The sequence below is a fragment of the Peromyscus maniculatus genome, chromosome 15 (genome assembly GCF_049852395.1).
Source record: "Peromyscus maniculatus bairdii isolate BWxNUB_F1_BW_parent chromosome 15, HU_Pman_BW_mat_3.1, whole genome shotgun sequence".
NCBI classification, from domain to species: Eukaryota; Metazoa; Chordata; class Mammalia; order Rodentia; family Cricetidae; genus Peromyscus; species Peromyscus maniculatus.
The window spans coordinates 55,201,855-55,273,943 of NC_134866.1; the positions used below are offsets into that span (position 1 = coordinate 55,201,855).

General features: G+C 38.6%; 1 protein-coding gene across 1 annotated transcript; it reads left to right on the top strand.

Annotated features, from left to right (window-relative positions):
- Positions 1–9,446: 9,446 nt before the first annotated feature.
- On the top strand, positions 9,447–56,023 carry Pcsk1 (proprotein convertase subtilisin/kexin type 1). Its single transcript, XM_006986549.4, has 14 exons — positions 9,447–9,830; positions 12,947–13,051; positions 16,188–16,298; positions 19,616–19,762; positions 20,963–21,039; positions 27,243–27,331; positions 30,437–30,609; positions 31,955–32,167; positions 34,701–34,801; positions 46,281–46,514; positions 47,456–47,613; positions 48,683–48,816; positions 50,689–50,850; positions 52,757–56,023. Exons 1-14 carry the CDS (start codon positions 9,651–9,653, stop codon positions 53,132–53,134), a joined length of 2,262 nt encoding a protein of 753 aa, XP_006986611.1. The 5' UTR covers positions 9,447–9,650; the 3' UTR covers positions 53,135–56,023.
- The last annotated feature ends 16,066 nt before the right edge of the window (positions 56,024–72,089 follow it).

Genomic DNA, 72,089 nt, shown 5'->3' on the forward strand with positions numbered 1-72,089 from the left:
CCATACATACAGGAACTGCCAAATGCTCAAGGCTATGAATGAGCTGATTGGACTCTTGTGCAAATGTTAGATGTGAGGAGATTCAAAGAAGTGTTATATGGTATGCATTCTCTGTTTGTGAAGCAAATGTTAAATTGTGGTCAACTTGTAATAGAATTATCCCTCAAGACTGGAAAGATTTGGTTACAGTGGTCATAGAAGCTAGTCCCCAGTTATAATGGGGAAGCTGGTGGAAAGATGAGTCTAAAACCATTGAACAATGATGTAGAGCTAGAGATATGGAAATTTCCCAAGATCAACTTCTTGGAGAAGGCAATTATGTTGATATACAAAGATAATCTTTATATTATGACCATACCCTAATTTTATGCCATGTGGCAGCCATGAATGCTTGGGACAGAATTGAAGAAGTAGGAAAGAAAATTGAATTATTTACAAAAGTTATACAGGGCCCAATAAAAAACCTTCATGGATTTCTTACAAAGGCTGCCTTCAGCAGTAAATAGAATGATACCAAATTCAGAAGCTAGACAGATAATAATTGAATCTCTGGCTTTTGAGAATGATAGTGCAAAAGGATAAATAAGCTGTTAAAGGCAAGATCAGCACACTTGGAAAAATGGATCTAAGATACAATTAATATTGAATATCATGACCATGATGATACTTCGATAGGAGAGGTGATTTCCAGAGGTCTGAAGAAAAATAATAATGTAAGATGCTTTAATTGTGGTAAACAAGGTCACCTAAAAAGAGATTGTAAACAGGGCAATCCTAGAAACAGTGTTTCTTCAAGGAAGAATGGCAATAGGACGCCCTCCCTTCTGGATTATGCAGAAGGTGTGGTAAAGGCAAACATTGGACTAACAAATGTAGATCATCAAGGGACAGACAAGGTAATTCTTTGCCTTTGCCATTGGTAAACTCCCTGAGAGGCCTCTTGCAGGCCCCCATGACAAATTTGGTTCAGTCCTTTCCCACCATCATAGAATCTGCATCTCCTTCTCAGAGCAATTAAAGAACCTAATGCCTATTGTAAAAAAAAAACCATACTGCTTGAGGTGATAAAACAGCTATGGAAGAGAGAACAAAAATTTGGGAGAAACCAGAAAGTAATTTTTTTTGGCAAACTTCTATAAATGAACAAAGACCAAAATTAAAAATATGAAAAAACAACATTCTCATTGAAGGTCTTGTAGAAACACGTATGGATGTAACAATAATTGCGCCAGAATTTTGGCATCCAAATTGGCCTCTTCAGGAGGAAATGTTCAGTTTTTAGGGATTGGAACATTATCTCAAGTGAAATGGAGCACAAGATGGGTTGAATGTATGGGGCCAGAAGGATAGAGAGGAAAATTAAAGCCATCTGTGGCTAATGTAGCTATGAATTTATGGGGTCATGATTACAACAAACATTCCTCCAACCTCAGAAACAATCCATAAACTAACACGTTTCTGAGAGAAATATTAGAGGATATTATAAAGAACAGTCACCAACCATCCAGATTGCATAAGAGCAGGGCACAACAACTGCTGATCTTCCAAAGACACCAACAGCTCTACCTTCAAAATGGTTAACAGATGAGCCTGTATGGGTTCAGCAATGGCCTTTAACAAAAGAGAAACTATAGTCTTTAGAACAGCTGGTACAAGAGAAGTTAAATGCTCAGCATATTAAAGAATCAACCAGCCTTTGGAATTCTCCTGTATTTGTTATTAAAAAGAAATCTGGTAAGTGGAAAATGGATAATGATGGAAAATTGGGTAAAAGTGGAAAATGATAGCCTCTTATAGTTATCAATTTAAAAGACTGTTTTTTCTCAATATAAGAAAAAGACAGAAAAAATTGGCTTCCCAGTACCTGCTTATAATAATTCCCAGCCAGTCAGGAGATATCAATGGAAGGTTCTCCCACAGGGAATGTTAAATAGCCCAACTCTGTGCCAATATTTTGTAGGACATCCATTGGAAGTAATACATAAAAAATTTCCTAAATCTATAATTTATCATTACACAGACAATATTTTACTAGATGATTCAAATGTGGATACTTTAGAAAGAATGTTTGAAGAAGTAAAGAAAATTTTGCCTTGTTGGGGATTACAAATTGCTCCTGAAAAGATACAAAGAGGAGATTCCATTAATTATTCAGGATATAAAATAGGTCTACAAAAAAATTAAACCCCCAAAAGTACAAATTAGGAGATTGATTACAGACTCTTAATGACTTTCAAAGATTATTCAAAGATATTTCCAATCTATGGACCACTAATTGGGATAAAAAAATGATGAACTGAGTAATTTGTTCAAAACCATAAAGGGTGACAAGGACTTAAATAGTTCAAAAGAATTATCAGCTGAAGCTGAGAAAGAATTGGCTTTGGTGGAAAAGAAAATACAAGATGCATATATGGATCATGTGGATCCAAAGCTTGATTGTATTTTGGTTATTTTACCCTCTAAGCATTCTCCTACAGGAATTTTAATTCAGGGGGAAGATATTATATTGTAATAGATATTTCTACAAAATAAACAGTTAAAAATTAAAAACTTATGTAGAAAAAAATCACTGAGTTGATTTTAAGAGGAAAATTAAGACTTTGTCAATTAGCAGGAATAGAACCAGCAGAAATTGTAGTACCTTTAATTGACAAATTATGGGCAGAAAATGAATCTTGGCAAAAAGTTTGCAGTAATTTTTTTGGGAGAGATTAACAACAAATATCCCAAAAGTGATAGAATTCAACTTATAAAGAGAACTATCTGGATATTGCCTCACATTGTAAAGGAAACCAATATCTAAAACCCCTACATTTTATACAGACATTAACAAACAAAAAAAAAGGCAGGTTACAAGTCAGAAAATTTAAGGTTCAAAGTACTTATAATTCTGTCCAAAAATCGGAATTATATGCCATTCTGATTGTATTAATGATTTTTCAGAACATCTCAACATAAATACTGATTCTCAGTATGCTGAAAAAAATGTTCTTAAATATTGAAACTGCTGAATTTATCCCTGATGAGTCAGGATTAACTTCATTATTTATTCAGTTACAAGAAATAATCAGGAATAGGAATCATCCCTTATATATAGCTCACATCTGAACCCATATGGGTCTGCCAGGCCCTCTAGCACAAGGTCATGAAAAGATTGGTAAACTGTTGATAGGAAATATGCTGGAAGCCTCAGAGTTTCATGAAAAAAATCATGTCAATAGTAAAGATTTAAAAAAGGAAATTGTAAAGAAATGTCCTACTTGTTCTTTTTGTAAACAGACTCTACTACCAGCAGGATGTAACCCAAAGGGTACTCAGAGGAAAGAAATCTGCCAGATGGATGTGTTTCGTTTTGTAGAATTTGGAAAGTTGAAATATGTACATCACACCATTGATACCTATAAAGGATTTCAATGAGCAACTTCTTTGAGTTCTGAGAAGGCTGATTTTGTAATCACACATTTTCTAGAAGTTATGGTCATCATAAGTATTATTGTACAAATTAAAATTAACAGTGCTCCAGCATATGTCTCTGGTAAAATGAAACAGGTTTTTTTTTTTTTTTTTTTTTTTTTTTACTTATTACAATATAAAGCATATTACAGGTATACCACATAATCCTATGGGCCAAGCAGTCATAGAAAGTTCAAATCAAATTCTAAAGTATATGCTAAATAAAAAGAAAGGAGTAACAAAACCCCCAGAAACAGATTCCATAATACTCTATTAATTTTGATTTTTCTCATTGGTAATGAGAAAGGAACAACAGCTGGGGAGAGACACTGGATAATAGGAAAAAACTACAGAATTAAATCAGCTTATATACTTTAAAGATGCACTGACCTCAGAATGGAAACCAGGATATGTATTATGTTGGAGATGAGGTTTTGTTTTTGTTTCTACAGGAGAAGGAGAGATATGGATACCATTAAAATTGATAAAGGTTCAATTTGAATAAGAGAGAATTCTTAATTAGAAGAGGTAATAGTTCATCAACTAGCATGACCATTCAATTTAAACTAACTTATACCACTAACAAATGCTTTTCATTTAATCAGATATAAGTTTCCAAAAGTGAACCTCCCCAAAGTTAAGCTTGGGAAAGAGTTTTTGTTTTTGGCTTTCAGGAGAATGAAGGCTAGGCAATGTGAAGAACACTGGACAAATGAGACATCTGAAAAAAAAGGACAAATCATCCAGAAAAAAATGTCCCAAGTAAAAGAGTAAATTAGCCTATTGGTATATCACATATCTAACAGGATAAAATTTCATTAGTCTTCCTAAATGTTTGTTGCTGCTGTTCTCTGCAGACATATAATTCAAATGGTCTTTATGTAGTCCTAGTTCAATTAAAAATTAAAGCTGGCTTTAGAGCTGGAGCATGATTCTCTTCTTCTCTAAACCCAAACATGCTTGTTAAAAGAAAATGCAAAATCTCTGTATCATGTCAGAAAAGCCACCTGATATGGGACAGAGGAAAAAAACAAAATTAAGGGACTATTCTATTGCCACTATTCTCATAATTCTTTGGTTTTATTTTAACTCTTTAAAACTTTTCTTAAGGTATGACTTTTATATCAATATGTATTATATATATTTTTTCATTTTTGTCATGATGTTAATGGTCATATAGAGTACTAGCTAATCTTAGAAAAAAGGCTTTATCTAGCTTCCTGTACATGATTTTGGGTTTGAGTCTCTTTAAGTTTTCTGTAGGGAACCATGACCATGCCTAACAGTGACTCTGAAGTCTCCAAAAATATGATGGGGCCCCACAATGATAATCCCATCAGGATGATGATAATACCACTAAGATGACAAACATCACCCAAAGCTGAACTATAAACTGCTCAGGACAGTTTTGAGATGACTAGATGAGATGATTCAGCCTCAGAGACTACTTGAGCAGGGATTTGGAACAAACCCTGCTTTTTTCCATTATGCAGAGACTGTACAATAAATGATACAACTACCTCTCCTAGGACTTGACAATTAACCCAAAAATTTTCTTTTCAGGATCTCCTAAAGATGCTGTTGCTTCCAGACAACAGGAAGTAATTTTAAGAAAATGATGCCCACATTCCCAAGAGGTAGGGTGAGTGATTTTTGGTCATTCAGTGGGTTATGGATAATTGTCATTGTTTAGGATGGTTGCCTACAAGTTGTTATTGTTAATAGTCAGGAAAAAAAGCTAAGCAAGGTGAATAGATTTAGGGTTCTTGTTTGAAAAAAAAGAAAGAAAAGAAAAAAGAGGATATAAATAAGAGTAGATTATTGGATCTACTCTAAAAAATATAGAAATGATAGGATGGGGGTAGATTACTGAATCTATGCTGAAAAGGGGAGGCTATAGATTATTGAATCTACTTTTAAAAAGTAATTACTAGTTTTAAATATTTTACATTGAATTGAATTTTTGAAAATTTTATATAAATTTTGTATGTTGATGCAAATTTGAGATTAATTTGTTAGAAAATACTATACAAACATTTCTAATCTTGTTCAAGATAGTGTACCTATACACTCATTTAATAATGTAATGCAAGTTGCCCATCCTTGAAAGTTATTACCAACTAATTAGGGTATAAGAAATGCATGTTAATAGTCATTACAATCAAACTTGTAGTCATATTAGGTATGTTTTCAAGGTCAAACAGATATATTTTAGATATACAGGTCATCTTCAAACACTTCAGAGATCTACACAATATGTCATTTAAGATCTTTTAATAACATAGATTTTTTTTAGACTATGTCTGCTCCTGGCAGCACCAATCTACTTCAGAAAAGATGATGGGCATTGAAGAAACTCCATATGGAGTTTACTTTCTTTGTGGCAAAAGTTAGCCACTGGGCACGAAAGTGCCCTTACATCAACTGCTGACAGTATGCTCTCCAAAATGGACAAGAAGGACATAAAAGAAAGGACTGCTGATCCCTGCCAAGACAGAGTAGGAAGGCCCTTTAGAAAATCCTGCATCACAGAAAAGTCTGTCAGGTATGCTAGGCCTTTAGGCTGATAATGGATGCCTCAATGTTGCAGAGGAACAATTGGTGACTGTCCAGGCAGCCAGCTGTTTCTGTCATTCCTCACATGTCTGAGGGACTTGAAGATTAAATAGTTATAGATTTTCTTGTTAACAAATTCATAAAAGGAGCTCACTGCAGATGTGTAAAGTATATAAGTTTGAAAGACATCAAAAGATAGTTTTGGATTGGTAATGCAAATTAGGATTGGAGGTAAGTTAGATAAAATCCTCTGAATTCACAAATATAGGATAGATAATAGAATATTTTATGTGAATTTGTCAAATGCAAATGGACTATACATTGCTGATGTATTTATTGCCTGTATATATTGTATATACTTATTGTACTTATTGTATATAGTTTTTCTTATACTAGTTATAACTTTTTTCATTATTTTAGACAAAAAGGGGGAAATGTGGTGTTATATTGTGTTCCCCAATAAAACTTACCTAGGGATCAGAGGACAGAGACAGCCGCTAAATTAGACATTGAAGTCAGGCAGTGGTGGTGCACAATTTTAATCCTATCACTCAGGAGGCAGAGATCTGTCTGGATCTTTGTGAGTTCATGGCCACACTGGGCTACATGAGGGAAACAGAATCAGGTAGTGGTACACCTTTAATCTTAGGAAGTAATATGGCAGGACACAAAAACATTTATAAGGTATGAGTGAAGAAACAGGAACTTGCTTTCTTGAGGCTGAGGATTTAGTAGAGGTAAGCTAGAAGCTGACTGTTCTGCTTCTCTGATCTTTCAGCTTTCACTCCAATATCTGGCTCTTGGTTTGTCTCAATGTGCCACATTAATATTATTTTGTAGGTTGAGAAAACCACTAAATGTTGCCTCTAGTATACATTCTCTACCAAAACACTTTCTGCTTTAATTATAGACTCAACATGCAGTTGTTACTATCCATAGCAAACTGTTAAGTCTAAATAATGACTGGGAAATATTAAACTAAGTTATTTCATTGCCATCCCTTTTTATTTGTAAATAACGCCCTATTTTCTACCCAGGCTCAACTGAAGAAATCCTCCTCCCCCAACATTCTTAATACTTTCTGAAAACCTTGGAATAGTATTGTATTGGGGCTGGAAATGTTCTTTTTGGTTGTTCAGTTCGCAGTAAATTTTTATGCAATTTGTATAATATCTCAGGGCACATATTTAATGTTACAGTAAGATAAATTTCTAAGGCCAAATAAATGTGGTGGTCTGTACGAACCTATTCTTTCTTTTATACTAACCTTGTTTTTATTATTTTCCCAAACATCTAATAAGTTGTTAACTGAATCATTGGACATTGGGAGCAGTCACAACAAGCATGACATAATAGAAACACAATTCTACTCAGTGTCTGAATCATTCCCTTCTTTATAAAAACTAGTAAGATCAAAATGTTATTAAAAACAGTTTTAGGGCTGGAGAGACATCTGATGTGCCACACAAATAAGAACTTGAGTTTAGATCCCAGCAACCATGACAGTGTGTGTGTGTGTGTGTGTGTGTGTGTGTGTGTGTGTGTGTGTGTGTGTGTATGCCCAGTTTAAGCTCCCACTGTGAAGGGCAGAAACCAGAGGATCACTGGGGCTTGCTGACTGCCAGCCTACCCCCAGATTCAGTGAGAGACTTCATCTTAGGGGAAATAATGTAGAAAGGGATAGAGCAAGACACCCAGCACTGAGTTCCAGCCTCTGAGCATACACACAGAAATGCATAAATGCGCAATGCACATATGCCCCACATACACCTTAGCACCACCAAAGCCATCAAGTCTTGCCTCCTTTGCTTATAGTGGAGAGAGCATCTCTTGCTTCCTTTCTCTGCTTGTTCTAAAGTATTTTCCTAGTATCCTCCCTTTTCTTTCTTCATGCTGCACACACACAACACACACACACAACCATACATACACACACATACACACATAACACACACACAACACACATTACACACACAAAACACACACCCAAACACATAACACACACATACACACACAGCACATAAACACATAACACACACAAGACACACACCATGCACACACACACAACACACATAACATACACACAACACGCACACACACATACACACACACACACACAACATACACACCTTAGGATGTTGAAGAATGTTTTTCAGAAGAAATACACTCTCTCATTTCCTTTTCCTTGAAATTTTAATTTGGGCAGAGTCCAAAGAATTCCCACAAACAAGACGTACACAGTAGCTGTCAGGAACCTCATCACACTCCCACTTAGGCCAGCTTCCTGTTTTGTTGTTCAAAGATGGGGAAGATGCAAGTCAAAGAGGACGCTGCAGAGAGCTGGCCAGGGGCAGCAAAGCACAGACCGGTTCTGCTCAGAAGGCGGAGCACTTCTACAGCGTTGTGGCTGTCGCTGTCCAGACCTCGGTGCTGAATCTTAAAGGCTGGGCTTGCTCTCGCCAGTTCAATCCCTCCGAATCCACACGTTCTCTTATTCTCTCTCTAAGGAAAAGCTGTCTTTCACAAAGATACACAGTGTATTTAATATGAACGTAGTGAAACAGGTTCAGGTCAGAGCCCAAAGTGAGATTTCTAAGTGAGGGAAAAATAGAAAAGTTCTGGGGGTTATGAAACTTACTCCTCCCTTTCCTGAGTCAATACAAAAATCTTTGGAGCCCTGAACCTTCTTATTAAAAATTCAATACATTTTTTTCTATTTTGAAAACTCATGTTGCTAATAAATTACACACACACACCCCAACGTAAATACTGCAATGATGGTGGCACTGGGCTTCAAATGTTCTCGGGTAGAATTCTAGATATTGCTCTCTTTAGCGGGGCCAGAAACGAGAGAGAAGGAATTACGAGCGATTTAAAACATACTTTGAAAACGTTTCAACACCGTCTTACAGAAGCGCTCATTTTCTTAGATGATTTGGGATAGAAGGAACGCAGCAGGTAGCTTCCCTCCTCTGCTCCAGCCTCTGTCAGATTTGAAAGATCTAAACTCGAGTGCTGTTTTTTGTCGGTTTGTTTGAAAGCAAATGCTGGTACTCAAGGGCCATTAGAATCCTATCTTCACTCCCCACCCCCAGGCACATAGGAGACAATAAAGTCACACAGAAAATAGATGGGGGAGGGTGCGCTTCCTGCCTTGCGATCTTGGTAGTTGTATTCAAATGGAGCGCTTCTCTTTGAAGAACGGAGATGTTTCTCGGAGCTACAGTATTTATGGGAAGACAGCAGAATTGATGGATCCCACTAAACAGTCCTTTCCTTTTCTTAATCCTTCCCTGCTTATTTTAGTCGTTTCTCCACCCCGCCGGGAATACCATCCAGTTCTCAGTCCAGGTAGATCTGACGTCAAGAGATGGCTTTCGTAGATTTGACGTGTAAACACTCATTTCTATTCTGGCTGGGAAGGCTGGGGCTCCACTCAGCCGGCAGATTGAAGCGCTTCGGTGAGCGCTCGCTCGCCGCCGCCCAGCCTCTCCCAGCGCGCCTCCTAGCTCTAGCAGAGCAACCCCGAGCCTGGTGTGGTTCAGAGCGGTAGGGTGGAAAGGTCGGGTCTAGCTGGTGTTTCTCCTGTCTGGCTTCTTTTCTCTTTTCTTGCTTGTGTGAGAGCAAGGGTGTGAGCCATGGAGCAAAGAGGATGGTCTTTGCAGTGTACTGCTTTCGCCCTCTTTTGCGCTTGGTGTGCTCTTAACAGTGTAAAAGCCAAGAGGCAATTTGTCAATGAATGGGCAGCGGAGATCCCCGGAGGGCCGGAGGCTGCCTCTGCCATCGCCGAGGAGCTGGGCTATGACCTCTTGGGTCAGGTAAGAGTTTCCACTTTCGAGAAACTTTGTGGAGCTTGAGGACACTGGTGGGGCTGGAGCAGTCTCCTGAGTGGGATCCGCAGATTGCACTCCCCTGCTCAGTGTCACAAACAGCTAGGAGCTTGCCCCCGCACCCCCTGCGCGCTTTCAGAGGGAAAACGCTTGCATTATTTATTGTTTGGGCTGGGCGCCGCCAAGCAAGAGGAAGCTGTGGCGGCTTAGCAGACCCTGATCTCTCGGTTGTCCGCTCTAGACTTAAAATTCTCACCCACGAGGTTTGGAAAATAAAACCCCAAACGTTTATTCGGGTAACTTGAGGTGTACACAGGCTCTCGCCTTCCGCGGGAGACCCAGTGCGCTCGGTCCCCCCCACGGACTCAGGCGGCCTGCGTCCAGAGCCGGCGCTTTCCTTCTTTTCAATATGGCAGCACCAGCTCCCAGTCCTGAAGCCAGGGGCCAGGCAGGCTAGGAGATGCCCGCGTGTAGGGGCGCGCCCAGAGCTCGCAGAGAGCGCCAACTGCTGGGACTAGTGACTCCCGGTTTGGGGTTGGTGTCGGTGGTGCAGAGTGGTGGGGGAAGCTGAAAGGGGACGAGGTAAAGGAAGACATCCGAGCATCCCTTATGGGGGAGTTTAAGGTTTTATCAATAACTTGTGAAGTCCGAGATTCCTAACTTTGCATCGCCAATGTCTCGGCAGGGTCTAGCTGCAGAAAGACTGGAGGAAAGATCTCTTTCTGTCTTGTTCCTCGGCCAAGTGAAAAATCATTTCCTAGGGGGTGTCAGATTATGAGATAAACTGATGTCTGTCCAAACGCTTGCTGAATTAACAGACAAGCAGGGAGGGGCGCGCAGAAGCATTAAGTACGAGCCTGTTTGGCAAAGGGATCCCAAAGGAGAATCCAGAGGATGTAATTTCTAATCTGAGCTTTCTTTTTCCTTGAAGTAGAGTCAAACCCTCGACCCTTGCCGGGGAAATAGTCCACAGTTAAGCGGGGGAGGAGGGAGTTGTAAAACATTTTGGCGCGTTTTCTATTCCGGAGGTGGTGATTGAGACTCTGAAGTCACAGATGAGTAATCGGCGTGGGCGGTGTCGATTCCATGCATCAAATCCACTAGGAAATACGCCTTCTCTAGCCAGAGGCTTCCTTCTCTCTCTAACTTTGTGAGGCAAATGGTCTTTGAAAGGCCCAGCATGAAACTCAGTAAATTCCCTGTGCCTTTTTGAACAGTCCCTTAGGGAGTGGGGACAAAAAAGGAGGAAGACATTCTCTCAGTGGAATTCAGATCTAGAGGACAGTGGATTGGAAATAAATAATGGCACCTGAATGTAATTTGTGTAAGAGAAGTTGCAGTTGGTGGTTTAAGGCAGCGTTTTTTTGCTTTTTGTTTTTTTGTGTTTTGTTGTTTTGTTTTTTGTTTTTTTGTTTTTGTTTTTTGATAGAAGGGAGAAAGAGTAAAAGGGTATTTGGGAGGCAGGTAAGAAAGCTACTGAAAATATCTACTATGCAGGGTTGGAAATAAGAGTCAGAGACTGCTTGGAGAACATGTGAGGCTGGAGAAGCACTCCAGCATGGAAAACAGCTTGCAGACACAGAGACACAATAGCTTCAGAATAAGTTTGTTTATTGTGCGCAATTCTTGAGCATTTGGGGACCAAAAGAGAGTATCAGAAGGATTATTCTGTTGGGTACTATAAGCACAGTGGAAATTTGTTTGTCCTGGGGACATGGAGGTAGTATTTAGTCGGCTGCTTGGTGTTTTTGATTGAGAAAGAAAACACATAACTCTTTTTTCCTCCCTCACACATTAGCCCCAGACACAAATCCAAACCCAGACCACTGTGTATGAAAATAATTTTTCAAAATAAACTAGCTTCCTTCAACTCATTTTAAGTTAAAATGCTGTATTCAGTAACAAAATTTCAGAAAATAATAATTTGTTTTCCTGGTTCTGCTTACATCCCATTTTGTTTAGCATTTCTAAAACCATACTAATTTAAGACAAATATCCTAACATTACAGCCTCATGAAAAAGCTAGGAATAGAGTAGAGACAAGGAGCAAAGCAATTGACAATAGTTTTCTTATGGCTTTTGATATCTCTTCCCAGTTCCATCTACAGCTCACAGTAGATTCACTGCCTTTGGCTCTGTTTTGCAGCTAAGCTTCAGCATTTCCACTAAAAGCAATTCTCTGGGTAATAAGAACCACCAACATAAAGAACATACTTCTTTTGAAACAACACAATTGTTTGTCTCTTAATTTTTAAAAAAAATCAGGCATCTAGCCGGGCGTTGGTGGCGCACACCTGTAATCCCAGCACTTGGGAGGCAGAGGCAGGCAGATCTCTGTGAGTTCGAGGCCAGCCTGGGCTACCAAGTGAGTTCCAGGAAAGGCACAAAGCTACACAGAGAAACCCTGTCTCGAAAAACCAAAAAAAAAAAAAAAAAAAAAAAAAAAAAAAAAAAATGAGGCATCTAAAGGATTTAGTCAATTCACATTTTGTATTGGTTAATGTAAAAGGACATTAGCTCAAAGAGTGATAAGCATAGTTCTAAATGATCCAGAGGGTATTGAGAGCTACCAAAGAAGTACAAATATCCTGAGGTGGGGCACATGTCTTAAATGCAGTACACTTCATGGAAGCACTGAACTAATGAAAAACTGAACCACCAATGATGGCTGGTAACATTTATCACAACTGATTCTTTATACCTACAATATTTTATTTTACCTGAATGTGGCAGTAATCACTAATAAATCCTAAGGAATTTTCTTGTGTTACACAAATATTGTTTTCTGATAGTTTATATTTGTTTAAATGGACATGTTTTGAGAAATGTTTACATATACATTTTGTTTCATCAAAAAATACCAAGTTACTCCTCTAAAATAAGAAGCATCTTATTGCATGTGAAACAGAAGCATCCCTATTCTTGAGTACTGAGGGTCATCTCAAAACTTCTGTGCCTTCCTCGTGAAGAAAAAGTTAACTTCAGTGGGTTTAATAAAATATATTTTTATTACTAAAAGCCAAGTAACTGTGTTAGTTGATTTTTGAACTAGTCTGTATATACATTCTGAAGAAAGTGGCTTGTTATTTTGATTTTTTTAATAGATTGGATCACTTGAAAATCACTACTTATTCAAACACAAAAACCATCCTCGAAGGTCTCGAAGAAGTGCTCTTCATATCACTAAGAGGTTATCTGATGATGATCGTGTAAGTGTGCATTTGTCCTAAAACTCACAGTCTGACTAACTGCTTCCCAGAGAACTCCCAACAGGAGCAAAAGCATTTTACATTTGATTCTTTTGTCTTATTATCATGATTGCTTCTCTATATTGATTATTATTTCTTTCTGTAGAATTATAATTGCTCATAATATGTTTGGATTGGATTAAGCTAACAAACATTAATTTTACATGTAGCTTAGTTATATGTGATATATATTTATACAGCTAGAGTTGAGTTTTGAGTGTTGAAAATCAAGGGGAAATTTTAATGAAATAATTGACACTGTAGTCAGTCAACAGCCTTTTATATGGTATGTGACAAATATGAAATGTTCCTTCTTGAAATTCTTGAACTCAGAAAGTGTAAAGATAATATTAATACAAACCCAATGGTGCCAAAGAAATGTGTAGACCTGGCTTTTAATAAAACTTCAGTATAACTGAAAAGTGTTTTACCAGTTGCACTGTTAAAATGTATTAGTGTTTATAAGAAAGCTTCTAATCCATTCTTTATGAGATAAGCATGTTATGTTCTTTGTCCCAAACTGTCTCAGCTCTTTCCAACCTTGTTTGTATACCAAGTCATGATCATTTGGCAATAGCAAGGAATATCTAGGACCAATATAGATAAACAGTGTGAGGACAATTTGAATGCATATTTAATTATACCTATTGGTTTGTGGATCTATTTTTCAAGGTCAGAAGTTATGCTAATAAAAGGCTGAATGAATACATTAACGTTGTCTTCTCTTCTGACCCTGGTGTTCCTAGGGAAATGCATGCTGGTTGGCCTGATGTCTGTATACATGACTAATGTTTCTTAGGACACACTGAGAGTTATTGTGAGAAACAGAGAGTATTGTCTCAACTTGGGGAAGGAGGAGAAGCTAAGTGACAGAAAGGTGATAGTAACATACCAGTTGAAAGAAGGAATATAGGAATCCTATGAATTACATTGTGGTTTGGTTTGCTCCTTAACTGATTTCTTTAAAATAAAACAAATTATAAGGAGAAACAATTGTTGGGTCTTGGGCTGCAGGGCTCAAAAGCCGTAGAACGTCCCACATTAATGCTATTTTATCAGGACCAAGAGCCACAATCCTACAGCTCATTCTTTGTGTCAATATATGTCTAGATTTGTTAGACCAAATTGGATGCCAGCAACCTTGCTTAAAAAGTTTTCTTGCCTACTGAGATCTTTTCTTATACCCCCCACCAAAGTAGATGGCTTCTTGTATGTGGGTTCTGAAAAACAGACCAGCTTCCGGTAACCTGACGAGGCTTAGTCCTTGGACAAGGCAGGAGAAAGAATTCCTTCTCTTTCTCCAACATTAATGTATGAGGAAGTCAAATTGAAATCCCTTCCCATCTTCATGGAAGAAACTGGACAGCTATTCTTACTTAGTGTAGCTGATGCAAATGAACAGATGGTTTAATTCTCCTCTTCAACTATCGCAATAATTTTTAAGGAAATCCCAATTCTGATAACAAAAGGTTAATAATTACTCATTAATGAAAGTTCATTAAAAAGGAATTAATCCTATGAAAAATTAACCTCAGGATAATTTTAGCTTAGGAAATACCCTGAAGTCATAGGAGATTGCAGTGGACAAGATGGTATTTAGTATCTTCGAAGATCCGAAGGTTATTTACAGTGAAGTGCATGATACCTATTATACACATAGTAAGAAGGCACTGCCAATATTCTCTATTCCATTTAGTCTGTTCTTCTAGAGATTAAAATGCAATTCTAGTTTATGACATTAATTATAGCATGGTTTGCTACAACTGGTTGTTTATCTGATCAGATGGCAAAGTGGTTCTTCTCATACGCTAGTCTTAAAAATTACTCTTGGTTTTCACTTGGCTGCTCTTCTTTAATTGGGGAAATATTCTTTCAAATAAACCCCATGAAATGTATCATGATGCCTATTTTTACAGACTGATGAAATTCTCAATTTTAAGTGGTCCCCTCCCACAGAGATTTCCATGTATCTCCTAGCACCCAGCTTCGAAAGACCAAGCTTGATGACAGGCAGTGCATTCTAAGTAGTGGGGTATTTTAAGCCAAAATGATTGAATTTGAAAATACAAGCACTTTAAAATAAATTATAGTGACTAATTGCTGGCTCTCCAGTTCCTCCCAGTGTTTCTAATAGGCTTGCAATATACTTTCTAATTGAAAATTCAAGGCATTCCTAGTGGATGTCTTTAGCCTTCAGCTGGAAATTATTTTTCAGTTTTTATTTTTGGATTTCACCCATGGAAATTCCCATTTTAAACATATCCTTCCTCACAGTGAAATGTTACTACATACACAACAAAAAAGCTGTGTTTGGAACAGAAAATAGTCATGTTTCCCATCAAAACAAGTATATAGTATAATCTCATAATGATAATACCTACAAGACAGCCCTGCATTCTCTCAGGGCCTCAAGTATAATAAGATTATGCTAGAGATGTGAGCCAGATAATTTTTATACTGTCAGATCTGTTTGCATAATGCATGAGGCTGAATTAATGACAGGTGTGCCTGGCCAGTAATGCTCATTGATCACCTCAGGTCTTGAATATATTTCTCATATTACATACTCCTAGGCAGGAGCTAGAAACACAAAGGAGCCAAAGTTTCAGATTTGCACACATAGCACCACTCTTGCAAACACTTGGCAATCTTTACCTTTAGAGATGAAGCAGCAAGAGTGTTATAACAAGAGTCCCTGAGGACCCATGGATGTTGACTTTTTCTGTGAAAATGGGCAAATTTTCAGTCTCAGGGCCCTGGAACTTCAGTGTGGAAATGTATATTGTGGCCTGATTTCTGATGGCAGCAGCCTGCACTTCTGTCCCACTGTAAACACAGTGTAAATAATCTGAAGGACTCAGTCCTTTACTTACTGCTTCTCCTCCCCCTAAGAATACTCCTTACTGTAATGCAGGAACCCATGCCTCCTCAGTGAGCAATCTTTTCTTCTCTCTGGGCCTGTGAGTTTGAGCTGTGGTCAGGCAAAAACATCACTGAGCTATGTAAGTTTTGGTGGGAGGGTCTTGGAGGTAAAGCGAAGATGATTATACCCGGGTGGAAGCTTGATTTTGATTTCTTACTATAAAAATATTTGTAGGTGATATGGGCTGAACAACAGTATCAAAAAGAGAGAAGCAAACGTTCAGTTAAAAAAGACTCAGCATTGAACCTCTTCAATGATCCAATGTGGAATCAGCAGTGGTACTTGGTAAGTACTGAAAGGACTGTGTAGGATCTAGGTTCTTAAACTGCTACATCATCTACATGGTAGATCTGTCTGTATATGTTTTATGTGTATCAGTTGAGGTTTCTAAAGGAAAAAACTTACAGAATAAATCTATCTATCATCTATCTATATGTCTCTCTCTATATATATGTCTATATATAGATATATAGAAAGGGATTTATTAGAATTTATTAGATATATTAGAGTCTATTCAGTCTCTGTGAGTTCCTATGAGCCCAGGTTAGTTGATTCTGTGGATTTTTTTGTGGCTCCTACAACTGAGCTAGGCACCAGTCTATGAGTATAGCAGAGTATTATAATACTTATGGACTGTGGTCCAGATTGTCCAAAAATGGCTGTCTAGCAACAGAAGGTCCAAGAATCTAGTAACTGTTCAGTCCACAATGTTAGATGTCTCATCTGGTCTTCTGTATGTGCTGGAATCTTTAATGCCAGGGAAGAAATGGACTTGCTAGCAAGAGCAAGCAGGCAAAGAGAAAGCCAGCTTCCTTCTTCCATTCTTCCACATCCTTTATATAGGGTGAAAGCAGCAGGTGTGATCTGGATTAAAGGTGAATCTTCCCACCTCCAAAGATCTGGATTAGAAGTGGGTCTTCCCACTTCAAATGACTTAATTAAGAAAAAGCCAGTCACAGGTGTGCCCAGCCATTTGGGGTTTGATTGATTTCAAATGTAGTCAAGATGATAACCAAGAATTTAATAAAGAATTTGGGAGAAGACAATGCCTTTAGAATGCAGGATTGATAGAACTTTCCTGACATGAACCTTTTGTTTTGCTAAGTGTCTAAAAGAAATCCATCTGTTGATGCTTCTTGTCTTTGTAGACACTTCTTAAGTGTAAATGGTGTAAATGCAGAAGAATCATGTCCTGGCAGGAAAGAATGATAAGATCACTGTGGTGGAATTTACTCTCTAGAATCCTCTAAGTCACGCATAGACCATAGACAACACAATATGCAGTCCAAACTGACAGTTCTTAAACGTACTTCAGACAAGAATCGCTGAGTGAGGCAAAAGGAAGGAATGCTAGAAAAGTTTATTTACAAATAACTAGCCTTATAAATTATTGTTTCTGTAAGATGCTTACCAAGCCTTTATTGGTGTATGGACATGCTGCTGCTTGGCTTGAAGGTGTTCTCTTTGTTGTGATGTCAAGCCTCTATAATAGAGAGACAGGCTGCTAATAGAGGAAATTTGTTGCTGGAAATAGCATAAAAGATAATTTTCCCAATCTTAGACTGAGGTTTTTGTTCCTATATTACATAGGGAAGGCCATTAGTTCTTCATGCCATTCTTTAAAATTAAGCAATACTTCTGATTCCAGTAGAAGACATGTCCACCAACACCTGTTGTATATTGACTATTTTAAGGAAATCTAAGTTCTATTGTAAGTGTTTGATATTAGTAACTCATTTTATCTCAGAACTAGCTTAAGATAGAATTACTAATTATAACCATTTCACTGATGAAGAAGCAGGGCCATGAATTTAGATGTAAATAAATTTACATTTATGGTCCCACAGACCATATTCCTTTTTTTAAAAAATTCTCTCATATATTACATCCCTACCACAATTTCTCTTCCCTCTTCTCCTCCCACTCCCATCCCCCTCCTCTTCTCTGTAACCAGTCCCCCATCCAATCCTCATCTGTTTTTATTCAGAAAAGAGCAGGCCTCCCATGGATTTTAACAAAACATGGCATATCAAGTTGCAGTAAGACTAAGCACCTCCCCTCATATTAAGGCTGCACAAGGCAACCCAGTATGAGGAACAGGGTCCCAAACGCCAGCAAAAGAGTCTGATATAGCCCCTGCTCCCATTGTTAGGAGCCCCACAAGAAGACCAAGCTACACAAGTTTAACTTATATGCAGAAGGCCTCGGTCAGTCCCTGGTTGTCTATTCAGTCTCTGTGAGTTCCTATGAGCCCAGGTTAGTTGATTCTGTGGATTTTTTTTTTGTGGCTCCTACAATCCTTTCTATCTCACCTCTTGCAAGATTCCCTGAGCTCTGCCTAATGTTTGGCTGTGGGTTTTTGCACCTGTTTCCACCCATTGCTGAATGAAGTCTCTCTGATGACAACTGAGCTAGGCACCAGTCTATGAGTACAGCAGAGTATCATTAGGAATCATTACATTACATTGACCTTTTTTTTTTTTTTTTTTTTTTTTTTTTTTTTTTTTGCCAGTCATCTTTGGTTCTATTCTAGGTCTCTGGGCTGTCCAGGCTCTAGGTCCTGGCACTCCAGGGAGTGTCAGGGGTGGGCTCACTCTCACAGCATGGATCTCAGGCTGGAACAGTCATTGGTTGGCATTCCCACAATTTCTGGGCCACCTGTATCCAAGTATATCTTGTAGGCAAGGAAAATTGTAGGTCAAAGGTTATGTGGCTGGGTTGGTGTACCAGTCCATCCACTGGAAATCTTGAGAGGCCATATTCTTAATGACTATACACTATAACTACTCTTGCAACTCACTTAGAGGCCTTCTTCTCTACTGTTGGCCATTGAAAAGGTTATGTATTTCCAATTCTTGTGATTCAGCCTCACAATCACCTGGTGAACCTTCCCCCTTACTACATTTTAATAGGGAGAGTCAACAAGGGGATACTCATTCATGACTTTTCATTGTGGTTACTTACATATTGCTTGCTGACCCTCTCACCAGGTACCTGCTACTCTTTTACTACAGTTTTCATATGCTCAGAAACGTGTTTATACCTGTGTTACCTTGTTTCCCAGCTCTCCTATACAGTCATACACACTGTAAATATCAGGAAAATTACCCAAAAAGGAAATAAAGTATTCCTTAAATTACATATAAACAGAAAAGGGCTATTAAATAGCAATTTCTAGTGAGGCTACAGTCTCCTTAGGATTTCCAGGTGCTTATTTTTCTCTTAGGAGAATATTTCTACCATAACCATACATGATGAGAACTCAGTGTGGCAAGGAAGGCTCAGAACTTTGGCAAGATAAAAACACATACCAACCAAATAAAGCCTCAGCATGAGGAAAACTTGAGCTTGTTAATATAACTGGGAAAAGAATATGTGTAGTTAAGCGCCAAAGATAATTCAGCTCTTGTGATTTTTTTCATTAGGAAAACTAGAAGAGTAACATAAATGGATTATTTGGCTTGTACTCGCAACTTTGTGTTTTCATTTTACCCAATTGCCTTCTCTTTGTTACCCAAGGAAAAAGAAAAAATGGCCTTAAGTTCCTGATTAAGCAAGAAAATCATAATTTCACCAATGTTTCTTTGTTTTTTCTTCACTAGCAAGATACCAGGATGACTGCAGCTCTGCCCAAGTTGGATCTTCATGTGATACCAGTTTGGCAAAAGGGCATTACAGGCAAAGGAGTTGTTATTACTGTGCTGGATGATGGCTTGGAGTGGAACCACACAGACATATCTGCCAATTACGTGAGTCTGAGCTGTCCTGTGTTTGTCACTTGGGCAGCCGTCTCTGCAGACATGCAGGGCTTTTCTTTCCTTGAAGAGAGGTGGGTTGTCTGGGTGTCAGTCTCGGGCCCTGACACCAGCCTGAACCAGGAGGCATAAGAAGAGTCCAGTGAAGTCAAAGATGACTTCTAACAACCTGTGTTTGGAAGTGGGGTGAGGGGTACTCACACTAATGGAATTGTTAAAATCCTTCAGACCACACGCCACTCTGCATGTAGAGCAGTAAAGCTTTAGGATCAAGCTACCTGCCTGATATAATTTTATTGGTGATTTTCTCAAATGCCTTCTGGGTCAGTATTCCTTCTTACATGAATGCAATTCCCACTATGCAAAATCAAGGTGAGTACCACAGTAAAAATGCAAAGCTAAGAAGGGAAGAGTTTACTAGAAGTGGAAAGACAAATAATTGTCAATGAAGTTCCTATTAGACCATGGACTCCAATTATGGATCTATTGCCTTTAGAACAAGATGCTGAATATTTCATCTATCAAATTATCCTTTATCATTTTCTTTTACTTTCCACTCATCTAAAACTCCCCAGCCATAATTCAAAGCTAGGACAGGGACTGTAGGGAAGAGATTTAAAAAATAGCCCTGAGTAGAAATCAAGAATTTTTAAAAGATAGAGAAATAGAGTATTCAAGTTGGAGATGTCTAAATGCAGCAGTAAGACTGGAAAAGAAAGCATGCAAGTTAAGCTTGCTTGAGTTTCAAGTCAATTTTCAGTAATTAAGTTTCATTACTTCTTACTGTGCCTAGGAAGGCTGAGGGAAAGCACCATAGAAATCAATCCACCCCACAGCCATCTCTTTGCATCTTGGTTATGAAAGGATGCATGTTGCCACATCAGTAATTAGCTTGTGGCCTTAATAAGTCACTCAACATCTCTTGGCCTCACTCTCTGTTTCTGAAAAATGAAACAGCTTAACCCATGGAATGCTGGCCTTTTACAGCTTTCTAAGCATCTGTGGAATATGAGTTTGGTACAGTCACTGAGTGTTGGGTGCCTCGCTCATCACTGCTGCTGGCTTGTGGGTATAATACATGCTCAGTCTAGAAGCTCTAAAATTCACTCTTTGGAGCTGTCTGCCAGGATGGAAAAGGTTCCAGAAGTGCTGCCTTTTTATGACACTATGTTGCTATTTTCATTGTCTCTTTAGGATCCAGAGGCTAGCTATGATTTTAATGATAATGATCATGATCCATTCCCCCGATATGATCCCACAAATGAAAACAAGTGAGTATATCTGCGTTTTGGAAGAATAAAGTTATGCACAATGCTTTTATCTTCTTTGAGAGACTTATGTTATAAATTTGGTCCATTTTCAAGTCTTAGTAAATGTTACTACACACTCTCCATAACATATTTCATTGTTTTTTAAAGTAGAAACAAAAACCTGTTTTCATATTCTTTTTAGTTAATAGAAGCATATTTAGTTAAATTTGTTATATTATAAAATTGCCATTCTTATATTATGAAATTAGTCCCTCAAGTGTAACTGAATATTTGCAGATTTAGGAAGAATGTTAGGAATGTAATCAATGTAAACTGTATGCTTCCCTTTCCCCTTCATGCTTGATATTAATCATGAAAAAGAAGCATAAAGAAATATATACAGATAAGTACCAACACCCAACAACTTTCCATGGTGGTAACAACCATGCTTTCTAAACTAGTTCTACCAGAAGGTCATGGTCAGACAGCAGATAAAAGGAGCTCGGCTGAGATCTGCTTCCTATGTCTGGCTCAGTAACTAAGATGTTGAAGCAGTTTAGGAACCTTCAAGGGTAAAAAAAGGGCAGAGCCTTGACTCTTAGGCTAAGAGCTTCTCTTTGGAGTCTCACAGTACAAGGGAAGCCAAGAACTAGTCAGTCCTTCTAAAGCTAGATGCCAAAGAATGATTCAGAAGCCAAAAACTGTCAGTCCTCTCTAACTCTAGAGAAACTTTACTCTAGAGACCTATAGTTTCAAATTATCTATGTCCATGTGAGCATTCACCTTTTTTCATACTGATATTTTTATAGGCTTCAACGAGATATTCCAACTTTACATTTTCTCCACATAGAAAAGACTTTCACTAAAAGATAAAATTGGAGTCAAAATTGGGGCTTGTTGCTGTGAGGATAGGCATTGTCTTGACAGCTCTTGGTGTGTGAAGCATTCTATATGAAATATGAAATGGTTCTCTTTCCTCTGGGGCCTGTCTGCCTTGGGTAGTAATTTTAATTTAAAGTTATTTTTTTCTTTGACCTGCCTAAGGAACACATGTCCTGTCCGCCTTCTTGTGACCCTTCTGGTACACTTCCTTCATGTAAGGAACACCAACTCACATGGTATCCCTTTCCACCTCAACCTTACTTCCAGTGAGAGCTCTTGTTTGCCCCATTATTGTCTAGGAAACTCAACTCCCTCCCACATCCACTCATTCCAACCAGCTCTACTCAGCCTCATTGCTTATACTTAGGTACCTGGTCCCTTCTCTAGGCAGACACCAGATTTGGGCGGCAAACCACACCTATCCCCACTCCCTAAGGACCACTCAGTCTCCAAGAAGGGGCACTTGACCCACACTAGAAACTCTCCTCACCTCTGAGCTGAGTACCATCCACATGTCTTTGCACCTGACTTCCACTCCCATACCTCCTCTTCAGGTAGAGATCCCAGACATGCACTACCAACTCCATCAGCACTTACTATCTGAGGGAAAGGCCTCCTCCAGACCACTCAAGATTGAATGAGAATCCTATAAATGTACACAAAGTCTGTTTTTAGGCTACTGAGCCAGGACTACCCCTGACAGTCCCACCTCCAGAAGGACAGCACACACCAAAAAGAGAGACTGTGCCATATAGACTTAATCTCAACTTCCAAGTGTCTGTTTATTTCTTGAAGAGAAGGGGTTTGAGTAAAGGAGCTAACCACAAGTCTAGAACATTCCAGTAACAATACAGTGGAAAGCTAGTGATGTCTCCCGGAAGGAAAGTGGGAATAACTTAAGAATGACAACAGCGCTCATGGACAAGCTTTTAGACATATTTCTCAGTCAGGAAGTCAGAAACAACAGGAATACAAGTTCTTTTTGGAACACTGCCATGTGGTGTTAGCCTAGCTGGAAGTTGTAGCTTTGCATTTACTAGCAAGGAATTGTAGTAATCTTAGGGAAATCATTTGCTTCTCAATGCCTCTGCTTTTTTTCTTCTTATCACCTTAAATGTGTGATAAAGAACCTGCTGTCTATATTTCTGAAAGTTCCTGAGAAAATGAGCAATAAATACTTGAGAACAGGCATTACCTTATTAGAATAGTGTAAAAATAACTTTCACTGCACCCTGGTTTAGACTAAGAGCAATCTGCCTGTGTCCAAACGGTGAGTCTGGGGAGACTTAGTGAGAGAAGGCAGTATACCTCCATCCTATATAGAGCTTGGGGTCTGGCTGTATGATACAATATGGGTGATAAGTTTAGTGATGATACTCTGCCATTTCTCTGGTCATGAGAAGAACCCAGACCTTATATGAGTCATATATGTGTTACTGTAATAAATAAAATTAAATCAACTTGAAAAGAGAAAAGGTTTATCTTGACTTACAGTTTTAGAGGATTCCATCCACAGTCAGTTGTCTCTGCTGCTCTTTGGACCTGTGGTGAGATAGTATATCACTGTGGTGGAATAAGCTTCTTACCTCACAGCAGCAGGAAGCAAGCAGAGAGGAAGAGACCAACATCTCTCAATCAATGTTTTAGGATATGTCCCTAATTACATAGAGTTTACCTCTTATTTGTTCCAATACCTACCAATAGGGCCAAGACAGAGACCAAGCCCTTGACACATGGGCCTTTGGGGGAATATTCCACATCCAAAATTAGTAAACCTTCTTTTTGCCCCAAGAGGTAGATATGTTACCCTATAGTGAGTTTCAAAGTCCCATATAGTGTTGTTTATGCTTATCCTGAAAACCGTGGATTTTCAAAGCATTGCCCACCATGGGCCTTCCACATGGTGTGGAGTTAACATGCCATCAGTACAGCAGTTAACAGCAGGCTTAAAGACAGGTTTAGATGAATTCTTAGCTCTTCCACTTACAGTTGAGTCAACAAAGTGAGGGTTTTTTTTTTTTTTGCATTTAGATCTCAATATCTTTGGAAAATGAATATTTTGAATAACTATTATTATGGAGACTATGAAAATATGTATATATGCATACTTATGGCATGGACATTACTATATAAAGATGTAAATAATTGTTTACTGAAATGATTTTAATGATAAGGACAATGATAGTGGTCAAAGTTTCTCACATAGCAACTGAAATAGACTGCATTAGAATGGCATCATTTGATAGGAGCAGAAGGAGAAACATATTTTTATTTTTTCAGCCAACTCAGAATTTGAAAATAACATGAGAATATTTCTCAGAGCACTCTTGACTATCACCCAGAAAGATAGTATCCCTATCATTAATCAGAAGCTACAATAAGAAAAAAAGTTACTTTCTAGCACATTGCCAGACATAATATTTCTTAAGTTTAGAAAGTAAGTAGCCTTGTACAGCAATTGGAGACCTGTTGGTTCCCAATTCCATGAGCATTATCCCTCTGAACTATCCCTATCACTGATCTTCATAATTACTACATAAGGAACCACATAGAGCCACATATGAATGCCCTCTGCCAATCAAAAGAGGAGTCACCAAACAATAAATCATAAAATTTCAGGTAACTCTTACTGTTAAGCTGGCATGGATGTGTATTCAGTATTTCAACACCAATTACCGATTATGTTTCCAGTCAAATATTAGTGTCACAAGGATGTTATAAGCAAAATAATAGTCATTACCTTTTGAAAAATTTGTAATCAATTTTTTAAAATGCCAGTTACTACCATTGTTCTAAGTTAGTAGAAGTTGTTTGTTTGGGTAACCAACCACATTTTGATTAGATTTAAGGCCTTATTCTATGAGATGGAACCCATAACTGACATTGCTAAAGTGGCTGAGAGCCTAAGACTAGATAGGTTATGGGCCTAGGAGAAAACCCAGTACTAAAGCAGCATGACAATAAAATGACTCCTAATGACATATTGCTATACTCATATTAAGTGCATTACTCAACCCACATTGAGAAGCTTCTTGCAGTGGATGGGTGCCAATATTGCACCAGTACATAGTATAGGCAGATTGCTGTTGTAGGTCACAGGGTTTGTAACTGGATGATATTGATGAGTACTTTTCTCCTCCAGTAATGTGCAGAGTACCTGTCAACACTATGAATACTAGACAGTAGAGGGGTGAATTTTCTAGCTGTGCATCAGCTTGATTTCTCTGTGTTTGATGACGTAAGTAAGTGGTGTCTTCATCCATTACAGGGCCTTGCCATCATGCTGTGGAAAGCAACCAACACAAATGACTGAGTAACACTCAAAAAATGTTCAATATCTTTAGCCATCAGGAAAATACCAGTTAAACTACTTTAATATTTCATCTTACCCCAGTCAGAATGGCTTTCCATATGGTTTTCCAAAGGGATGTTATGGAAACCTATACTGTAGAAGCTTCCTTAAGTACATACTATAGGAGAGAAATTTAAATGGAGTCACCATATAATGGGGGAGAGAATCCCCTCAACTTGACATCTTATGACATCAAGTAAAACCTTCAGTGACAGGCATAGATTTCATCTTGTTGAGTCACTATGCAAGGGATCCAACATAGGCTATTGTAGGTATGTTTTATGTGTTCTGATTTGTACACATTCTATAGAAAGTTTCAGGACAGCTTCAGCTGCCTGTGAGATAATGCTAACTCAAAGATAAAATGGGAATTTAAAAATCACTAGTGGATGATCTAGCTTCAGAAGTTGCAAGACACTGCAGTTGCATAATGTGTTCCCACAACACCAGCCACAGTTAGTGCTGCTTCTCCATTTAGCTTCATTCTCTGTAGGGTTCTGAATGGCAGCAAGACGCATCTGACTTACCTACTACTTCATGCTGAAGGTTTACAAGGAAGGACAGTATTTTCTTCCCCCAAATCAGCTTCTGTGCTTGAAAGCTGGCTGGGGAAGGTAACTATTATTGAGAGAATCTCAAGGAATCATGGAGAGCCTACTTAATAAAATGGGATCATACTAGCTTATAAACAAAACAAAAGAAAAACAAACAAGCAAACAAACAACAACAAAAAATCCTAAAGCAGACATTTGTAATAACAGGTAAGCCCCATTATAAAGAAACTGACATTTCTCTGACCTAGAATTCCTGTCCACTATTAGCATGAGGAAGCAGGAATATCATTTAGTCAAAAGAAACCAGGGAATCATCTTTGGAACTTCAGAGAAAATAATAAGCAGAACTGTCTTTGTTGGCTCTGAAACTTCAGGAACTTTATATCCTGTGCTAGGATGAATTTCTACAGCTAGTGCAGTACTTTTTAGAAGTAGCTGGTTAGGGTTGCTATTAAAAGGTAACCCTTCTCTCTATGTCAGCATCTCCATCAGTGCCTCCTGTAAATTATTAGCAGCTTTGTACGATAGCCAGCTGTTTCTGCAGTAGAATAAACCCCGGAAATGGATTAACCTTGGCATTCTCGTCAGTCATGGGCCTTCCTGAGTCTGGCTGCAGATGAAAGCACTATTATTTTCTCCAGAATTTCAGAATTGATACCTCAGTGGTAGAAGTCAGTATGCTCTAGGGTTTGGTATATTCCACCAAATATTCTGAATCACCAATTACTCTTTTTGGCTGATTGAAAAACCAATCTTGTTCATGTCTCAACCAGGTTACAAGAATGTCTCATTTCTCAGTTAGTAGTGTCCCCATAAAATTGCATGCTCCTCTTGATAACAAAATCATTGGGTATCATAGTATGATGCATGGTCAGAGGCACAGAGAGGGGCTAACAAGGGGGACCCTAGTCTATCATGCTTTACTAGGATTGATTGAAGACTTCTTAATGGAAGCCCATTCCTAAAATAGAAAGTGAGCAACTATTTCATCATGAATACTAAATGCAAAGCTATTCCTAGAATAGAAAGTAAGGAGCCATTTCACTGCCAGTATGTAAGGAACAGAAGGTGTGTTGGTGACACTGTCCCCGGGTGTTGGTTCACTCACAATAGTGTCAGCAGCTATACTGGCTGGGTTCTTAATATATGCTCTAAGTGTTCTTCACAAACAACTCATGTAGTTTTCATGGCAATCTTTTGAGGATGTTACTGGCCCAAGCCCACACTATTGGTTAGTGGCAGGAACCAGAATTTGAAGTCACATGTTTTGCCCCCACTACCTATATTATTCATCTTGACAAATTCTATTTAACTTCAATAGGGAAGAGGAAAGCTGAAAAAAAAAAGTTAGTACATCTAATACCATGAATTCATGTGAAAAACACAGTTGTTATCTTTATTTCTGTTTTTATAAGTTTTACTCCTTTATTCTTTAGACATGGAACTAGATGTGCAGGAGAAATTGCCATGCAAGCAAATAATCACAAGTGTGGGGTTGGAGTGGCATACAATTCCAAAGTTGGAGGTAAGGCTGCCCTTTTCCTGTAGTTTAGCATGTTAATTGGAGGCTTGTATTCCCTGTTATAAAATGGGGGGAGGGGACCTTCTCCAACACAAGGGGAAAATGAGTTCTTAACAGAATTTGTTGTAGGACTTGAGTGTGACCTGCAGGAAATTAGCGGCTCTGAATTCCTGGAATATAGCCTGTACATCCTTGTAGGAAAAAATAATGGCTGTGTGGAATGGCACTTGAGTGAGATCTAATTTACTCTGTTTTGTTTTAGGAGGGATAGCTATGGGATTCTTGCTAAGAGAGCAGAAGGGATGGGTAATTTTAGGCAGACTTTCCCTGCTTCTCAATTCTTTGCTTATAAGTAAAAAACAGGTTTGTTTTTTGTTGGTTTTTTTCGTTGTTGTTTTTTAAGACAGGGTTTCTTCTGGCTGTCCTGGAACTTACTCTACAGACCAGGCTGGCCTCAAACTCACAGAGATCCACCTGCCTCTGCCTACCAAGTTCTAGGATTAAAGGCATGTGCCACCATACCAGGCTCAAAGAATAGTTTTTAAATGACTTTTTTTTTTTTAAAAAAAAATACGTTCTTGTTATATGAAGTAGCCAATGCTACTTTTTGATGCCACAAAAGGAGAATCATTAGTTGACTTATTCAGTGTAGGGTAATTGAAGACAGTAGAGGTAATTGAGACCATTCATATAAATTAGAAGTGACGAACAGGAGGCTGATTGGAATAAGCAGAGGTTGTCACCTCTAGGCTCAAAACAGCAAGGGGAAAGGGGGGTCAAAGAAGAGCAGAGAGAGAAGTCCACAGCCATAGAGAGCTCCTAGACATGAGCTCTGGCTCCACATCTGTGAAAGAAGCCACTTCCAAGTGTATAAGCTATAGATAAGAAAGACTTCACTCACCTGCCATGACCATCCTCCTCTGGGTGACTGTATTTGACTGAAGCCACTGGGGAGGCAAGACAGCCCACTTGCAGAATCCATGTTCCAATGGAGAAAACAAAAATTGTCTCCTTCCTCACTCCCTACTCCTGGCTTTCACAGTTATGTAGTAAACTTTGAGCTTAATTTTGTTTTCAAAACATAACCACAAAGTGGTCATTTGTAGAACATGCCATTACAATAAAGTCACATTAGACTCTACATGGTTACACTTTGAATTTGGCTATGGATTTCTTTTCAGAAACAAAATAAGTACACATTATGACATGGATATGTCTGATCTCTCACCAGTGTAGGACCCTCATGTAGATTTTCAAGCATCACTCTGATTTTTTTTTAATACTACCATCTTCAAAATGCTGTTTTAATTTAAAGAAAATGAAGGCAGGTACAGATCATGTAATCAACTTAAAAAAGAATTCACTTTTTAAGTATCTGTCACAAACAGCCATAGTTTGTGAAGAAATTATCTGATCCTTCATATCTTGGAAAATTGCCATCAGATTCTTACAGTAGCCAGTAGCAGCCAGTGCCATCATCAAACAAAAAATATAAAACTTATGATCCTAAACCTACTGTGCTTTTTCATCACTCCTGCCTTTGGTAGTCCAGTCCTAATTTGAAGAACAGTTTAAGGTACTAGACAGCTATTGTACATCAATCAAATATCATACAGCATATTACAGAACGTGTCCCCTGCAGTAGACAATGTAGACATTGACGCCATGCTTTTGGAGTTTGGATCCAGGCTTACTGCTTTCAAGCTGTGTGGTGTTAAAGCCACTGTGTCTTTTAGGCTTCAGTCTGTGGACATATAAAATACAAGAACTACAGCACCCATCTGAAATGGTAGCTGTAAAGAGATGAGTGTGATTGGAACAATGACTGTGTATAATTCAAGTGTGCTGTTATCATCGTCTACATTTTAGAGTTGATGAAAGTGAGGCTTGGAGAGGTGGAATAGCTTCCTCAGTATCAATATGGCTATGAAAAATTAGAGCTATGAAAAAATGTTTTTCTCCCAAATGCATTTAAAGCACGTTGTTGTTTTTTTTTATTTTCAGACAGGGTCAGTAGCCTAGGCTGGCCTTGAACTCACTGTGTAGCCAAGGATGATCTTGTTTTATGGATCCCCCTGCCTCCACCATCCTCCTGCTGGGATTGCAGATGCTATTGACCATTCTTAGAAAAGCAGTTCTCTAAAAACTACATGACTTTCACTGATCATGTGAATTATGTATTCTTCTCCCTCTGTTCCATAGTAAAAAATAGTGTGAAAATATAAGGCTGTGCAGTGCATTGGATCATTAGCCCAAAGCCAGGAGTAGCCAGGTATCGGTCTATCCTGTTCAAATTGCTTTTTTCTTTCTGGCTCTTGAATCTGATAATGGGTGACAGGGTGTTGGAAAGCACAAAGATCTCTCTCCTGATGAAAAATGATCTGCCTCAGAAGGGAAATCTGTGGCAATGACTTCATCCTTGAGATTATTTAGAAGAAAAGAAAGCATGTTCCTTAAAAAATATTTCTCAGCAAGCATATAAAAGAGTGACCTCTAGGCTACTTTTGTTCTGTGCTTACAAACAACAGTTGCTTCCTTGTGTTAGTTCTTACTGTAGATGAATCTTTTGTGGCTGCAGTTTCCGAGCAGGGCTCCTCTAAGGACAAATTGGGCCACAGTCACATGGTACAGTCAGGAGCATGTGTGTTGAGGAAGGGATGTTTGGTTTATTTTTCCTTCTGAAAGCTCTCTGTCATCTGTTGCTTTGTTCGGATGCTGGAAGGAAAGGAGACACTTTGAATAACAGTAGCCATGGCGTTTCGTTTCCTCTTGTGCAAGCATGCCACTTCCTTTTGATCTCAGTATTGGGGGAACAGCATAGAGCAGCAAATCACAGCTACTTTATAGTACATAATATTAACTCTCAAACCCCTTCACAGAGGACAGATTGTGGTTTTGGTGCTGTTAGGAACGGCCTCACAGGTGTTGCAAACATCCAGTGTCTGCTTTGCTTTTTCTTGTTTTGCTTTTTTTTTTTTTATTTGTTTGTTTTATTTTGTTTCAGAAAGTCATTTAAGAATGTGATTATTAAGAGTGTTTTATTTTTCTGTATGGACACGCTGACATTCCTGTTACATTCTCATTGTATTGTTTCTTTGTTTTGCTCAGGCATAAGAATGCTAGACGGCATTGTAACTGATGCAATTGAGGCCAGTTCAATTGGATTCAACCCTGGCCATGTGGATATTTACAGTGCAAGCTGGGGCCCTAATGATGATGGGAAAACTGTGGAGGGGCCTGGAAGACTAGCCCAAAAGGCATTTGAATATGGTGTCAAACAGGTGAGATGGTTAATGCATGGACTCACGTGAGACTATTAGGAGAGGAAAACACTTAGGCACGAGGGAAAGATACAGTGAACTCTGTGGAAAAAACTTTCACAACTTCAGATGCACTTAAATGACTAAATCACTCTAGGTGTTCAAGATTAAGAGCATTTCCATATTTGGGTCCAATATGGCATAGAGAGTCACTACTTTCAGAATATTTACATTTAAAATATTTCTTGGAGCTAGGGCAATAGCTCAGTTGAAAAAGTGATGGTTGTACAACATGGAAACTTAAGTTTGAGTGCCAGCATCTGGTATGTAAGGCACAAATGATGGTCATGTTTGCATTTCCAGGGCCAAGGCAGCAGAAACGGGCAAAGATCCCTAAAGATAACTGCCTGGCCGACCTTTGATGCGAGACCTTGCCTTAAACAAGATGGATTTTTTTTTTTTTCAAAAAAACTAGGTATATAGCGTCTCAAGAATGACAGTCAGGCTGACCTCTGGCCTCCACACACATGCATGTATACCTGCACACACACATGTATTTGAACACACACACACACACACACATATGCACCCACACACTTAAATCCACACATACATGCACATGCACACACACTGCTTTTGGACATCTTTCTCATTTTTCTTCAGAGTTTTGTAGTAGGTAATCTACAAGCTAGACTTCTTCCCGTCACTGTGAGAATGCATTCCTGAATGTAGCAACACTTTGCCTTCCACACTTCACATGCACCTGGAATCCTCTCACCCGCCATGTGTTGCTTTTTCACTTAAACTGAATGCATTATTGGGCAGATTCTAAGACCTTGAACTATGCAGGACGAGACAAAAGCAGAAGCTTTGGAGAGCACCAATTGAAAAATCACAGAAAAAGTGGCCTTGACAAGTTTCATTCAACCCAGAGTCTTTTTTAAGGCAGCTGCAAGGCAGATCTGAATAATGCCTGATTTTGTCATTCTATCAGTCAGCCAGACGATTCAAACAGAAATAGAGGAAGTTCAAAGATTCAAGTACAGTGGCACAGTCAAGAGAAGAGTGAAAAGAATTATTCATGTGCTAAAGGCCAGATTATGAATATACTAATAAAGAAGAAAGAAAAAGCCTTGCTGGACCCCACTGCAAAGAGGGCCCTGAAAACTGGAGACTGCAGGGACACTCTTGTCCTGGTCTGTAATATACAATCTGACATTGACACTTGAGGCCCTGAAGTTAAAGACAGATTTCAAAGAATTGTCTCTGAGAATACTGTGCATGTATTTTCCGGTAGTTTTGGTGGGCTTCCCAGTAACTGCAATAGATGATGATGAACTGTCACATATTCCGTCTTTGCTTTCAGGGGAGACAAGGGAAAGGCTCCATCTTTGTTTGGGCTTCCGGGAATGGGGGTCGTCAGGGAGATAACTGTGACTGTGATGGCTACACGGACAGCATTTACACCATCTCCATCAGCAGTGCTTCGCAGCAAGGCCTGTCACCCTGGTATGCAGAGAAGTGTTCCTCCACACTGGCCACCTCCTACAGCAGCGGGGATTACACAGACCAGCGAATAGTAGGTTGCAGGTTGCTTTTGTTTCTGTCTCTCGGCTGAGCTAGAGGAGCAGGCAAGCTTTCAGAACAATCCTTTCCCCTGACCTTTGGTGGAATTGATTTGCTTCAGCTTGATGTCTCAGTTGGGGAGACTCGTGCTTACTCACTCGAAAGATTGGCATATATTGGGAAGTTTCTCTCCAGGGATAATGGCACTTCTGCCAAGATGATCTTCCCTTTCATTTTTTAACTCAGCTCAGAGAAGCCATGAAACCTGTCATTACATATAGCAGGCTCTCCAGATGCCTTTTCTGCTTGCCTGATGCCTCCTTGGAAACAGGCTAGAGGGAGATTTCAGGGTCATATGGCTTCATCACCCTGTGCTTGCTGATCCTCTAATAACAGGGACGCAGTCTGACTTGACCGTTAGCAAATGATAAAAATATAGACTGTACACCAGTGATAGTACTTAAAAACAGATGACCTATATGAAAAATAACAGTCTCAATTTCGCCTGGGGTGAACTCCTCAGCCTTCAGAGAAGCAGCTCGGGGAGTTATATGCTTCGATCTCCTCCAGCCCACGCAAGCCTGTGCTTTTCTTCCATGAGTCATGAACAATTATTGGATTTCCCTTCAAGGGCATAATGATGAAGAACTGTTTGGAGGCATTGAGAACAGAGATGGGCACTTTAAATTTAAACTTTTAAAGCCTCAAATTTAACTCTGGACATAGAATCCAGATAGATAAGGCATGTAGATCCTAACCTCAATAAAACAGCAGGCTGTGACCCAGTTAATAATTACCAGGTTCTGGGGACTGGTTGCCAGTAACCCCAGTAGATTATGATAGAGTATTATACGTCTGTCTGTCTTTTCTTTTAGGGGAGACAAGGGGAGGGCTCCATATTTATTCGGTCTTCTGGGAATGAGGGTCCTGGAATATATGCACATTTTCCACTAACAACTCTGAAAAGATAGCCAGCATTAATGTCTGCTTTGCACAGAATCAGTGTTTTATTGCTCTCTTTCTATACCTGCTTTAGGCAACAGAGCTGTGTAGTCTTCACTGAAAGGTGCTGGCCTCTCTCTCATGCCATATGTTCAGTTACTTGAATAATAGACTGTGACATTCTATTCAAAGGTTCTTTATGGTAGGCATACTTTATAGCTTTAGAAAAGGACATATCAGACATCTGTCCATGGGTGTCAGAGCCTCTGGCTGTTGCTATTCCTGCAGCTACCAGAGTTGGCTTCTGTTAAAAGTTGAAATGTTGAAATTGCCTGTTAAGCATTTTTGAATTGCTACTCCATAGACTCTCCTCATTTGGTACCCTGTGCACTGAAACAGGGAAGAGATTTCCTCCTTTGTAGAGACTCATCCTTAGGTAAACCAGTCCTGGGAGAGACAGATGGTAGATTCTATTTGAGACAGTTGCAATAATGCTTTTTCTTACGTAACCATTTTCCTGCACATAGTCATCTCTGGGGGCTTATTTGCGTCAACAGGTATAAAGGGCATCTTGACTTCCTCAGCTCTCTGAGAAGCAGAGCCACTATAACTTGAGAAATCCAAGGACACTAAGTGGGAAGCCAAAGGAGGTGATAATAGAACCAATTATTTTTTTACACCTCCCTCCCACACACTGAAGTCTCTAGCTAAAACTAAGACACTGAAGCCTGGGTGGGTGTCTGCTTAGTAATCCCTTGGCTCCACTGCTTGTTCAGCCAGCAGACTGACTGCCAGTGATTGTGGTATTTGTGCTTTATCTCAGTACCCTCTTTGTTATCCTAAAGTTAGCCTGCACAATTACTTACATACAATAATATTTTTCCCAAATACTTTCACAAAGCAGGCTCTCACTTATGTCTCAGAATGAGTCCAAAAATATAAATTCCATTCTGCTAATGTGAAGACCACATAATGGAAACATGGGTCACATCTAGTACACAGCAGATTTTATAATCTGAAAACATAACTAAGTGTGGGTTAATCTTTAAATCTAACCATTCCCATCTAAGGACAGAAGACATGACTCATAGCTCTCCAATCAAGTTTACAGTTAATACAAAATCTATTCCAAGTAAGTTCTGTTCAAAGAAGTCTGATCAAGATGTCATTATATCCCTGCGTTCCAGAGGCAGACAGATGTCAATCTGAAGGCCAGAGGGAATGTTGTTTGAGTTAGAATTTCTAAATATGCCCAACCATGCACAATGGACCTGATGATTAATGGGCTGGCATGATTCACAGTGGTTTAGAAACAGTTCCTTTTTTACAGACACATTTCGTTTGGGAATCTCAGAAGAGAAAATATTCATAGTGGGAGTACTTCATCCCCAGAAAAGGCAACTTGCTGCCAGAATTATAGACAAGTTGCATATAGAGGAGGGTGAACTAAAATATCAGCAGATGGCAAACATCCGCTTGCTGGTGCTTGAGAGGAGGAAGTGGAGAATCGAATCTCGAGCTTCCTGGTCACAGCAGATGTAGACCTTGGTCTGGTTGCTCCTCTCATGCTCCTCATGTCTCTACCTTTCTCTCCTTCTTTCCAGACAAGCGCCGACCTGCATAATGACTGCACAGAGACCCACACAGGCACCTCAGCCTCTGCACCTCTGGCTGCTGGCATCTTCGCTCTGGCCTTGGAAGCAAAGTAAGGCCCCCAAATCTGGCCAGATTTACTAAGACTGCTTCTCATACTGTTTTCTGGATATATGATTATAGGAGAAATTTTTGGACAACTGCAAAAATAGCAACAACAACAAAATCCAGATAAATCCTGGCACTTTGAAATTATCATTGTTGACACCTCGGTGTAGGTTTAAGAATAATCCTATTACAAATTATTTCTTAATGCTTAAAAATCTATAATATATTAGAAACATTGACTCACATCTCAGTCAATGTTCCTTGGATTTCTAAATTCTTGTTTTCCCCTAGTCCTCCTCCAGGGTACCAAGCCTGTCCTGTCAGGCAGAATTCTGTCCAAATTGTTTCCTAGGAGAGATGCTAAGAACAAGTATGTTTTCTTCAGATTTTAAAATCTTCATTCTGGAGCTACTATAGCTAAATAAGACATGATATTAAAACAAGGCTTTATCTTTTCACACTACTACAGACTATAGATACAAATTTTGATAAAGCTATCCAATCATGTTTCTATAAATATTGGCGTTTCTGATGTGTTCCTTAGGACAAGCACACAGAATTGGGAATTCTGAGTCAAAGAGAAAGTGTGTTTTAATGATTTTGATGCATATTGAAAGTTGTTGCCTTGGAAGGCCGTATCAGGTTATATTCTCACTAGGAGTGTATGTTTGAAAGTGCCAGTTTCTAAAATACTAACAGTATTTACCTTTAAAGTGTTTGTTGTGTGAAGGAAATGGTTTTTTTTTTAATACTTGAGTCATTACTGATAAAGTTCAGAATTTTATGTCTTTTGGCCAGTTGCTCTCTGTTACAGCCTCTTTATGACCCTGGCTTTGTTTTATGACTTTGGTTTCAAAGATCCATTAATACTTTATCAGTTTGGCATTTACCTTCAGTTTTACTCACAGATAACTTAGTGCAATGAAGCTAATAAGTAATCAGCTATGTTTACCGATTTGTTTCTCCAGAGCTTTTTTCTTTAAAAATTCTCATAAACCAATTAGATTCAAATTATTTGTGTTTCTCGAATCTCCTTTGCCATGCTTAACTTCTAAATCCTTCTGGCCTTTATTTTAGTACATGATATTAAAACATGAATTTAGGAACATTTTTACTTCATAAGACTTGTTTAGCATTCTAACACTTAACACAGAAAGGGGAAAAGGCCTATTTACCCCATCCATACCTGCTTCCACAGCTTATTTTTCCTTATTCCTGCCTCTTGATGTTTGGTGACAAGAGGTTAACCTAGCTGGAAGAGGGAGTAACAGCCTCCCACATATTTGTAGATTAGACTCACAGGGACAGAACAGAACATGCTGTCCTCTGAGCCACATGGAAGAGTGCTGAGCAGCTGAGCCTCTGTCCAAAGGAGTCCAGTGAAGCTCTGGATCCCTGGGGCTCCCTGAAGAGCTCCCTGAAGAGCTGAGAGTGGAGTTTCTGGGTATCAGCAATGAGACCAGGCATGATCCTTGTCCAGGCTCTTACCTAGTGTCTATGTATTAAGAAGAACTGGAGAGATGTTTGATTAAGTTGGGCCTTTTTATTTCTCTATTCAATATCTGTCAGATGCATACGAATATATTTATACCAGGTCAGGGCCATTTTGGTTTAGTGACCAATGGAGCAAAGGAATCCACTAAACCAAACTTTATAATGTTTTTATGTGTTAATTTTACATAAGAACTGGAATTTTAATTTTTATTTATATGTATGCATGTGTGTACACTACATGCCTGCAATCCCTCCATGGGTCAGAAGAGGGTATCAGATAACCTCGAACTGGAGCTGCCTGAGCTGACTACTGGGAATCAAACTCAGGTCCTCTGCAAGAGCAGCCAATACTCAAAACTCATGAAGCCATCTCTCCAGTCCCAGAACTGGGCTTGTAAAATTTCTGACCTTCATACCCTCATGGGAGGGAAATTATTTAAGAATGATGTAGCCTAATTAATCTTGTTTATCTCTAGTGGGCTTTATCTAAAGAGGGCACTATCTCTGTGAAGTACATGCCTAGTTTCCAAGTAGTCTGTGAATTTCTTTGCTTTTAAATGAAGACTTACTTAAGGGGGTATATATGGAAATTTCTGGGGACTGGCTTGTGGGTTCTAGAAGATCCTTATTATATTCATGATTAAAACAATAGTTTGTGATCCTCCAGGTACAGAGCATAAGACTGAACTTTCCCAAATTTTGATTCTAGTTATCAATTCAATGGACTTGATCTGTCTAAGCATTATATCCATCCTGCTAAAGTAGATAGCAATTATTGAGATGTCTGTTCTCAATTGCATTGCTTTCTGCGCCCTATTCAAGACTATATGTCAGAAAATCTGAATGCTAGAATTTCTAGACAGGAACCAAAGCCATGTCCCTAGTCATTCTAGACTGAATCATTCAAACACTCACTATCACCTAAGGAACAGCCAGGGAGACTGGATGAATTGTCAAGAACGACATTCTTATGCTCATCATGTTCTTACTGTAGTCCAGACATTGTGCTAAACTTTCACATACAATGTTTGTTCTACTTCTTATGACAGGTTTATAATGTAGAAACTAGTACTTACATTACATTTTATAAATGAAGAAATTGAGGGTTAGAAGGGTTGAAATGTGTGACCAATATCTCACAAAAATGATATAAACTCAGGCCTATCTGCCCTGAAATGGTGCTACCCTATGCTGCCCACCACAGCTCTGACAGGGAGAAGGGTGTTGAATGGAAGCCGATCATCCCACCAAATAAAGGAGGCTAATGTAAAGAACATCTAGGTCCCTACAAAAGGCTGCAGTCACAGACTCTTTACTGTACTTCTAAGTGAGGGACCTAGGAGACTGGAAAGAACAAAGGGAAGGAGAAAATAATTTCTGGCTGAAATAATCTACAAAGCAACACTTTCCTTCCCAAGGCAGTAACTCTTGAATATAGTATCACTCAGGGGAGATTCTTTTCCATGCTCTTTACCAGATTGCCTTGCTAAGGACTCAGATTCTGACACGTCCATCCTAGAAACCCTGTTTTAAACAGGCGTCCAAGGCATTTTAATGCTAGGAGTACTCAAATCAAATGTTGAGAATCAATTACTCTTAATTATTTCTTACAACTTCATCCATTATGAGAATATCCTGTAGAGTACCAAATAGGCAAATTCAGGAGAAAAATTCTCTGCATAAATGCTTGTGGCACCATGATTAGTATGTATTAAATGTATCTAAGAAAGCTTACAAATAATCATCTCAGTCTTCAGAGGCAAGATCAGAAGAATCAGAATACTTTTAATATGGAAGAAAAATTCTCAAGTGAATCATTGGATCCTATCACACCTTTGGAGATATTCAACAAACAGATGAACCTTAGGCTTTATTGAAGTCGAGAGAAACAGAAATAAATTATCAATATTGCACAAAGCCTTCAGTGGAACAAACCCCCACAAAATTGGTACAATTTTCTTCAAAAGTTCGAGAGAAATTCTTCAAAATCTGAACTCAAATAGGTGCAGTTAGTTAGAGACTGTACCAGGTAGAGACTCAACCAAGTAGCACAAAAATTTTCACTCTGTGATTTTATACCTGGACTTTTTTTTTTTATCTCCATCTCTTCTAATTAAAGGGTTGCTAAATTTCAGTGTTTACTTCTGTAACTCTTATTTTCAATAACATATCTCTCGTTAGTAACACAGTGCAGTCTTAATATTTTTAATTATTGCAGATGTTGCTATGCAGTAATTAACAAAGGAAGGTTGTCAGGAATTAGTTCTACTGTTAGCAGGTGCTTTTCATTTACAAAATGTAAGCACACAACTGGGGAATAATTGTTAAGAAACAAGACTTAATTTTTCTAATTTCATAGTTTGACAATGAACTTCCTTAAGTATTTTCAAATTATACATAAATTTGAAAGTACAGAAAGTATTGCAAATAAATGCTTTTTCATAGGAAAAGCACTCACCACATCATCATTTCTTATGCCTGTTAGTCTCCGTCTTCATCCCCCTTACACATACTTGCAAACACTGATCAACCAAATGGGACACGTGTCCATTGACCACCTTGGTAGGAGACTTTTAGTTAAGACACCTTATTTGAAAGACTAGAATGAAACAAGCATTTTAATAATGTACTTTAGGGACAGAAGTAGTTTGTTCCTTGAGAATACAGCCTTTTCTGCTCAACTGGCTAATGATTCCTGAGTGTGTGATGACCACAAAACAGATGAATGAAAAACAATAGGTACAGAGAGGTAATTCTAATGTTAAACAGACAGAAGATCTGAGTTGAAAGGCATTCTAGAGATTGTCATATCCAACCTTCTCATATGACAAATGAGATAACTCAGACCCAGAGAAAGAAAAAAGTCAAACTGAGGTGGAGCCATTCATTTGGAACATTAAATAGTTCAATGTGTTTTCTATATTGCTCCCTACTTTGATGCCATGGATTCAGTGTTTTGTAATTTGCTTAATTGTTCATAAGTTTATAATATTCCTACCATTCCCTGCTATTTTTGCTGCTATACAAAACAGGGTAGACTTTAAAAATATATATAAATATCTTGCCCTACCTACATTGGTAGAGTTGGATATGTCTCAGAAATCTTCATTATTTATAAGTGTACTGGGTGATTATGATGTATGTGACCTAGGTATCACTAGAGTGGATTCCTTTTCAAGCCTCCACCAGTTGCTTTGGCATTTTCTAGTATATCTGGCAAGAATACAGGTCAGCTGAGTGAAAATGAGTGGAACTGTTAAGTATTGGAATAGCCCATCAAGCGACAAGTTAAATGAGAGAGTTAAGCCTTTAATCACCCAATGGACTATCCATTAATGGGTTTTCTAATTCCACTGGTCAAGTGGACTAGCATAGACATGATGCTTGTCTCATTTCTGAGAGTCCAAATGACAGATCTCAGCAGTTTTATGAACCTTAGCTTATAGTTATATATGTACTAGGAGCTCGATAGAGGATAAAATTGGAAAAGTGCTTTTAGGGTTTCTACCTCTTCTTCCATAAGGAAATCTTGGCAGAAGTAACTCAAGAAGACTTCTCCAACAGAGAGACTTGTGAATAAAGGAATTTACCCTCGGGGGCTAGGAATGTATTTGTGGAACGTTCAGGAGGGGCCAGGGAACTAAAGACTTGACTACAACCTAAAAATGCAGCAGTACAATGGCTCTGGACCAGGGCTGGTTCAAATGTAGGTAGCTTTCTCTAGAGGCCTCATCATTGAAAGCCTTCATAATTCCATATAGTTGTTCCTGAAAGACCACACACAAGTCTTTAACCAGTACCCCAGGCATGATTAACTGATACCTTATTGGGTCTGGGGAGAAGGCAGCAAATTGGGCCAGATTTCCATGATTCTGCATCCTCATGGTAAGATAGAACCTTTAAGAAATAAGTATTATTCATTTAAATAATGATTGATTTGACAAGAGGAAAACAATGCAGATCACAAAACAATGAAAAGCTTAAGGTCTTGGAGCAGTCTAATGACTAACAGCAATAAGGTTCAAAATTACATTTAACTTAGGCAACTTCTTATGCATCAATATTGCTTACATATACTCTTCTTTATTATTTTTGATTATAATTACATGATTTTCTCTTTTCCTTTTCCCCCTCCAAACCCTCCCATATACCTTCATTGCTCTTTAAATTCATGACCTCTTTTTTTTAATTAATAAGAATTTTTTTTATTTTACTTACCAATCAGAGAACCCCGCCCCCTCACATCCTTCCACCCCTCCAGCCTTCACCCACCCACCCTCATTCCCTTCTACAAGAAAGTAAGGAAGTTAGCAGAGCCTGGTACATTCAGAAGAGGCAGGTCCTAGCTCCTCCTCCTGACTCAAGGCTGTGTGAGGGGTCCCACCATAGGTAGTGGGCTCCACAAAGCTAGCTCATGCACCAGGGATGAATCCTGATCCTACTGCCAGGGGGCCCCTTAAGCAGATCATGCTACACAACTGTCTCACTATACAGAGGGCCTAGTCCAGTCCCGTGGAGGCTCCGCAGGTATTGCATGATCTCTTTTTCTATTAATTGCTGTTACATATATACATATATACATACATACATACATACATACATACATACACATATGTATATGTATATATGTATTCCTAAATATAACCTGTCCAATCTGTACATGCTACTTGCATGTTTTCAAGGCAACTGGTGTACTCTTTCCTGAAAGATCATTTTTCCCACTCTCAGTATTCATTACGTGCCTGTCATTCTTTGTGTAGGATTGAGGCTTCATAGATTTTCTTTGGTACACTTTGACAGGTCTATTGGTGTTGTCCATGTTTCGCTCACATTTATGTAGTCACATTAGTGAGACTTTGTGTGTGTAGCTTAGATATTTTATTATATTCACTTGGTAGATTCATGTGCACATGTATGTGCTATGGAGGACACACATATGGAGGCCAGAGAACACCTTGCTGGAGTCAATTCTCTCTCCTTTCACCAAGCAGATGCTGGGGATAGCAGATCAACAGGCTTGATCTGAGGTGCCCCCACTTGCTGGCCATACTCATATGTTCTTGTATACTCTTGTGCCTGGCATTCTTCTGTGTGTTTGCTAAGCATCAGGAAATGAGGTAATAGGTTGTCACACCTTGAGGCTAAATTCTAGCTAGAGCAGCAGAAAATAAGACACAAAACAAATGAGTTGACCAGTATGTGATAATGTGGAGAAAGAGAAACATCAGAGCAGGGTGTGAGCTCCAGGAGCATGTTGGAAGGAGCTGAAAACCTCAATAGGATAGTCAAAGAAGGCCTCAATCTATTGTAATTCTTTGAGTCTCCAACTTACACATGTTGTTGACAAATTAATTTTACTAAAACTTCAAATTTTAACATTCTCTTAAACAAAAGTCCAGAACAATTTATTGTAGCTAGAGTTTTCCGCCTTGCCCACAGTCAGGACAAATCTCTGTCACCCGCCAGTCCCACAGCCGCTCAGACCCAACAAAATAAACACAGACACTTATATTGCTTGCAAACTGTATGGCCGTGGCAGGCCTCTTGCCAACTGTCCTTATCTTGCTAACTGTGCTTTTGTCTTAAATTGATCCATTTCCATACATCTGTACCTTGCCATGTGGCTGGTGGCTTACTGGCGTCTTCACATGCTGCTGGTCATGGCGGCGGCTGCAGCGTCTCTGGTCATGGCGGCTGCTGCAGCGTCTCTGGTCATGGCGGCGGCTGCAGCCTCTCTGGTCATTGCGGCGGCTGCAGCGTCTCCTTCTGCCTTTCTGTCCTTTTATATCTCCTCTCTGTTAGTCCCACCTATCTTTCCTGCCTAGCCACGGCCGATCAGGTTTTATTTATTAACCAATCAGAGCAACTTGACATACAGACCATCCCCCAGCACAGCCAAGTGCAGACCATCTCAAACACCTGCACTCAGGCCCATGGTCCTAATCATCCTCTATACGGACCTGCTGGGTAACGCCACAAAGAACCTGAGAATGGGCTCCCACAGGACCTACAGAACATCCCACAACACTTCCCCTTTCTTTTTTTTTTAAAAAGGAAGGTTTTAACTTTTACACATCTCCAAAGCCAGCTTGGTATATTTGGGAATTTGGGCGTAGCTTCTCTTAACTACTTCCTGCTGGAGGGGGGCGCTGTATCTTATGGGGATGCAAAGAAAATTTTAGGATCATGGAGTAGTCCGTGAGACCATATCGTCTGAGCCAGTTGCCTTGAAACGATTCTGGATGTTGGATCATCTGGGCCATGGTGTCATCGGAGACCTTTCAGGTGGTCTTGGCTGATCAAACCTGATGTATCTCAATCTGGAAAAAATCCATAGCCTCTGGCTTTCTGTAGAGATAAAAGCAGAGTCTCCTTTCCAAAGTAACACATCCTTATATCCAAATTTTAAAAAGATATCTTTAATATATACATATTGGTTTAACTCAACATCTTTTACGATCAAATGTTTTTCTGCAGTTAAAAATCCCAAAGACAATATAATCCAAACTCTCTGTGTGATATCCATCTTTACATGGCTTATTTTTTATATTACTTTTACTTTCTCTTTAACGACTTTATTTTTTTAAACTTTCTATTTCTTTATATAACTGTCTATGTTCCTTTTCCTCTCTCTTCCAAGCCCCAGGAACCCGCCAGTAACTCAAACCGGCGGCTGCCGCTCATTTAAGAGAGAGAATTAGGAACTGTGGGGCGTTTACCGACGTCACCGTTCCTGGAGAACTTACGGACGTCACCGCTCCGTGTGTTGAGTTCTGAATCCTCTTTACCACCACGCGAGGATTCTTCTCAGATCACACTTATTGGAGCGCCTCTTGGTTAAGGGACTTTGTCTTTAGTATTTTTTTTTTTTTTCATTACACCGGCCTTTATCCCTGTTCATTTGTCCTTTTTCTTTAGTCCCTCTTTTTTTTTTTTTTCTTCCCTTTTTTTTCTTTAGCCCTTTTTTTCTTTAGCCCCAAGTTCGGGCGCCAAAATGTAGCTTGATTTTTTCGCCTTGCCCACAATTTCCACTATCCAAATGGTCAATTCAAGCTCACTTTGTGACCTTCAGCACCTCCAGTCTTCTGGCTCAGTTCTCTTCGTTGCCTCTTCCCTGCCCTAACATCCAGATTGGAATCTGGTCCCAGTTGTTCTCCCACATCATGCTGCCTCTGCTCTAGTTGCTTTGTTCTCCCTTTGAGAAATTCTACTAACTCTTCAAAATTCATCTCATATATGTCTTCCCAAAACAGACATTCTCCAGGCTTTCACAGTACATTGTTATAAATGCAATGTTCAGTATACAGTTATAGAAAAGATCTATATTAACTGTGCTGTAAACTTTTTAAGAACCATAACCACCTCCTTGAATATTCTAACAATATTTAACATAGCACCATTCAAGAGTAATCTCATGAAGCTAAGAATTTCTTGACAACTTTCATCTCCTGTCATCCCTCAATATCTGCCAAGGATCAGGTTTAGGATCATGTTCTACAATGCTCATGTCTCTTACATGAAAATGGTATAGTAATTATAAACAATGTATATACATCTCATATATTTTAAGTAATTTCCAGATTACTTATAATACCTAATACAATATAAATCCTATGTTACACTGGATTGTCTAGGGAATGGTAACAAGGAAAAGTGTATACATATCAGTACAAATGAAAAGTTTTTCTTTTGAAATATTTTTTATCCATGTTTGATCGAATCCTAAATATGTGGAACCCATGAATATGGAACTCTAACTACACCAAAAGAGGGGGAGCAAGATGTATTAGATGTGTTGAGTAGGTTACAAACCCCTGCCTTTCAAATCTGATTGAAATCCATGACTTAATTTATTTATATTCTAGATATTAGAATTGTAAGTTCTAAATAAAAGAACTAAGTGTTAAGCAACAGAATGTGTATTTACAAAAGGCACTTAATAATCCCTAAAAGGAGATGCTTATTTTTAGCACTTTATTTTATTTTATTTTTTTAGAGCTTCCTCATGTTTCTTTTTATTTATATATTTATTTTAATTAAGAAAATTTCCATTCATCCCACATATTAGTCACAGATTCCCCTGTCCTCCCTCCTCCCACCCCCAGTGCCCCCATCCCACCCCCCACTCCCACTTTCCCCAAGGCAAGGTCTCCCATAGGGAATCAGTAGAGTCCAGCACACTCAGTTGAGGCAGGTCCAAGTCCCTCCTTCCGCGTCAAGGCTGTGCAAAGTGTCTCACCACAGGCACCAGGCTCCAAAAAGACAGCTCATGTACTAGGGACAGGCCACAGTCCCACGGCCTGGGGACCCCCCAACCACTTCAAGCCAAGCAACTGTCTCACCTATCCTGAGGGCCCAGTCCAGCCCCATGGGGGCTCCCTAGCCATTGGTCCACAGTTCATGCATCTCCACTAGTTTGGCTAGCTGTCTCTACACTCCCTCCGATCATGGTCCCAACATCCCCCACCCACAGAATCCTTCCTCTCTCTGGTCAATTGGACTCCTGGAGCTCCGCCTGGGACCAATCTTGGATCTCTGCATCTGGTTCCATCAATCACTGTATGCGGGGTCTGTGATGACAGTTAGGGTAGTCAGCCAACCGATCATCAGAGCAGGTTAGCTCAGGCACCCTCTCGACCACTGACAGTAGTCTATGGTAGAGTCCTCATTGTGGATTCCTGGGGACCTCCCTAGCACTTTGCTTCTTCCTATTCCCTTGGTGTCTTCATTTATCATGGTATCTCCCTCCTTGTTTTCCCACTCTGTTCCTGATCCAACTAGAACCTCCGGCTCTCCTAAGCTCTCTTTCCCCCAGCTCTAGCCCTCCATTACCCTCCCCTCACCCCCAGTTTTCTCATGTAGATCTCATCCGTTTCTCCATTGCTGGGCGATCCCTGTGTCTTTCCTAGGGTTGTCCTTACTAGCCAGCCTCCCTGGAGCTGTGGGTTGCAGGCTGACTATCCCTTGCTCCACTTCTAGTATCCACTTATGAGTGAGTACATACCATGTTTGTCTGAGTCTGAGTTCCCTCACTCAGGATTTTTTCTAGTTCCATACATTTGCCTGCGAGCCTCATGATGGCATTGTTTTTCTCTGCTGAGTAGTACTCCATTGTGTATATGTACCACATTTTCTTTATCCATTCTTCAGTTGAAGGGCATCTAGGTTGTTTCCAGGTTCTGGCTATTACAAATAATGCTGTTATGAACATAGTTGAGCATGTGTTCTTGTATGATTGAGTGTTCCTTGGGTATATGCCCAAGAGTGGTATAGTTGAATCTTGAGGGAGGTTGATTCCCAATTTTCTGAGAAACTGCCATACTGATTTCCAAAGTGACTGTACCAGTTTGCATTCCCACCAACAGTGGAGGAGTGTTCCCCTTGCTCCACATCCTCTCCAACATAAGCTGTCTCCATCTAGTATTTTTGATCTTAGCCATTCTGACAGGTGTAAGATGGTATCTCAGAGTTGTTTTGATTTGATATTTCCCTGGTGACTAAGGATGTTGAGCAGTTCCTTAAATGTCTTTCAGCCATTTGAGCTTCTTCTGTTTAGAATTCTCTGTTTAGCTCTATAGCCCATTTTTCAATTGGACTGTTAGGTATTTTGGTGTCTAGTTTCTTGTTCTTTATTCTGGAGATCAGCCCTCTGTTAGATGTGGGGTTGGTGAAGATCTTTTCCCATTCTGTAGGCTGTCCTTTTGTTTTATTGACCGTGTCTTTTGCCCTACAAAATCTTCTCAGTTTCAGGAGGTCCCATTTATTAATTGTTGCTCTCAGTGTCTGTGCTACTGGTATTATATTTAAGAAGTAGTCTCCTGTGCCAATACTTTTCAAGACTACTTCCTACTTTCTCTTCTATCAGGTTCAGAGTAACTGGATTTATGTTGAGGTCTTTGATCTACTTGGACTTAAGTTTTGTAACACTTGATTTCATAAGAATACTTCATTTTGTTCCTAAAAGATACTTTGGGTCGCTTTCTCTCTAGCCCAAATCTCACCTGGCGGGATATGCAGCATCTGGTTGTCTGGACCTCTGAGTACGATCCATTGGCCAATAACCCAGGTTGGAAAAAGAATGGTGCTGGCTTGATGGTAAACAGTCGGTTTGGATTTGGTTTGCTAAATGCCAAAGCTCTGGTGGATCTGGCTGATCCTAGGACCTGGAGAAGTGTGCCGGAGAAGAAAGAATGTGTTGTAAAAGACAATAACTTTGAGCCTAGGTAAGTATCTCTGAGAATTTTAAACAACTATATGCCCAAAGCACAGTTTTATTAAGGTGTTGTCACTTGTTTTTCTCATACACTTGGTCTTATGAAATAAATGAGGATGGAGTTTAACAGTATTTGCTTTGTCTGTGTCTCTATGGGGAGTCGTGGACAAAACAAAGATCTGCTGGTTATGTAAACATATTTGCACTTTCTTCTTGCAGACTACCTACAATGTAGCATTAAACCTCAGAGGCACCATTGTTTTATGTAACATTAAGACAAAACATCCTCAAACCAAGAACAATCAACAACTAGATTTAAGATATTTTCTCAAATAAAAATATTGCTTGTTTTAAAAATGCATTTTAGCATTGATGGAATCCAGTATTGCTATCTAAAGCCTATTTCCAAAGTAGCCCTACTTCATACTGTAGTTCTATGTCACAGATGGATTTTCTTCCAAGTAGGGCCCTTTATGGATTACCTCTGTCTCATTGTGTGTGATCATGGAAGCAGAATCTGCTATGACTATTAAGCTGTTTTTATCAAGACAACCATAACGATAATAAAAAATCGACTTACACAAAGTCACAGAGCCTGGAAAGCCTTGGAGCATGCCTCAGGAAGGCCTCTACACAAAATTAATTTTTTAATGAGAATCTTATTGATATCTTTGTCATAGCCCACTTTTGTTGAAGACAAACCTGTCTGAATTTGATTGTATAGCAATAGCATCTTATTTATACATTTGTGTTTCTTATCATTTTCTTATGCACTAAGTTCATCTATAGATAATTCTGAATTGAACTCTAATTCAGATAATTATATAATAGCAATAAGCCTTGCTGACTATCTGGTCAAGACATGCATGCAATTGTACAACTTTCTCAAACAAGCAAAAGGATGGCAGGAGAGACACCTTTCCTTCAACGTTGCTTCTCTGATATATGTAGAGCCCTGAAAGCTAATGGAGAAGTAATTGTTGAAATACCAACAAGAGCTTGTGAAGGACAAGAAAACGCTATCAAGTCCCTGGAACACGTGCAATTTGAAGCAACAATCGAATATTCTCGTAGAGGAGACCTTCATGTCACACTCACTTCTGCTGCTGGTAAACTTCAACTACCAATCAGTGGTTGTATAACTAAGTCTCCTTGTGGGCATTTACAATTCTTTAAAACATGATCTTTTTGTGATGGTAGATTTCTTCTTCCTGCTCATTATCACTGGACCCTAGATTGACAAAGGGTGTGACCTGCTCAAGTATGCTAATTAATAAGCTTTTCAGAAACCACCTGTTTTTAAACTAAGTTCATTTCACCAGCTTAAAGACTGAGCATTCATTTCTCTTAGGTGACAGTGAAATGTTTTTGAATAATTATCAAAACTTATAGATCTGTCTGGATCATTGAAGGAATCAATTGAAAAGTTAGGAATTGTTACCCATAAAGTTGAGAATAGTGATTAAATCTTCACAGCAATATGAATAAGAATATATAATAATACAGACTTCACCCTATTCCTGAGAGAGTCCTACTCAAGATCAGCTAAGGACTGTTGGGCCATAAACCACAATCCAACCAAAAGTTGTCCTGATATATTTAAGTATGTTGATGGACCTGTGAGATAGTCAGCAGGGAAAGACACCTGCTGCTATTCCTGATGGCCTGAGTCCCATCCCCAGGACCCACATGATAGGAGAGAACTGACTGCCACAAGCTGTACTCTGAACTCTGCACACGTGCTGTGGCTCACACACATGTGTATGGGTAAGTGTTCAAGCACACACATGAGCACACAGACACACACACACACACACACACACACATAAATAAATAAAAATATAATTAAAGATTTCTTACAAAATATTTTGATAAAATTCAGTCGAATAATTTCAGTTTCCATAAACACTAGACAAGGAAAGATGAGCTGGCTAACGCTATGATCTTTCTAGCATATGAAGTCTTAGAGCTTGGGAGTAGGTTCTATTGAGAGTTATAATTTCTAGATGCCTTGGAGTTTGACTGAAATACTACTAAGATTCCCACACCTTCCCATTGACAGACTATAGTTCACTTAATCTCACCCTTGATTCCCAGTTATTAAATTCTAGAGTGAATCCTATGATCAGACTGTCAGGTTAGGATATTCACTAAATTATGTTTGTTGTATGAAAATAGGAACCAGCACCGTACTGTTGGCTGAAAGGGAACGGGATACATCCCCCAATGGCTTTAAGAATTGGGACTTCATGTCTGTTCACACATGGGGAGAGAATCCTGTAGGCACCTGGACACTGAAAATTACAGACATGGTAAGCATAAATAAGAAGACAAAGAAACCAAGCTCATTTTCAAATACTTTGATGTATATTAAAATGTTGATGACATCACTTAGATCATAATGAACTTGATCTGTCTACTTCTTAGGAGAAGAAAGGAGGGCAATGATTTTAAGAAACAACTAAACTCAGCATGCTGTAAGGGATGAGAAAAGGTATGCAGCCACCTATGTGACTGTGGTCCCTGGAATTATCCATAATCATGGACAGCCAGGGTGAGGCCTCCTTTGCTATGATACTTTGCTGCAGTAAAGGAGAGCATCCTTACAACTCTCCTGCTGCTCTCATTGAGTAGCAGCTTCCTGCTTCAGGTTAAGGAAGACATCTTGTTTAATATCTTTTTTCTACTTTTAGTAACAAAAAAAAACACTTTAAAGTTTTTAAAAATTTTATTTCTAAAGCTCAAATGATACTCAAAAATGTTACAATTTTAGAGCATTACAGACTTTGTTTGGAGAATAGGGACACTTGGCTGGTAAAACCTATATAAACATTTTAAGACCAGAAAGATTTGGAAATCTGAAATACTTCTGGTTCCCACCATTTCAGATAATAGATTTGTGCTAAAACTCTTTGACATGCTTTAAAGTACGATGCCACAAGGATGAAGTGGCAGGGCTGTATCTGATGTGAAGCCACAGAGCTGAGTTCTTTGTTTCTGTACCATTTACCATTCCCCTGCTTTCTCTGTAGGTTGGGATGTAAATGCATGGTGATCCACCTTTGAGTTCTGAGAGAAAAGTATAAGGACCAGCAGTGCAGATCTTATTCCCTAGATAATTTTTAAAAATAAATCACTTTCAACTTCTAAAGAAGGCAATGAATGCAAATTATATATTTTCTACCTTTTTCTGAGAATAACTTTCTTCTATAGATTGTTGAAGTAGGACCAGCAAGATGGCTCAGTAGTTAGGTACATTTGCCATCAAGCTGAGTCTGACTTTTGAGTTTGATCCCTGGATACCACATTGTTGAAGGAGAGAATCAACTCATATAAATTGTCTCTGGATTCCACAGTGCTTTGTCACACTGTGCATGCTCACACATACACGTGGAATTAATCAATCAATCAATCAAATAATTAATTAATTATAGTTTAGAAAATGAAGACTGTAGTAAGTTCTGTTCTAATAGGAAGAGAGCAGTATTTTTACTTATTAGTGCTATTCTTGAACTTGTTCTCAATTCTTAAAAACAAAAAAGATATTGTATGTGTATCGGTGTGCTGCCTATATGTATGTTTGTACATATGCGTGTATAATACAGTCATATCTGGTACCCAAGGAAGCCAGAAAAGGATGATGGATCCCCTGAATTTGAGTTACAGAGGATTGTGAACTACCATGTGGGTGCTTGGAATTGAACCTGGATCCTCTGGAAGAACAGCCAGTGCTCTTGACCACTGAGCCACCTTTCCAGTCTCTCCTCAATTCTTTAGCTCTGTTTCAATTGCAGGAAACTAAGTGATTCTGCTTACCAAAATGGATCCACTTCAGTCAAGTCTATACAGCTTAACTCCACAGTTTTAGATATTTGACTTATAGATGTTTCAGCTTTTCAAGAACAGAACGAATGTGACAAAATAGATTTATATGGGGAATTCTTTTAAAACTAGATGCTTGAGTGTGAGGCAATAAATCAGTTTTTTTTTAATGTTGTACTTACATAGTATCAGTTTTTATAAGAGGAGTGGGCCCAGTGGTTTCTTTCAAAATAGATCTTTGAACATGAAATGCAGAATACATTAAAATTAGATTTTAACTATGAGATTCTTTTGGCAAGTTGAATTAGTTTGTTTTATATTTGAAACACTGACTAAAATACACATATGCTTGCTTTTACCAGTCTGGAAGAATGCAAAATGAAGGAAGGATTGTAAACTGGAAGTTGATTTTGCATGGGACCTCTTCTCAGCCAGAGCACATGAAGCAGCCCCGTGTGTATACATCCTACAACACTGTCCAGAATGACAGGAGAGGAGTGGAGAAGATGGGGAATGTTGTGGAGGTCTGTGTAACTCTGTTCTTGGCATGTTCTCTCTTGAACAGTAGTAGACAATGAGTGAGTAAAGATGCATCTAACTTTTCAGAAGGGAAGAATTTGTGTGTTCATAGAGAGAAAGGGCTTGGGAGAGAAAAGCTGTTGGTTTCCAACTGGATGAACCTTTATTTTTTTCTTTTGTTCTTAAATCTGGAGTTTATTAATTAAAGTTGATGAACATAAAATTAAATTCCATAACATGAATTTTATCCATGTACAGCAGCATATTGCAAATCAAGCTGTGTTTCACATAGTTACATATACCTATTATAATAAATTGTATAGTATTATATTGCAGTGCAATTATTCAATCTTAGTTGGATGGTGGTGGCTTACACCTTTAATCCCAGCACTCAGGAGGCAGAAGCAGGTGAATCTGAGTTTAATGCCAGCCTGTTGTACAAAGTGAGTTCCAGGACAACCAAGGCTACACATAGGAACCCTGTCTTGAAAAACAAACAAAGAAACAAACAAATAAATAAATAAATATGTTCAATCTTATTTTATTTTAACTGTAATCTCTGTAACCTAGACAGAAAAACATTTAAAGAAAGGAGACCAAGTTTAGATGGTCAAATAATGTAAGCTTCTCTTTACTAATGTCTGTTTAGTAATTGGCACTTAGCTGACATGCTTTGGCATTATTAAAAAGAGGTATAAAATCACAATTTCTCTCAGAAAATTTCAGAGGGTAGCCAATGTGATCCTGGGTCCTTTGCCCTTTTTAGAAGTCATGTAGAAACGGCACCTGTTTCCCCACATGGCCAGCATCTAACATAATGCCTCTGCTGTAGGGAGAATTTTAGGATTTCTGGAATGATCTGTCCTAAATGGGAGATCTCTCTGGATGTTTTAGAGAGGTTCATGGCATGACATTTACACGAGGAACTTATAAACTAACAGAGAGGACCTCAGCTAGGGTTCTGGCCCCTGTTTGTATTCTACTAAGCAGAGTCCAGGCATGGTTTCTTCACAGCAACTGAGGAGAGCTTATACTGTGAGTGTGTCTCCAAGGTTCCTTTCAAAGTATTGACAGGACTTTTCCTTGTTAAAGTATTGAAATATGATCAGCTCTTCATATGGTGGATTCTAAATTCTTATAGTCAACCAAGTATGGATGAAAAATATTTGAACCAACTGCCTCTGTACCAAACATGTACAAACTTACTTTTCTGTATCTATTCCCTTAAATAATGCAGTATACCAAGTATTTACATTGTATTAAGTATTAAAAATGGTCTAGAGATGATACTGTATACTGGAGGATATGCATAGGTTATTTAGCAATCTCTTGCATTTTATGCAAAGGATTTGAGAATCTATTGATTTGTCCTAGAGAACAATTGCATTTCCATAAAGGTTGACAAAGAACCACTTCTCGGATTTCCTAGTTTCTGACCTCTCCTCCCTAGGACTTTCTCAGAATTTAATAGCTACTAACAGGAGCAAGGGTCCTCTACTCAGCTGCATTTGTGCACAGCAACCAACTGATGCCTTACAAGCGAGTTGTTAAATATTTAATATCATTTCCCCAAATGGATTAGATTGTAGCATGCTTGAAAGTGAAGGAATACATCACATTAAATACACACTTGCATAGCCTCAATCTTCAAAACCACTAGGCATGGAAGCATTCTGATTTCTACTTTATAGCTAAAATTCTGGGAGACTGAAAAAGCTGCCAACAGTGAATCAGTAAGTGGGAAAATAAGAATTGAAATGCAAACCCATATAACTACAAACCTTGTGTTCCCTCTGCTCTCCAAATTGCTTCTCATGGGACCTGTAGTGGGCTTGTGTTAGGGCTGTAGCTAGCTTTCCTGACTGTAAATAATAAGCTTTTCCCCTTTGTTGATGACATTTTGTATTTCAGGAGCAACCCACACAAAAGAGCCTGAATGACAATCTCCTGGTGCCTCAAAGCTCCAGCAGTAGCAATGTGGAGGGCAGAAGGGACGAGCTGGCACAAGGGGCTCCTTCAGAGGCAGTGCTGCGGCTCCTACAAAGTGCTTTTAGCAAAAACCTACCTTCAAAGCAATCACCAAAGAAGTCTGCAGGTGCAAAGCTCAGCATTCCTTATGAGAGTTTCTACGAAGCCCTGGAGAAGCTAAACAAACCCTCCCAGCTGGAAGACGCTGAGGACAATCTGTACAGCGACTATGTTGATGTTTTCTATAACACAAAACCTTACAAACATAGAGATGATAGGCTGCTGCAAGCTCTAGTGGACATTCTGAATGAGGAAAATTAATAGTGTGGCCCCAAGTTGGAAATATTCATGCATTCTCCTTCCCCTTAGACTTTCCTGGATCTAGAGTTGTGTCACTGATTCCTATGCTTATAATGTCCTTGGTGGTGTTTTTACTTTTTCTCTTCAAACTGTACCTTGGGGTGAGTTCCAAAAGGAAAGCCAACTTCATGAATGGGTCTCAGTGTTTAAGAATATCTTCCCTATCATCACAAATAAAGTAACTTCACTGTCAACAAACCCAGTGGAATGGCTCCTTGAGCCCCTCCCCCATTTCATATCTCACAAGAATAGGAAAAGACTGGGAGATCCATTTTAATTTAGAAAAGTTATCTACAAATGTGGGGAGGGGTACTACAGTTTATCTTGTTCCCTATTTTTGCAATTGGGTTCTTGGAATTTTGACCATAAGGAAACCTTCATAAAGTATCTAGTGAAAGTTCCCAACTAGGTCTGCAACTCTAGGCAGCACTATGTGTTGGTCATGCCGAGGCAGATAACCTGACCATTTTAGAGGGGTGGCAGAATAAAAAGCATTATTTACATATGAAAACAGATCTTCAATTTTATATTAGATAGAATAGTTATAGAATATTCCTCTTGAGGATGTACCAAGAGATCTCTATGGATCCAAAGATGGCTATGACTCATGCTGTATATGGCCTGGCCTTCTATTTCCCTTTCTGCCTTGTATGTTTCCTCTCTGAGCCACAAACTCAAAACTCAAAGAACTAATTCATGCCAATTTCTCAGAACAAAATTATGTTTGAAGTTGACAAATACCTAGTCATAGTTTTGTTTAATAACAAGCAGCCACTCAGTGTACAGAGAACCAGTGTACTAACAGAGAAAATAGTGATTAAAGGGGAGAAGCAATGAGACATTTTCACAAGTTGTGTTCCTAGGACAGGTTCTTCTGATTCTCTGTAAATGAGTGGTCATTTCTGGATACTACAGGGTCTTCTCTAATCTCAGAGGACAGTATTCAAATTCTTACCAAATTCCTTCCATGTTTCAAATCAGAAAACAGATGGGCCGCATTTAGGTCTTATTTGTCCTTCCTGTAAGTTATACAGAATGTCTGGAAAATGCGAAGGACTGTTCAAAGTATGAGATTTCACATAAACTCTGATTTTCAGACCCATCTTCTGTCACTGCAATAGCCAGCAAAAGGCAGCTCCTTCTTAGTGTGATTCAAAGTCCAGGCTTCCCTGGCTGGCTTTTTTTACAATAGCCACTTTATTTCTTACTATTCAGTATCCCATGGGCATTTATCCCTTTTTAACTTAAGTGTGTTAATTGAAGAAGATAAGGTTTCATCTTGACATTTTCCTCCAAGTACTTCATGAACATGGACAATGTCCACCCTCCATTAACCTCTCTTTTGTTTGTTCCTACTTGTCCTCCTCTTCACAAGTGCTCCTGCCTCCACTTCCTGTCTTTGCATTTCATCCAGATTCCACATAGAAGAGAAAAATGGGATATTTGTCTTTCTATACATGTGATTTTTTGTCCACTCCCACACTGAATGAATCTGTATAAAATGTAAATGTGTTAGGAAAAAGATTTCACACAATTACTTCTAGGCGAGCCTTGCCATTAATAATTGAGTTTGCTATGACCTAGTTAGTTTGTTGCATTTATAAGTAAAAAGAGTACTTGGAACCGTAAAAATATCTCTGAAGTTTCATTTAATATGAGCACTTAATCTTATCTCACTGGATATTCATTTTTATTATTCATTAACTAGAGACCACTGCTTCCTTCTCTTAACATGCCAATATAGTCTCTAGTTAACTATTCTTGCATTCTCCAACTGAGTATGTTTGTAAATTTTCTACCAAGTCTGAGCATTCTACAGCCACTCTTAGCATTGAATTAGTTCAGAAAGACAGTTCATTGCTTTTTCTTTGAGTGTGGTTAGTATGACAAATTTTCACCTCCTGTTTCATCATTTGAATTTATACATAACAAGGTTCTCTCCAGAGCCATGCTTGTGATGCTTAGGCTTGCAGTAGCCCTCTGTTCTTGAAGGTTTTACATGGTGTTTGTTATAAGGTTTAAATGAAATTTTCACTATTGTAGCACATTAAAACTGAAAAGGACTTAAGGGTTATTATATTAAATTTTAACTAATTAAAAATGGCCTAGAGGAAATAACACTAATTGTTAATTAGTGATTTAGAACAATGAAAGAGCTGGAGGTCAACACCATCCTTCCCTAGTCCTTATACTAAATATATGGAGATTTTCTTCAGCCCTTTTGAATAGTATCTTTTCCCTGTAAGAACCCCAACCAACTCGTGGGCTATAGCCAAAGGTTCATTCTGGATAAGCTTTAATATTTAGACAATACCATGTGTGAATGTTTCCAACCTGGAGTATATATTGTTTAGACAAAATATTTTTGTCAGTTTGTTTTCAGTGCCTATATGGGTTTTTGTGAAAATGTTAAAAATGATAATTATATAATATTTCCCTTGGAATTTTAAGCTATATTTTCTTTACAGGTATTTATAATGTACCAAATGCTTTTATCAAAAAGAATTTTAAAAGGCATATTAAATTATATTAAAGAATCAAAAGCTTTCATGAGAATGCGAATGTTTCATCCAATAAAATATTTTTGAAAGGCATATCCCTCTGAATGAAAAAGTATATATACATGTGTGTGTGTATAAAAGCATATGTGTACATATATGTGTGTGTGTGCGTGTATGTGTATGTATGTGTTATGATACTAAAAGTTATGTTTAATATCCTAATAATGTACAACTGAGTCTAACATGGTTTTAGAATTCTTAATGGAACCCCGACATTACACACTTGATGTATTAATCAGAATATGTAAAATATACTTATAAATAAGAATAAATGCTTCCTTACTAAGTCAAAAAGGAAAAGCTCATGTTTCCAATAAAAATAGGTTCTCTCTTTTTCCCAATGTGTTTTCCAAATGGACTTTAGAAAAACAGAGATTTACAGTAGAATGTTGATTAACTCATTTTTAGGTGATTTGGCTTTCTTAGAGGCAAATTAAGTACCTACTTGGACAGGCACATTTCATTTTCATACCCAACCCAGGCTTTCATGTTCATGAGAACACAAGGAAGCTGTGTGATTGAACCTTAACTGAGGTGTTGAGGAGGAGAAAAGGCAGGCAAAAAAAAAAAAGGACTCATTGCCTCAGAGAAATCATTTGTGACAATCCGGTTTATAAGCCAAAATAAAGCATCCAAGCTGTGGCCCCTTCTTCCAAAATGTCCCTTGATGAAGCCTCTAGTCTCCATTTTCAGGACAGTCTTCCCCCTGCACAAGCTACCACCCCTCAAAATACCACAGCTCAGAAACAGACCTTTCTATCCCTGAACATGGGTTTTCCCTGACAATCAACTTTCCTCTACCAAAAGATCAGTCATTTAAACTAAAATAATATTTCAAGTATTTTATCAGGGAATGTTCCAACTGGGCTTTGTCCTCCCAGTCCAGACTTTATAAGCATTACGCTTGACCAATGCATCAACAAAGAAATGTTATAGGCATGCTGTGTATAACATGTTCATACCATCTTCCAGACAGGTCGAGACCACTTTTATGGTATCTCTACCATGTCTACAACTCCCACACAATTTTCCTGGAATGCCACAAAACAGTTTGTTTTCCTGCACATGCCCAGTTGGGTATCTATTGAACCTGACAAGGGAACCATAGCTCAAGAAAAGTTCTTGGGTTTTGTTGAGGGATATTTGTACACTGTGTGAAGGTATGTCATTGTGATTGGTTTAATAAAAAGCTGAATGGCCAACAGCTAGGCAGAAAAGTTTAGGCAGGATTTCTGGGCAGAGAAAGGAACTCAGGTAATAAACCTAGGCCCATGACATTAGCCAGCAAGACATAAAGAGGAGAGGTAAAGAGTCACATGGAATAGAAACAGGTTAATATACATTATAAGGGCTAGTAGAACAAACCTAAGCTAAGACCAAGCTTTCATAATTAATAATAAATCTCTGTGTCATTACTTGGGGGTAGGCAGTACAAAGAAAGTCCAACAAGAAAGACTTACTACATTGGGTGCCCAGTGTGGCACACAACCACACTAACCAAGAAGTCATGCCAGCCAGTGCCTGGACCTCTCTGCCAGCACTCATAACAGCTGGCTGCCACTCATGGGGACTCTAGATAGCAGGCTCAGTAGCTTCCCATAGCTGAGGTAGGTAAACACAGCTTCCAGCTGGTATCTTCAGGGAAATAAGACTTGGCTTTCATGGACTTGAAGGGGTCAGAGCCAGCCACCAGTGCCATGTGCTAGTGGAGAATTATGAATAAGCTTTCATAATTAAGAATAAGCTTTCATAATTAATAATAAGTAACTGTCATTATTTAGGGGCTGGCGGTCCAAAGAAAGTCTGACAAGAAAGACTCACTATAGGTCCGTCTTCTGTTAATTGGATTTGTGATTTGATATTTACCTCCTAGCCCCATCATCGTCCCCTTCTCCCTCCAAATTCCTGACATGCACAACTTTTTGTTTTGTTTCATGATCCATTGAGTTTAACCAGAGCTATCTATGTGACCAATTGTTTTAAATTATCCATTGGAACTTGGTGAAGGTAATGACTTCCTCCTCTCTACAATTTTTCAGTAGCCTGTAATTCATCATGGATGGGTAGGGCCTCATGAGCCAATAACAGGTTGTTGACAGGGCCAGTTTTGTGCAGACCCAGTAGTAGTAACAGCAGCTGCTGTAAGCTCAAGATTCCAATGTCTGTGTTATACCCAGAGGATGATGTTTCTCAGTCTTTCTCCCTATTTTTCAGCTTTCACATTATTTCTGTCCATAGACTTTCTCTCTGAGCTTAGATTAGGTGGTATAAATGTCTCACTTGTGACTGAGAACTCATTTTGTCACTTATTCTCAGCTCCTTGAAGGAGTATTCACAACAGTTCATTGCAAAAGGAGGCTTCTCATTATGGTTGAGAGTAGTATTTTTTTATGGGCATAAACATAGATATTTAGAAGATAGTTTGACATTTTATAAATTTAACTAAATAAAATAGTAAGTTCACATAGGTACACTTTTAATTTTAGGGTTGGTTTTTAAATATTTTTATTAATTCCTCTCAAATCTGCCTCTATCTCCTAGTCCTCTAATTTTTTTGTATCCTTGTTATTCAATACAAGCTTCAATTTGTATTGTCCATATACGTCTGAGTGTAGAGATATCCACTGGAGTAACATTGATCTAAGAGTATACCCTAAAAGAAAATTGACTCTCCTTCCCCCTGACACCATAGCTCCTCAGGGCTCATGAACTCCTTCTTATTCCATGCTAGAATGTTGATTGGCTTTACTTTGTTCAGCTCCCAAACAGGCCACTTATTGGTTTAATTATTAAGGCAACTCCACGTAGTTAAAAGGGAGGTTATTATGTGGGGTAACTTACAAGTGAAGGGATAGGTAACAGGGTCTGGGAAAGGTGAAGCGCAATCCAGTGGTATTCTCTGGAGAACTCTGTTTGGTCTACCTCCAGCGTCCAGGATCCAGGGGTCCTCTCTTGGCTCTGCCTTGTAGGCATGGCAGTTACCGAAGCTTCAATGGGGGTGGCACTTCCAGGTCAAAGCTGGAACGGCTACCAACTACATCTCCCCCTTTTGTCTAATTAAGAATGTTCTGACCTAATACAAGACTATATACAAAGGAATGGTTATCAATTATTGTCCAGGAGTAATAAGGAATAATGACCTAGATAAGATGGAACTACAACCAATACGAACAACATCAAACAAGAGACACATACTAAAATCCAGAGAATTCTGGAGCATAAGTAAATGGTATGTTACAAAGATCATTCCAAAAGGTGTCCTATCCTAAAGAACCTAAATTTAATACTTAATATGTTTTATCTAAGACTATATATATATAATATGTATGTATACTATATATATATATGTATGTATATATTAGGTTGTAACTATAACTGCTAGTCTTTAATCCCTTCAAAGACCTGAGAAGGAATATAATGGTACCTGAGAAATGGAAGATGAATGCAAGCAACTTTCAAGAGTCTTACAAGAGTAGACCAAGACAGCAGGCAGCCTGGACAGTCACCTAATGTTTCTCAGCATTGTTGTTGCATTCAAATTGGTTACAGGCCTAGAATATCTGACAGACCATTTTCAGAAGCAGGAATTTTGAAAGACCATCTTACCCTGTCTTGGCAGAGTTCAGAAGTCACTTTCACTTGTGTCCCGCTTGTCCAGGAAGGACAGCATTGCATTCGTATTGTCAGCCATCAAGGCAAGGGCAGTTCTTTGCCTAGTGGGCCATTTTGTGCCAAGAAGACAAACTTCCAAATGGAAATGTCTTAGACCCCCAACATTCTCTTGAGATCAAATTGGTGCTGCCAGGAGCAATTGTGTCTCACATCAACAGAATTCTAAGTTATTTAAATGCCATAGTCTCTAGGTCCATGAAGTGTTTGAAGATTACCTGTCCATCTGACCTATGTATCTGTAAATCTGGATAACCTAACTAACATAACTACAGAGATGACAAGCATAGGTGACTATAAATCTATAAGTCTTATCTACCTAAATAACCTAAGGACTAAGGCTTCATGTAAGCAAGGTAAACAAATGTACAGTAAAAGGACGATGACTTCAAAATTGTGACAATACACAAAATATCTTTAACAGAGGTGCTGTGGAATGTTCTGTATGGCAAATGTGTTGCTCTGATTGGTTAATAAATAAAACACTGATTGGCCAGTAGCCAGGCAGGAAGTATAGGTGGGACTAACAGAGAGGAGAATTGAGGGAACAGGAAGGCAGAGAGGGAGGCCTGCCAGCTGCCACCATGACAAGCGAGATGTAAGGTACCGGTAAGCCATGAGCCACGTGGCAACTTATAGATTAATAGAAATGGGTTAATTTAAGATAAAAGAAATAGATAACAAGAAGCCTGCCACAGCCATACAGTTTATAAGTAATATAAGCGTCTCTATGTTTGTTTTATAAGTGGGCTAAGGGACTGCCGGGGTTTGGCAGGACCTGGAGAGAAAACTCTCAAGCTACACAGAGGTAGGAATGTATAGTGCAATATGCAATATGACAATAATCCTAAATATATATCAATATACAAAATATCCTAAACAGAGGCACAACATACATACAGTATGACAGATATAAATTTACATTTGTATCAATACACAAATATTTCAAATAAGAGTAGAAATATATGCACATTATAACAAATATAGTTCTGCATTTGTATCAATATACAAATTATCTTAAACAGGAATATAAAGATAGTTTACATTTGTATCAACATATAAGAATCCATATGGTGCAAATTATCTAAGGCTGCTATTGGGCACCAGATATTGGTTTAATTATTAAGGCAACTCCACGTAGTTAAAAGGGAGGTTTATTTTGTGGGGTAACTTACAAGTAAAGAGAGAGGTATCAGGGTCTGGGAAAGGCGAAGCGAAGTCCAATGGTGTTCTCTGGAGAACTCTGATCAGTCTACCTCCAGCATCTAGGATTAGGGAACCAAGAGAGCTGGGCCATCCGGATCTTGGGTCTTCAGGGGTCCTCTATTGGCTCTGCCTTGTAGGCGTGACAGTTATCAAAGCCTCAATGGGGGTGGCACTTCCAGGTCAAAGCTGGACAGCTACCCACTATAGACACCACAGTTGCTATGAGTTTATGGATGCAACAGGCCTTACACTCCAGTCCTCCCCAACCTTTGGCTCTTACAACCTTTTTTGTCTTCTCTTCCATGATGGTCACCAAACCTTGCGGAGAGGGGTTATGATATAGATGTTTCATTTATGGCCAGATATTCCATAGCATCTACTCTCTGCACTTCTGCCCTTCAACCCATTGTGAATTTCTCTGTTAAGTACCATTCACTACACAAGGATGCTTCTCTGATGAGGGCTCAGAGCTGCACTGCATGTGAGTAGAGAAATGTGAATTTAAAGGGAGTTTGATAGTATTATATCTATTTAGCAACACAATGGTAGTTTTTGTACTGTTATAATATTTGCTCATAAGGCTGTGAGTTTATGGGTGAAGTGGTCCTGTTATGTCCAGAAGACAGTGTCTCATTCTAGTCTCACACAACATCTGGCTCTTACAATCTTTCTAACTCCTCTTCCATAATGGCTCTGAATCCTGGCGGGAGAGATATGATATAATTGTTTATTTTGTAGCTTCCCAAAACTTTGGGTTCTTGACCATATTTGCAGTGCCATATATATATATATATATATATATATATATATATATATATATTCTCCTATGAAGCAGGCCTTAATCTAATTATAAAGTGGTTGGTTACACTCAAAACATTTGTGCCTACTATTGTACCCAAAGGTGATGATTTAATTTTATAAAGTCATACAAATAGTGTATGAACACATTATTCTCATACAAAATTTAAAATACAGAAGTATATACAATAAAAATTGATGGGCCATTAGACAGATACACCCCTGTCCCCAGTCCAAGACACTTCCCAACTATAGCTAACAATTTAAGTAAAATTTCTCTACAATAAGTATTACAATAAAATTGAAGTATACAAAATTCTGTGTAAAAATGAAATGAGGTATATAAATATGGTCTTTACTCTTTAGAAGCTTATTATCCATCAATTTAGATGCCCATTAACTGAAGAATGATAGTGAAAATGTTGTACATATAGACAATGCGATATTAATCAGCTGAAATGAAAATTGAAATCTTGAAATTTTCAGGTGGGTAAGGATGGAACTGGAAAAAAATTACGCCGATTGAGGTCACTCAGGCCCCTAAGACAAATGCCTGATATTCCTTCTCATATGAGAGTTTCAGCCTCAAACCTTTTGTTTTGTGGATTTAAAGTTAACATGGAGTAAATATGAAAGGTAGGAAACTAGAAATAAGTACTGACAAAGTGATGCATTACATGTGACAGGAGATGGTAGAATACAGGTGAATTGAAAGTAGAGACCAGGAATATGGGGCAGAAGAGTTCAAACAAGTAGTACATAACAGGGCTGTGAAACTGAAGGGCCAAGTGAAGGCTTAAACAAACTGAAGGGGTTGAAGCGATGACTCAGCAGTTAAGAGTGTTTACTTTTATAGCAGAGGATCAGAATTTGACCTAACACCTACATCAGGCAGTTCACAAATCTCCAAGGAATCTGATACTCCTTATGGCTTCACAGGGTACCTGTACACACATGTGTGAATACACATACAAATGACATAAAAAAAATCTTTAGAAAAATAAAGTGTACATGAAGAAGCTACTTGTGGACTGAGCTCTTGCCAACCAAGTAAAAAATATAATAATAATGGATAGTAGAAACGATATGATAAGAAAAAATGGGGGAGAGTTCTGGGAATTAGATGAACTGCCACTAGCAAGGCAGGAAAAAGGATAGGTGGGGCTGGCAGGCAGAGAGAATAAATAAAGGGAGAAAAAGAGATCAAGAAGCAAGAAAGAAGAGGAGAGGAAGAGTCCAGGGGCCAGCTGCCCAGCCACAAAGCCGCCCAGCCACACAGCCAGCCAAAGATTAAGAGTTAAAATAAGATATACATAGGTAAGAGAAAGGAAAAAACCCAGAGGCAAAAGGTAGACAGGCTAATTTAAGAAAAGCCAGCTAGAAAGAAGCCACGCTAAAGCTGGACATTTATAATTAAGAATAAGCTCCTGTGTGTGATTTATTTGGGAGATGGGTGATGGGATCCTCCAAAAAAGCCAAAGAGGCAAAGAACAAAAGAGGAAAAGCAACCAGCTACATTAATCATCTTATCTAATGCTGGACTCTGCATGCAGCAAGACTGTTTATAGGGTAACCAACTACTTTCTTGGTTGGATTTAAGGCATACTCCACAGGGGAATTCATTTCTTGTACTATAAATATGGTTAAAACCCTTAGCGAGGGAAGTGATAAACCCTAAGAGAGTAATTATTGATTTTGTTTTTATAAATGATCATGTTGTTAAACTGCCTTCTAAATGTTTATGTTTAAATGCATAGATTTGTGATGCTACTAACCTCAGTCAGAGAAGTGCTTTGTTGTAATGGATATGGTTAATGCAGAGGTATGTTAACTGTTTAAAGTGCTGAAAAGAATTGACTGTGAGTGCTCAGCCACAGATGGTGCATCTATATCAACTCCTCTTCTGACGGCTCAAAGAGCATCATGGAAGAGGGGATGGCAAGAATGAGCCAGAGGATAGGGAAAGATGCTCTGAAGTGCTTTCCTCTGGCCATGTCATATCTATTGAACACAAGCACTCACAGCAGATGAGACAACTGAGACAGTATCTGTTCAAGATTGAGGCAGTTTAAACTCCAGCATGGATTGGGGAGGGGGTCCAATAAGTCCAGCCCTAGCTGAAGATCTATTGGTAATAATGGTTGCTTGGGAAGGAACAGTTACCTTTCTTTGGGAATTGGACCATTGGTAGGCTTCCCACGCCCCACCCCCATTGATGGTCTCACACCAATGTGTATGTGGGCAGCACTAACTGGACTCTGAGGGGTAAAATAAATGAAGCAATATAAATATTAAATGTTTTATATTTTTTTATTAGCACACAAATAAATAGGTTTCCTTGTGGCATATAGAAATGATACGATAAAAGGTAGATTTTTGGTCTACTCAAAAAAAAAGAGAATATGGATATGATAAGATAAAAAGGGAGATTATTGAATCTACTTTTAAAAAGGAACTGCTTATTTTAAATAGGATAAGTAATGAAAATTTTTTTGTCTGAATTTGTCAAATGTTAGTGGACTGGACATTGTTAATATATATAATGGAGTTTTTTGTCTGAATGTGTCAAATGTGAATGGACTAGACATTGTTAATGTAATTCTTGACTGTATATATTGTAGATACTTATTGTATACTTTTTCTTGTGTTTGTTATAACTTTTTTATTTTAAACAAAAAAGGGGAAATGTGGTTGTTATATTGTGCACCCCAATAAACTTATCTGGGGGTCAGAGAGAGAACAGCCATTATATTAAACATAGGTTTAGGCAGTGGTAGCACACGTCTTTAATCCTACCATTCTGGAAGCAAAGATCCCTCCAGATCTCTGTGAGTTCAAAGCCACACTGGAAACAGCTAGGCATGGTGACACATGTCTTTAATCCCAAGAAGTGATGGCAGGAAGAAGAAAGGTGTATAAGATGTGAGGACCAAGAACTAGAGTCTTTTAAAGCTTTTAGGCTTTTAGCAAGCAGTTCAACTGACATCCATTCGGGTGAGGACTCAGAGGCTTTCAGTCTGAGGAAATAAGATTGGCTGAGAAGTTGGCAAGATGAGGTTAGCTGTGACTTGTTCTGTTTCTCTGATCTTTCAGTGTTCACCACAATATCTGGCTTATTAATAAGACCTTTTAAAATTCATGCTACAGTGGCATTTTCATACATACTTGTGTTTGTCAATTCTCTAATGAATTGATAACTCCTTTCTCTAAATCCAAAAGGGATAAAATGTCAGAATCAATGGGAAAAATAGAAATAACTGTAAAATATCTTTGGCTAGTGTGACATTGTCTTAGATATTATCATCCCTCTCTGACCCCAAGGCTATTCTGGCAGCTGTTTAATCATAAGCAATGAAGACTGTACTCCAGTGACAGGGAGAGCGAAAGTACAGCTGAGTTCCCATGACAAGGAAAGCCAGAGGCAGCCAGTAAGGAGAAAGAACACAATGAAGGAACGAAATAATCTGCTTAATTACCTTTGTGGGGGAGTCACAGTGCCATTTTCAAATATAAAAATTTATAAATCATTACTAACCATGGAGAGCAATAGGTTCTTAACCATAGTTATAGTACAGTGAATTATTTAATTGAATTCTCACAAGAATTGTAAAACAGTATGAAACAAATTGTATCATTCCTAGTTTGTACACTATAAAATTTTGGTATGGGAAGGTATTCTGTTTTGTTCAAGGTCACACAGATGGTGAGTAGTAGAGTTGGATTTTAATGTGGCAGTAGTTATAATCCCAGGACATGCCTCACAATAGCAATACATAGAGGTCATGTATATTTTAAAAGATATTTCTATGATGAGTCAAGCCAGAACCAGGTGATTCAAGCTATTAATTCTTTTCTACTATATGAAATCATACAGCTTTTACTACTGAATATTTGCTATGCTCTAAATAGGCAAATCCCATATTTTCACAATAATTGCATGTTTCTTCCTGAGATTAAGTGATAGTATTTAAAATATTGGCATTAACTTGCAAGTATTTTACAAATACAGAAGCTGAGAAAGATTAAGCCACTTAGCACTAATGCGAGAAATCCATGGAGTCTGCTTAATGGGTAAAGGAATTTATTGGGGAGGAAAACTCACTACAGCACAGGAGATTTATCTTGGGTTCTGGAAAACCAAGTTATAGTCCCATGCTGTTCTTCCACCTGTTCCGTCTCAGTATCTAAACCCATGAGGGAGAGCAGAGCAAGGCCTAAGTGCATCTCAGGTCTTAAGGGTAGCCCTGAACCATGCCCCAGGGACAGGTACTTCAAGGTCAAAGGTAGATAGGACAGTTATATGCTACACCTCTAGGGCAGTGCTTCAAAGCCATAGACAGAACAGCAGTCCACTACATAGCATGGATCACACAGCTAAGCAGTCATTTTTAAATTGATCTATCTGACTCGATCTTTTTTACTTTTGAGCTTCGTTTCTCCATTTTGTCTTGATAAACAATCTCATGACTTCAAAAACAATGGGGTATATTTTTTCCTGCTTCCTTAATTCAGAAGTCATAAATTCCAGTAAAGCTAAAAGAAAAGTAGATGTCCTGGTACCTCCATCAGAGTGGCCTGTGGGTGTGCCTCTGGGGTATTTTCTTGACTGATATAGGAGGACTCAGCCCACTGTTGATCCCTAGTCAGGTGGGCCTGAGATGCACAAAAATGCTAGCGGAGCAAAGCAGTGGGCATGAGCCAGTAAGTGGAGTTCCCTGTTGGTTTCTGCTTCAAGCTCTTACCTTGAGTTCCTGTTTTGCCATCAATTAATTACAGACCATAAAAACCTATAAGCTAAAATAAACTTTTTCTCCCAAGTTGCTTTTGGTCTTAGCAGCAGAAAAGCAAACCAGAACAACTTGACTCTATTTGAATTTGTGTGTAATCCACACCCAGGACTGCCAAATCATACTGACATTATGGGGATTCTTTTCTCATTCCTTGACCTCTCTGCCTTGATACCGTGTGTGTGTGTGTGTGTGTGTGTGTGTGTGTGTGTGTGTGTGTGTGTGTGTGCGCGCGCGCGCGCAAATTTTCCAAAGTTTATTCTCCAATTTTGTTCAATGATGAGCATGTGAGATATCTTTAAGTTTATAAAATATTTTATGGTCTTGTACATTTGCAGAAAAAACTTATTTCATTTTTGTTGTTGTTTTTCTTTTGGATCTTATGATTATTTTATGCTTGTTTGTTTTGATTTCACTGCAGGAGTTCTCAGAAGTACATTTCAAATAGTATTCACTATGAACATTTAAGATGGACGTTCCTTGCTCATCTCTCTAGGCAGAATTATTTTTCCTGAAGCATCTGCCAGGACCAGAATTATTTCAACTTGAGACATTATTTTCCAGCCAACCTTCTCCAGCTAATAACTCCACAGCTTGATTCTAGGTTATAAAGAGTGAGTGAAGCTTACAATTGCCACATGTCTGGTATCTCTTGGATATTACAGCTCATGCCATTCCTTTGCCTCAGTAAGAAATGATGCAGCACCAGCAGACTAGAGTAGGTGCCAACTGTGGTCAATAAGGGACATGAGTCAGAGCCCCCACCAGGAGTGATCAAGAGAAAAGAAACTCACTTTCTGAGGGGAGAGGACTCAATGTGATAAAAAAGAAAGAACCCACTCCATAACATATTTGTGGTAGAGTGGTTGTTGTCCCAATTTGTTGAGAACATCCTTTATTTATTGCTGTTGTATTATCATAATTATGATTTCATATGTGTCTTGTCTGACAAGGTATATACTGTTATCAGAACAAGGATTGCCGTGCAGATGATGAAACTCTTCTTGAAATTTGTTGTCAATACTACAATCATTGAGTCTCAGAATTAGAAAGAATTGCCTATTTTTTTGAAGTTTCTCACACTTGACAGAGATGCTACTAACTCATAAGGAGATGCAGACTAGAAAACAAGGCTTCTTCCCTGTCTCTTTCACCTTGTATCTATATGTGATGTCAAGAACTTTGACAGCCATTGGGGGACATTACTGAATACAGCAACCGTTTCTGAAAGAGCTCCCTAATTTGATGTGTCAAGTCCTATAACACCTGGATCTTCCTCCTTCTCATCTCTTTGTCTTCAGTTATGAAGTCTAATTGTTCAAGCATCCCAATTTCTCCATCATCAAAGCTACCATTTGGTTCACACTGTGTCTTCAGCATCACTACTATAGACAGAGTTCTCCCTGATCTCCTTTCATCCTGTGATGTCACCAAACTGTACATTGCATTATATTACTCTCTCTTTGAAAATCCACTGAAATTAAAATCAGACCAAATGATGCACCTGGGTCAGAAACCCTGGAGAATTTGCCATTAACTCTGACTGCAGTTCATACCTTCTTGCTGACTCACTCTCTGGATTTAGTACACTAATCCTTTTCTAGCTGCTCTAAAGATCATTGTTGGGGGCATGCTATTCTGCCAACATGCCATACTCCACATTTTTATAGTTAATTCTTTTCTATTCATCTTTAGAACTCAGTTTACAAACCCTTATTTAGGAAAACTTTTCTGTCCAGTGGACCAGATTCAATGAGAACTTCTTATTTATGCTCCAATATAATATGTATTAGAGATTCAGTCACATACAACTGTTTGGTGTTTGTATCTGTGAATGGCATGCCAACTCCATTAATATATCCCATGTTAATTATTGTACCATAAAGAAAAGTAAAGTATCTTATATAAAAAGGTGAATCCACAACAAACCTTTATGGAATGCTTGCTTAGCACTTGATTAGCTTAACACTGAAAGCTATAATTTGTTTCATAAATTAGAAACTGAAAAGTGAAATTCACCCTTCTCAAGTAGCATGAATCAGGAATTTGAACATTACTTCCTAGGGATCCAGTACAGGTACTGGCTCTGAGCATAAAATTCAGTAGGTGTGAATGCATGAGACAGATACTTTCAAACATGGATAGGACCCTTAGACCCCATCAAAACTTAACTGAGAGTCCTAAATGTCAGAGACGGAGAAGAAAATGAGAGAGAAATTCAAAGCTCAGGAGAGGAAATGAGTAACATCAAAAAAGCAGCAGGCAAGTTTCTTTCTCTGTCTCCTGTCATCCAATTGCTTAGGTATCAAATGTAGACTTTGTTCCTTTATGTTTAGATGTCAGACAATAATAGATTCAACTATGTCACACTGTAGCTTTATGGAGTCTACATTGTAGATCATCAACTGAAGCACTGACTCATGAGAATGCTATGTAATTTTATGTATTTTGATTTAAAAAATGCACTTACAACAATTGTAGTCTGCTGATTTTTCCTCAGGCTGATTTCAAAGTGACTTGATAAAGTAACATAAAAAAAGGTAAAATGAGAAACAAGCTACATGCCAGATGTACTAAACATAAGGAAGCCACGTAGATGACTAATATTTGAGATCAAAAGCCCATGTCATATGGCAAAGTAAACAGCTTCCCTGAAATACCAAGATCTTGGGTCACTGTTTTACATCAGCAGCCAAGAGCAAGGCTAGGTGCAGATGCATCAAATGTCCAGGAAGCTGCCTCGGGCTTTGTTTTCTTTGCAATCTCTTAATCCATTATTTATTTATGTAACCATTATTGGTTAGAATGCAGCTTTACATTCAGATCAGGAAGGCATTCTAATCTATTATTAAATGCTTTAACTTGCATGGTGTGGCCTATAATGTCCACATGTAAGATTACCTAAGAGAAATTTATTAGGATAATAGTTTCTAAAATGTCTGAACCTATGGCCTCTGCATTCTTGATGTAATTATTTAGTACCTTAACAAGCCTTCATATATGCAGGCTTTGTCTATTCAAACTTTGTGTTTAAAACTCAAGTTGAAAAATTAAACATAAGCCTTTAATCCCAGCACTCAGGAGGCAGATCTCTGAGAGTTCAAGAAACAGAGTGAGTTCCAGGACAGCAAAGACTACGCAGAGAAACCCTGTCTCAAAAAACAAAAACAAAACAAAACAAAAAACAGAAACAAAAAGCAAACAACAAAAAGGAAATATTTATGTGTAATCATTTATTTTATTATCATAATCAATCAAAATCATATAAAAATAATTATTTATATGAAAATAACTTTCTCAAATAAAATGTTACTGAGAAAAATGCTGTTTTCATACATTTTTGCAAATCTCTTTGAGGTCTGGCTTAGCAGAAGAATGTTGGACTCGGCTATCTAGTTCAGCCTACCATCAACCTGCCACATGGCAACATTTTGGTATATGCATATCAAGATATAACTGAAAAAGGAAGAAATAGAGTTCTGGATATTCTTTGATCCTACAGTAAAACAGTCAAGTTCTGTGTCTTCAAGGGTATAATGTACATTCTTAGAACATACAAAAAAATCTGTGCTCTCGCCGGGCGGTGGTGGCGCATGCCTTTAATCCCAGTACTTGGGAGGCAGAGCCAGGCGGATCTCTGTGAGTTCGAGGCCAGCCTGGGCTACCAAGTGAGCTCCAGGAAAGGCGCAAAGCTACACAGAGAAACCCTGTCTCGAAAAAAAAAAAAAAAAAAATCTGTGCTCTCTTGTATTATAGCCCATCAGCCCATCTTGAAGTAGCATTTATGGATGCATGGTTTTGTAGCATTACATATTGTTACCTAGCCAACATTGAAACACTGAGTTATGCCTTTCTGCCAGATGTTTGCACAGCCCATCACAAAATGTTATATTAGTTAATATAATCACTAATTTCATTTAAAAGTCTTCAAATATTGGGAAATTCAAGTTCATAAAAGTAGAAATAAATTTCCCAAAAATTTACATTACTGGAAAAAAAACTTCTACCATAAGTGTCAAATACTTTCAGCTGTTTGTCCTTGAAGTAGCAGGCACATTTTATTCATTTTCAAGAAAATTTCTGCCAAATACTCAGGGGAGAATAACTACAGTTCACCCATTTCTTAATAGTAAAAGTTGTGTATCATGAAGAAAGGCCCCAGTCTTAGCTTCTGTGACTATAGAAATAATTTTTCTGAAGACTACCATATCATTCGGCTTACAGAAAATCGAATTATGCAATCTTATCATTTTGTCATCTGATTGAAAAATCACAAAGTCAAAGCTAAGTTTTGTTCTCTATAGTTTTACCAAAGGTCCTTTCAAGGTATCTAGCTATTTTATAACTATCCGTGCAGCAGAGCAAAGCCTCCAGTGACCACTAGGAAAGCTTAGTGTCTCTGCCTTGGTCCTTGCTCACATCAGAATGACAGCTTCTCACCATTGGTGTGAATGGTAACAGAAAGACAAAGGTAAATCATGTCAGGATTCCTTAAAAAGTAGCTTTGGCTTTGCAAGGTCATTGATGTATTTTTGCAAAATTGCTATAATATTAGAAAATGTTTGGTATTGAGCAATATTAGTAAATTCTTCAGGTAAATTCATGTGATTTAGATGAAAACCAAGAGGTGACACTGAAGGAGAGACGGTCCTGATCAAGCAGTGGCTAGACTGAGACCAGGCTGTTTGTTCTACCTGTTAGTCCTACACCCATAAGAAAACTCCCATGTTTGATTAAGAATTTGGTTAAGAAAAACTGAACTTAAGCAACAAAATCCCACATCTATTGTGTTCTCCAGAAGACAAAAGAATTTTAATCTTAAAATAACTTCAATCTCTAATATAGCTAGGTTTTAGACATTACTATTGTCCCCACATTTGGGAGGGTGAGGCATCATGATTTTGAGTGTAAGACCCTGACTCAAAACAATAAAAATAAGCAAATAAGAAGTCCAACAAAAACAGCAAAGTCTGCCTCATTGTGGTTTTTCTGTTAGCTCCCAATTCTCTAACTCTACAGAGCTAATACCTAGGCCAGTGTCTGGTAGCAGCTCTTTGATCCTAAAAGACTTCATTCCAGTTTCTTCTTAACTGCTCAGCTTTGGCTATTAACTACTTCCTGGACCATCTCAGATGCTTTCCATTGAGCCAATGCAGGGGGGTTCCCGGCAACAGTAAATCTATCCCCAGCATCGATACCATGGATACTTGCAAAATGTTTGTAATTGCTCGTTTATAATTCATCAACAATTACTATTTAAAGTGTATTGCTTGGTCAACTCTCTCTTATTGCCAGCTATTTGCCCTATGATACCATATACGTAAGAAACTATGAAATGTCTTCACAGCAAATCACTTGCTAAAGCTCATTTCAAATGTCTCCTTCACATTTGTAGAAAGAAATACAGAGAGGTGGGAAGATTGAGAAAGAGGATGAAAGAGTGGAGAAGGGGAGGAATGAGAAAAGAGACTCTGAAATGAAGGAAGTTGAGAGACTTAAGAACCCTGTACACAATGTATTCCGTGAATAACTGAAACTTTGTACCCTTAACACACATCTCCATGTTTTCCTCCTTCTGATCTCGGGGAATCCTCTCCTATTCTCTGTTCCTGTGGCTTGATTGTTTCATATTCCAAACAAAAGTGAGGCTACAGAGTTTGTATTTCTGTACTTGGCTTTTTTGACTTATCATTCTAAGTGCTCATTCATCCATGCTGCTACAAATTTCAAGATTTTCTTTTTTTTAAGGTGAAATAATATCCCATCCAGTTCGTACCCACTTTTTAATTGATGGACAGCTGCAATCAATCAAAATGCAGTATTGTGGAGCCCAGTCCCATGGGATATATTTATAGTAAAACTCCTGCATCTAAGGCTCAGGAAGCATTGTGGAAC

Bases quoted from the DNA above. Each gene is read 5' to 3' on its own strand.
- Pcsk1 (XM_006986549.4), top strand. From the start codon at position 9,651: ATGGAGCAAAGAGGATGGTCTTTGCAGTGTACTGCTTTCGCCCTCTTT. The intron at 16,299-19,615 runs GTAAGTACTGAA...TTTCTTCACTAG, and splicing joins GGAATCAGCAGTGGTACTTG to CAAGATACCAGGATGACTGC. The intron at 47,614-48,682 runs GTAAACTTCAAC...GTATGAAAATAG, and splicing joins CACACTCACTTCTGCTGCTG to GAACCAGCACCGTACTGTTG.